General features: G+C 46.3%; 1 protein-coding gene across 1 annotated transcript; it reads left to right on the forward strand.

Annotated features, from left to right (window-relative positions):
* Window positions 1-20,323: 20,323 nt before the first annotated feature.
* Window positions 20,324-23,738, forward strand: EVX1 (even-skipped homeobox 1; the record flags this gene model as incomplete). Its single annotated transcript, XM_082846571.1, has 3 exons — window positions 20,324-20,750; window positions 22,312-22,559; window positions 23,196-23,738. 3 exons carry the CDS (start codon window positions 20,324-20,326, stop codon window positions 23,736-23,738), a joined length of 1,218 nt encoding a protein of 405 aa, XP_082702697.1.
* Window positions 23,739-72,089: the final 48,351 nt, after the last annotated feature.

The following is a 72,089-nucleotide window of genomic DNA, read 5'->3' on the forward strand; positions in this document are numbered from 1 at the left end:
GGGGACTGTTGTAGGAGTCATCAACCTGTCACCATGGCTAGGGTGAATATGGCCTCTGAGTTGGGGGGAGGGGGTGGAGACTTAGTCTTTAGCACCACCAGCTGCAGGGAAGGGGGCAGGGGGCTGTGGGGTGAGGTTTGGGAGGGGGAGGCTGGAGGTGGAGCAGGCCTTCTCTACCTACAGCCCCCAAACAGACATTTATTGAGTCAGCAAGGCTCTGTGCTGGGCACCACTTTGCATTTAACACTAGCAAGGTGGGACATCCTCAAGCAGCCTTAATAGTCCATAAGTGTTTGCACGTGTGGGTTTCTGAGAGAAAGATGGGGTGACCCAGCTACATAAATGATTGCACTGAAGGCTGAGATAAGGACCCAGGGACAGAGCAGTATGAATAGTGCGCTGAGAAGGGCGAGGGAGTGGGGGTCCGGTTGGGGCAGGCAGCCAGGTGGCCAGGGTGCTTGTTCTGGGCCTAGAGGGTGTCTCTGACCTGGGGCAGGCAGAGAGGGGGGTTGTTGGGAACAAGCACAGACGGCAGTTTGGCTAAGGGTCAGGGAGGGGAAAGGAAGTACTGTCCGGTGCTCACTGTGTTCTAAATGATGTGCTTTGCAGGATTATCTCATTTAACTCTCAACACACCCCTATGAGTTGGGCAGGGTTATTATTCCAGTTTTACAGATGAGGAAACTGAGGCAGAGGGTCAGGGACTCGTGCCTGGTCCCAGGGCTGGGTGGCCAAGGCCAGGATCTGTGTGACTGGGGAGCCCCCTCTCTCAGCCACTCTGAGCCAGGTCCATAGGTGGCCTTGTGTAGCTAAGTCCAGGTCAAGGGGAGCCCACGTGGGAGGTTTTCGTTTGCGGTTCGCATAGGAAAAAGCTGTGTTGTTCTTACAGTTCTGTATTTCCCTCCTGCCGCCGTCACATCCTACGTTTGATATCCAATAGTGCTGAGAAATTGGGTCTTTTTTTTTCTGGGGCGGGTCAGACGGCCCCGTCGCTCGGGTAAGGGGACCAGGGAACGGAGGCCGCGAAGGCTTGGACGGACGGACCGGAGCGGCCGGGAGGACGGCAGGCCCGGCGAGCGACCGCGAGAACGCGACGCCCGGGGGAGCGCGGGCCGCGGGCGGAGACCGCGCCGGCCTGACCGAGCGCGCTGATGCCTCCTCACGCCCGCCTCCGCCGCGTCCTCGGAGCTCGCTCGGGGCTTCGGGCTGGAGAGTCGCCTCCGGCCGCCCGGCTTCTTCCGGCCGCCTCGCCCGGGGCTGCAGCAGGACGGGCCGGCGCGGCGGCGAAATCGAAATGGGGCAGTGATCCACCCTCTTCCGGCTGGGGGACAGGAACCGAGGCTCCCGGTTCTGCGGCTTAACCAACTGCGTGGTGGGGCAAAGTCCTGGAACGTCTTCTAACCTGTGAAGAAAGGTTAGTAGTGACAACAGTATCAACAGCACTCTACGCGTCTGCTTATCCTACGTGATAGGATCAAATGCGGTCCTTTACTCCATGAACACATATGAGATGTCCACCTACTATATGACAGGCATTACGCTCGGCCCTTTTCATTCCAAACTATTTTTCATTTGTGCCTCTTCGGATAAATTTTATTGAAATACTATGTACCCAAAAGTGCGTAAGATCAACAAAATATCCCAAAGTACCTGTGTAACCAGCAAGAGATCAAGAAACAGAACATAGCACCTTACTACTCCCCAACGGGAGCCACTATCCTGACCTCTAACACCAACAAATAGTTATTTTCATTCGACGAATAAATGATGTGAAAGGGCACTGCACACAGGCAAGAAAATGTTATCATTATCAAAGTTAAGTGCTGTTGAGCCAGGGTGGCATTTATCTGAGCACCTGCTTCTCCTGGATCTTTCCAAGGGACTGGAAGATTTGGGTTCTCATCCCCAGAAGACCTAGGCACCTCCTGTGATCTCAGGGCTTCCGTGGAATGAGGGGCTCGGCTTCCATTCTGAGGACACTTCCTTCTGCAACGAATGAGGGTGGCTTCGGTGTATCTCAGAAATAATAGGACAGATTTGGAGCATGGCTTGTTGTTGTGTTTATTATTAATAAAACAAATATTATTAATGCATTCATAATACTGACACGTTTGAAGGTGAATGTTGCCAGCCTGAGGCTCATCATGAAACCTCAAAGAGGTTTTACTATTGTACTTTAAACAACAACTGGAGTTTTCTTTAGAAATCTTTAGACAAGAGTGTTTCTGCCTGTGCCAGCAGAATCTTCCTACTAAACAGTTTTCTCAAGTACCACTGGGTGGTAGATGGATCTGAATGTTCTCAGAACAGGGCAGCATCAGGTATGGAGAATAGGATGGAGTGAAAACTCCTTACATATGAGTGGGGATTTACAATTGACAAAGCCCTGGCCATTTCTCCATCTCTTTCGTGGGGTTAATGTGAATGTTTCCTTGGATTTTGTTTTTGTGATGCTGGAAGGGTATGAAATTTCAAGATTTGTTAATTTTGAGGGTGACTCTGGCTTTAGTTCCTGTGTGAGACAGATTTAGATTTAAGTCCCCACTCTGCCACCTACTTGACTTGTGACCTCGGGTAAGTCTGCTCACAATTCTAAACTTGTTTCCTCAACTCAAAAATGGATATGATATCACCTAGATAAACCCATAAGACGGTTGTGAAGTTTAAGCTTCATGATGCAAATAAAGCAGTTAGCCCAGTGCCTACAGTAATGTAGGTGTAATAATAGCTTTAACTATATAATATCAATATTGTTATATAATGTAATTCTCATAGACATGGTAGAAATCATTCTAATATTACAGGCAATAAAACAGGAAGTATTGAACCACTAACATATGCTACATTATGGATGAACCTTAAAAAATTATGCTAAGTGAAAGAAGACACAAAAGACTAGTTATTGTATGATACCATCCATCTAAAATTATTCAGAAAAGGTAAATTTTTAGAGACCGAAAGCAGATTAGTGGTTGCCTCAAGCTGGAGGTGGGAAGAAAGATTAACTGTAGGTCATGAGGGATCTTGGGAGGGAGGGAGGCGAATGAAAATGTTCTAAAACTGATTTATTGTGATGGTTGCACCACTTGGTAAAGTTACTAAAAATCATGGAATCATACATCTGGAATGGGTGGTTTAATAATATATAAAATATATGTCCGCAAAGTTGTTTTAAAAACTCAGAGGTTATCACAGAAGAAGAGGTAGAACAGAATCCAGGTTTCTAATGAGATGTTCTTTAGACTGTGGTATAGTCATTTGCCTCCCACTGGGTAGGAGAGAGAAGGCAGAGCACAGGAGAGAAGCTATTGTTAGAATCTCCGTTAAATCAGGGATGGAGCTAAAACAATTAGGAGAATGTGGCGTGGACAGTGTCTTAAGGAGGCGAGAATGGAGGAAAGCATAAGCTTTTTTAGGGGCTGTAAAAGTAAGTAATAGCTGTGGCTAACTTTTATTAAACTCAGTATTCAGCAAGCTTTATATTCTAAAGCTATGTTCTTAGTATTCTAAAGAGCTTAGTATTCTGAAAGCTTTATGCACATCACCTTGTTTAAACTGCATAGCACATTGTAAAACGTACAGGAAAAATGTCAAGAACTGAGATTGTGAGGACAAACGGAATAGTAACTAAATTCATAACTATCAAAATTGCCTCCAAAGAGGTTTTAAAGGTTTGTATGTTTGTTTTACCTTTAACCAACAGCGTGAGGGTGAGTGTCCTTGTACGCCGTCGTCCGTCTTCAAAGTTCTTTTGCACGAACTGAACCATGTAGAAAATCGGCTTCCGTATTTGAACTGGCCAGAGCTCCACCTCCGTGGAGGGCTGACCGGAATAGGTGGGGGGTCTGGAAAGGAACACCACGTCGGGGAGCACTGGGGTGTGTCCAGGAGAGGGGCGGGTCGGAGCAAGGGCCCCCGGGGGTCGGGGTGTCTGCAGGGCTCCTCACAACTCGGAGGGATGGGACCCTGCCGCCTGGAGCCCAAGGCTTTCTCGCAGGTGGAGAATCCATGTTGAAGCCGGCAGGCATGGTCTCGCCCAGCCCACTGTTCCTCCAGGGTCGAATTTCCTCCCGACAAATACGTGGCGTCGGTTTGGAGATTCCCCGGCTACGCGCCGCCCTTTCAACCCGCGCCCCCCAGCCCGCCCGCGGCCTCCAACGCCTGAGTCACCGAGTCGCCCCGCACCTGTCCGCGGCATTGTTGGCAACGAGCCCTCCCATCTCCGCTTTGGCTGGACCCTGGAGGTCCGGTACCCGCAGGCGAGGGGTCGGTTCCTGCCTGCTACATCCTCCTTTTTCCACCCCCGGGGTAGAGGTAAACAGGCCAGGCTGACCTACACCACTGCAGGTGGGCCGGGGAAACTGAGGCTGGGGTAGGCTGGGGTAGGAGCTCAGACGAGCCAGCCCAGCTTTGGCCAGCACAGCCGTGTCCTCCACGTGGGGGACCCTGCATCCACCACCCCTCCCCGCCAGGTCCCCACCTAGTCGGTCTCTTCCTTGGGTCAGTGGAATGCAGAAGTCCCCAAGTGCCCTAGTAGGGCACTTCTGACCTAGAGTCATTGGCCAATACAGAATTTTATAACAATTCAAATTAGTTGCCAACATGTAAAAACACTTGAAAATGAAACATCTGGCAACTCTATTGGCTGGTGCTGAGAATCTGCCATCCCAGTCTTCTCAATTTCCTAATATAACCAAGACATCTCTCTCATTGCTACTACAGGGCTACTCCTGTAGGCATCGGTGTGCATCCCCTGCTGGGGTCACAGAATGCCGTGGTGGGGACACCCTGAAAAACAAATCCCTTTAGCTTCCTCTGATACTTGATGCTATGAATTGGCCAAGGTCACCAGTGTGTGACAGAGTTGGGATTGGCACTCTGTTTATTGACAAGGGCCCAGAGGAGTAAAGTGACTTGTCCAAGGTCACCCAGCCAGGCAATGGCAGGGGCAGTACTAGAGTCCATTTCCCTGACCATTGGCCCATTCTCTTGGTTGCCCAGGGGCCTCAGTAAAATGCAGTCATTGGCCAAAGATGTTCAGTCTGGGCTTTTGGGCTTTTGACCTAGTCACTGGTTAGACCAACCACGTTTCCCTTGCTTCCATCTACACCTATAGAATGGAGAAATCCGTAATGGCTGGCGTGTGTCTAACTTTCAGCTTTCAGGGGATGGATTCTCATCTAAGAAACATCACAGGCCTGTGGCAGCTATTCCTCATCCTCATGCACAGTCTGAAAATAGACCTGGTTGGTACTATAGCAATTATACTTGAATGTGCTAATCTGATCCCATTGGAAATCCACCTAGCCATCAGGGGAATTTTCCAGAACCTTCAAACTTGCCACCTACAGGGTGGATGAAGACAGCAAAAGTAAGAGCCGTGTCACGTGAGCAGCCCTGTCACAGTTCTTCGTTCTGTCTCCGGTTTTTCACTGGGGAGCCAGGAAGAATTGGCTAGACTAGCAGAGGGCCCACAGTGGTGGAGACTCCCTATCATAAAACCAAAACAGGGAAACACGGTGGGTGAAAAGGGAGTTGTCAGAGATAATAACTGATGTAGAAAAGGAGGAAGACTTCTGAAACGGCTTCTTATTTTACTTTGGAGCTTTTCCCACCCAAGACTAAAGTGCATAAAGCAGGCCAGAGACCCTCATGTTTCTCCATCAGGGAAATAAAAATCGGAGGCATTTATGTTAGATTAGCACATGGAAGATCTATCTGTAACTGCACGAGCTCTTCAAACAGATCCCCTTACCTCCTTAGCAGAAAGTGAACAGCTTTTTCCAAAAGCTACATTTTTGTGTGTGAGAGAGGATCAATTTGGATTTGAAATCAAGAAGGTTTAACGATAGTCACTCTACATGACATTACCACCCATTTTAATAAGGTCCAAGATGTTTAATAGCTCACTTAAGGTCTTACAGCAAATTGAGAACAGAAATAGAAATACAAGAGTTGGCTGTTTTTCTCAGTTGGTCTCCTGAGAAAGGCTTGTTCATTTTCATTCTATCTCCAGAGGAGCTTCTCATATGCCCTCTTCACGATCTCTCTACAGTATCTCACTTAGGTGTTATCACTGTGCAGGTAAAATGATTTTTTAAAGTGGCATATTGTACATGTACACATAATTAGATGACTGCTTGTACTCTAGCAACTTTTTCTTCGGTTCAGCTGCCTGCCTGGAAAAAGGCTTAGTGTAGCCTGAAGTTCTATTAAGATGTTGTATAATTTGTCAGTGGAAAACATCACACACACACACACACACACACACACACACACACACATGAGCGTGCACACCCCTTTATCACCACCCAGAAACCTTGGGAAATTTACATTTTCTTATAGTTCTCTCTCTCTCTCTCTCCACCTCCCCCCTCCCCGTTCTTGTTCTCTCTTTTTATTTTTTATTATTATTTTAAATAAATTTATTTATTTATTTTTGGCTGCGTTGGGTCTTCGTTGCTGCGCGCGGGCTTTTCTCTAGTCGCGGCTAGGGGAGGATACTCTTCGTTGCGGTGCTTGGGCTTCTCATTGCGGTGGCTTCTCTTGTTGCAGAGCATGGGCTCTAGGCGCACGGGCTTCAGTAGTTGTGGCTTGCAGGCTCAGTGGTTGTGGCGCATGGGCTTAGTTGCTCCGCGGCACGTGGGATCTTCCCGGACCAGGGCTCAAACCCGTGTCCCCTGCATTGGCAGGAGGATTCTTAACCACTGTGCCACCAGAGAAGTCCTGTTCTCTCTTTTTAATTTGGAAAACAGAACTCCTTCACTTCTCGTTCTCTTGTGGGCCTGTGCTTTATGATGTCAGAGACCCAGGCTTCTTCCGCCTCGTTGCTCTGCCATATCTAGGTCCAGGATGTCAGTAGACAGGCTCCAGGCAGCAGGACAGAGGAACAGTAAAGATGACAGTGCAAGGGCTTATATACTTCTGTTTTCAGTGAAATGTTGGGAGGTGGAAGGAATACATTACCAAGATTTCTCCTTTCTCCAGAGAGCTGGCTTAAAAGTACAGCCAATTCAGAAAGGAAAACTACCTGATTCCCCTTCTCCAGCTTCCACTTCCAGCCTCTTGCCCCCATGCCCACTGAAAACAGTGCCCAACATGGCAGCCTCTTTGCATTTCTTATACTATCCACCTCCCACAGATACCAAAGAAAGTCCCACGCCACCAAAACTTAGTCTCTTCCCTCAAAATAGAAAAGAGACTGACAGGAATAGTTCTCATTTAGCAATTTACTATACTTGTGGCATTAAACCAGGGACATTACTGTAAGGCACTGGGCGGGATGCTCCTCAGTTGACAATGTGAAGGAAGTGAGAGGTCTTGGAGGTCCACTCATATCCTGCTCTCCTCACTTCCTCAATCCTGCCTCCGTGCCTCCCTCCTGCCCTGCCCTGGCCTTCCTCTCACCTGCTCCCATAACACTGGTAAAGTGTTGTTGGGTCGCTAAGGACTGAGCAGGTGATGGCGTAAAACGTCCTTCCTCCCAGAGGGCGTACTCCTTAATAAGCAGAAGAAAACTTCATGGTTCCAAAGATTAAAAGCTAAAATGCAGGCAATAGGGATCTATCTGGGCCAAAAACTGCATGAAGACGGCCATGCAGCTATTGTTCACCCCCATTTTACAGGGAAGCTCCTGAAGGTTAAGAGACTTGTCCAAGCCAACTAGTGGTGGAGTCAGAATTGAACCCCAGGTCTCTTTGGCTCTGAATAGAAGTGGCTCCCCACTGGTATATTTGCCCCAGGCATGGAGTGCTTACTTCACTCATCTTCCTTTCATTCCACAAACTCACAGAAATCCCTTGGGCTCACAGGGAAGTAACACACCACAGTAGTAATAACTAGCATTAACTGAGACTTACTACAAGCTAGATACCCTTCTACGTGCTATATATGTACTAACTCATTTTATCTTCATGTGGCCCCATTTTACAGATAAAGAAAAGAAGTTTAAAGAAGGTAAGTAATTTGCCTAACATTACACTGCTAGTACAGTGAGTGTCAGAACTGGAATTAGAACCCAAACAGTCTAACTTGAGTTTGGGCACTTAACCATTATGCTAAATTTCCACTACAGTTAAGAAAGCAACAATGGTTCCCTATTACTATTTATGTATCATCTGCCTATGCCTTTGATCTACCATAAAGGGGAAATTCCATTATCACACTAGACATATCTAGATTTTCTTCTCACTACCCAGTTCCCAGTGAATGGAGTTACAGGGAGGACCCAGGAACCTGGATGCCATCTATGATGGTACTGCAAAGATGCCAGCCAGATAATTTCTTTACTTCAGTTATACAGTTACCATCTCCATATTTGTTTGAACTCCAACAAGTGCATGAATGCGCGCCAGTTTTGCTATGTAGCTATTTCTGGGAAATGTTAGCCACCATGTAGGGAGAGGGGCGTAAACATATTACTGGTTCCCTGGGCACCATTCCACTTCACATTCACTGCTGGTTCTCACTCACCAAGAGTATAATGTTGAGAAAAGAGGATCGGAAACATAGGGTGAAGTAGGGGCACTGAAGTGAGTACCCACTGTAGGCCAGACACTGTGCTAGGCCCTTTCCACTTGGCATCTCATTCAATCTTCAGAACAGCTCTGAGAGGCAGGCCTCACATCATCCCTTAGATCTGACATCCTGCAGCTTCGATTTGCTCAAGGTCACTGAAGTAAGTTCCAGAATTGGAGTTCAAGCTCTGGCCTCCAACTGCATGCTCTTATCTTGTTACCAACTGTCTTTGAGGCACCAGAAGTCTTGGCTGGGTGAGTTTGAGAGCACTCCCCCACCATCGATTCTGTTCTCATAGAAGTTGCAGATCATCTTCTATCTTCCCAAAGGTCTCTGGGATCTGTCTTTCTTCTATCTTCCCAAAGGCCTCTGGGATCTGTCTATCTTCTATCTTCCCAAAGACCTCTGGGATCTGTCTTTCTTCCTCCTGGACTCAAAATTCAGGCCTCACTACACTTCAGAACAGCTCCTTTTTGTTCCTTTCCTGCTGGATCAGACCTCAAAATCTACATCCATAGGGAAAGTGGATTTACAGCTATTGGAAATAAAATTTTGTATTTACAAGCCTGGATTTTCCCTGACTCTCCCATTTACTATCTGTGTGACCTCAGACTAGTTGGTTAACTTCTTTATGCCTCAGTTTCCTCATCTGTAAAATGGGGAGACCCATACTTTCCTCTGAGGATTGTTGTGAGGCTTAGATGAGAACACATATCATGTCCTTAGCTTAGAGCCTGAGCATACGGGCTTTTGCTTTTTCCCATTAACTGTACTGAGAAAAGATAAGGGTTGTAGTGAAAGGCAGATTCTAATAAAAGGAAAATTCATCAATTTTTGGAGGTAGTCTGGCTCTTCACTTGCCAATGGACCATATTCAGGATTAAATGTATGGCCTGAGTGTTGCCACTTGTGAAAGCGCAGACCCCTTCCTCAGGGCCTAAGACCAGGGCAGAGTTACATCCTGGATCTGGGTTTCTTTGGTCCTTTCTATGCCTATTTTTAAAAGTGACCTTTCTCTCCTCTTCTAATTCTTTCCAAGAACAGTAAGGCTGACTCCAGAATAATTAGGAAAACATTCCAAAGTTGACATATTGCCAATAATGGAAGTTATGAAAGAACTTTAAGTCCATTATAATAAAAACTTGCATTAACATTACGTTTTATAAACTTGTAAATTGTCAGTAGTATTTCACAACTGTCTGCCTTTCTTTTGAGCGTCTGTCCGTATTGCCAGGCTTTAAGGATGGACAGGGACTAAGAATAATTCATTCTATAGAGTTCTCTGCAAAATTCATACTCTTGTTTGTGAAATGCCCAAGACTTCGATCCTTATTGCGGCTCTGTGACCTTGGTCAAGTCCTCTGAACTCTCTGAATCTTGGCTTCCTCAACTGGAAACTGGAAAGAACAACTCTGACCTCTTCGACCTCATTAGAGACTTGGGGAGGAGCGAACAGCAGCCTAAACTAGTAGAGAAGTGTCAAGGCTTAATATGACATACATGAATGTGTGTCTAAAGTGAGAATGAAAGAAAAAATTAAGAAACAAAGCCAAAGAAGTCAAAAGGAATAACAGTGTTCCTTGCTTTGCCATTCATTAGCTGAGTGATTTGGGGGGAGGCACTTACCTTCTCTGGGCCTCAGTTTCCTCATCTGTCAAATGGGGCTTATGTTAATAGCTGCTCTTCCTGTTACACAGAATTATTGTATCAAATGGGACAGTGGGTGTAAAAATGTTACCTAAGTAAGAAAAGACCACCCAATGGTTAATTGTTCTTAATATTAGTAGTAGTAATGCCTGGTGAAGTTGCATTATTCACAGGCATCAAACTAGTTTAGTCTTCTTTGGAAATGAAATCAATCCACTGAGATCCCAGGCATGACCTGTTGGCTTCCACAGGCACAGGTTGAATCCAGTGAGTAGGAGAGTGGCCTCTAGCATCATAGTGTTGGGATTCAAATCTCACCTCTAACAGGATATGTGACTTTGAGTCAGCATTTTACCCTTCTTTGACTTGATTTCTCCATCTTGCCTCATGGAGTTGTGAGTATTAAATGATATAATACATGTAAAGCATTTAAAGTAGTACCCAGTACACAAAGTTATTTAGGCCCTCTCTTTTTTTTTGCGGTACGCGGGCCTCTCACTATTGTGGCCTCTCCCGTGGCGGAGCACAGGCTCCGGACACGCAGGCTCAGCGGCCATGGCTCACGGGCCCAGCCGCTCCGCGGCATGTGGGATCTTCCCAGACCAGGGCACGAACCCGCGTCCCCTGCATCGGCAGGCGGACTCTGAACCACTGCGCCACCAGGGAAGCCCCTATGGCTCTCTTTATTCTTGGTGGCACCTTGGCCTCTTGCTGCCTAATTTATAACATTAGTTGTAAATTTAATTTATTAAATCACATTCCAGAGTATGTCTGATACTAGATAAATATGACTGAATGAAAAAGCATTTACATATATAATTAGATGGTTAGGCCTTTTTGATTCCTACTAAAGCTGCTTGCTTTTAACCAACCACAGCAGATGCCTGAATCACCATCTTGAGATATCTGAAAAGAAAAATACTTGTATATCTCAAGCCTAAGAGGCTGCAGGCGGGAGGTACTGACAGAACCCCTTGAGTCCCTGCCCATAGTCCTTGGGGGGCCCTTAGAAAACCCATTTCTATGCCTCACCTTTCCTTGTACCCAGTTACTCCCATGGCCTTTCTTTCCATTCCATCTGTCCTCTAGCAGGATAGGGGTACACAGACATGGAAGATCTACTCTTCCCCACTTTAGAGCCAACAAACCAATCACATCTCAAGGCCTCTGATTTCTTTTGTGAAGGAAATGTCTGGGTAGGGCAAGTTTTCAACTCTGCTCCAGCTGCTGCAGTTGCAGAGCAGTTTCTAATCTGCCACTGAGTAAGGTATGTCCTTAGGCAGTGGATGAAAGAGAAGATGAGTGAGGAGCTAAGTTAGATGATGACATCATTAGGTAGTAAGTTAGTGTGCAAAGAGATACCTAGAGTTGCTGAAGCGTAAAGAACATGGGTGAATAAACATGGGTGAAAGAGGCGTAAAGCTCTGCACCAGGAATTTGAAATAAATAAACAAAACAAAACAAAAACACTTATAAGAAGCCATTCCAGGCAGAGTGGAAAATCATGGGAACTTAGAAACCAGGATGATGGAATCCACAGGGCAGCAGTTCTTAAACTAGAGTGTGCACCAAAATCACTTGGAGGGCTTGTTAAAGTGCCAGTCGCTGGCCCCCCTCCAGAGTTTCTAATTCAATAAGTCTGGAGTGGGGCCAGAGAATTTACATTTCTAACAAGTTCCCAGGTGATGCAGGGACCACACTTCAAGAAACACTGTCGGAGGGAATCTGAGAATTGCTACGAGCAAAGTTGTTGCTCAGAACTAAGTGAGGCTCAAAGAATCGCTGGAGGACTGTGGAGACAGGGGTGTCCAAGGGGCTCCCCAATGCCTGGGGAGCACCACAACAAATAGGGTCGATCCGTGTGTTGGGGGCATGATTTGATCATACTGGCTGATCAGGGGAATCGATAAGGCACCCTCGCCTATGCGATCCTCCTTTAGGCAAGCCTCGACTGGTTGGGGGGGGGTGCGGTGTCAGAGGAGGGGGGAGGGTAGCGTCCCAGAGCTGTTTTGCTCCCTCCAGCCCCTCACGGGTAATTACCCTTTCCTAGAAGCCAAGGCTAAGGGACCGCGACCTGCCTTCCATCCCTCCTGGGGTCCAGCTCAGAAGTCGGGCGCGCAAGGGCGAGGTGAGACTCCCTACCGAGTGAAGGTGGGCTTCCCGGATAGGGGATTTGGGCTGCCGCCCCCTGCAGAGTCGCGGGATCAGAGCCAGCGAAGATGCTAAGACAAGCCGCGACTTCCTCCTCTGGCGGTCGGCAGTGGGGGGCGCACCAAGACAGCAGTTCGGGAACTGCGCTTTGTCACTGCGGCGGCAAGGGGCGGGAGCGGAGGAGGGCGCAGAAAAGGGCCGCGGGGACAGGACGGGGCGGTTGACCGGCTCTCAGGCCGGACAGGGACGTTCAGGGGGCTCCCGGCCGCAATTCGCACGGCCCTGTGGGGAACAGGAAGGGACTGAGGTTCCAGGTCCGGGCCCAGACTGTGCGCGCACTCCAGTGCTGGGCCGCTGACACCCGGTCCTCTGCGCCGACATTCCTCCTGCTCTCCCTCCACTACAACAACCCCCTGATAACTGGTACCCCACCTACGAAACTCACAACTGCAGGCTCGTGCGCACCCTCACTGGCTCGCCGAAAGGCTTCTGAACCAGGAACTCACAGTCCCTCCACGTCGCGGCGCCCTACGGCCCTCCCTGTTCTTAGCCGCCCTTCCCGCTGTGCCCCGCTCCTCTGAGACTTACGGTAACAGCTGAAGCTGACTCCCGCTCACCGCTCACCCTCTGCTGGGGCCGCAGCAGCATCCACCCAACCAACCCGAGAAAGGTGGCCTCTGTCCAGGTCTTTCAGTCATACCCAAGGCACCGCAGTGGCCTATCTGCGGTCTCAGGGAACGTAGTCCTCGGTCCTGGGGGCGCAGCATTAACCTCACAAAGAGAATCTGGCTTTTGGAGGCTGGACTACTTGGGTTAAAATCCCAGCTCGGCCACTTCCCAGCTGTGTGACCCTGGGCAAGTCCATCAACCTCTCTGAGAGTCAGTTTTCCCTCTGCATAACCGGAGGAGCTGTACCCCATCGGGACTCCGTGAAGCTCAATAGGAGGAAGGGACTAGCCCGGGTCAGGAGGGCTCTATAAAAATCAGTCCCCAGAACTCCTCACACAAAGGTTTTTCCATTTCGTAGAGAGAGGCTTAGCCGGCCCAACTGGTTGGACTTCCTCGCGTGGGGGCGGTTCCCCTACCCCTCACCCGGGAGACCAACTCCTCCGTTCGCAGTCCGGCGCCACCGCGTCTCCTGACCCGGCGAGGCCGAGTGGGGAGAGAGGAGGGGGCTGCGGCCTCCTCCTTGGCCCGGGAACTGGGAGAGACAGACACGCGGTCAGCGAGCACACAGAAACAGAGACTCACAGAGACCCGCACCGGGAGGGAGCGGTTAGGGCATTTAAGGCTAGTTAAATCTTAGAAGAGAGATCCTACTGGGTAACGACTCCACCAAGTAGGGGTCCCGGATCTCTCCCCCCCCCACACACCCCGCGCTGGACCACCCAGACGGGCGCCTCTGTAAGCGGGTTCCCTCTACCAGCACCGGGGTGAGAGTGGGGGGCGGCGCCCCACTGGAGGGGGGAGGGGAGCTGTCAGGCTCTTTTGGCCTTTGGGCAGTCCAGAAAGCTTGGAAAGGGTTTGTGACCCGGTCAAAATCTATTAAAAATGAAACCGAAGGACTACTACCGCCACCCCCCACCACACCCAGGAGGGAAAGCAACCCTGGCGTGTGGGCCTCCATAGTAGCCACCAGCTCCTTGCACTCTGGATTGCCCTTATCCCAAGGGAAGGTCAGCCCCAGCTAAGTCCTGCCTGTTACAGCAGAATCACCAGCGCCGCCATTCTCTCCACCCAGATGCACCTCCAGGGTCTGGTTTTAAATGGAGGCACGTGCAGAGCCTTGAGGATGTGTGGGGAGGCCTAGCCAGTCCCTCAGGTTTTGTCCCTTGGGCCAATCAATCCTGGAAGACAGGTGGAGAGAGGTAGCTGCCATCTAAGGGAAAACATCTGGTAAAACCATACACCCCATCAAAGGGATCAGGCAATTGTGTCTGAAGTTTGGTGGCTCTGTAGGGGCTGTAGAGGGTAGGGGAATCTTGGAAACTGAAGGCTAACTTCAATGTCTCTGTGCACTTTTCTGGAGAGAGATTTGCCAGATATGTGAATGGCCATGACTCCCAAGATGTTAAAACTGGTTAGGTAAGCCTGATGAGTTTGCCCCTTTCCAGATAGGTGCTCAGGGTCTCAGTGGATTGTAATGGTCAAAGACGGACCAGACTTTGTGTCTTAGGGTCTCCAGAACCAGCTGCTGCAGTGACATTCCTATTTTGGAATTCAGGCCCTGAGGACTCTTCCCACCTGCTTGAGTAGATCAGTTATTCTCTCTTACCCCACATCCCTAAGGGTGACTCCAGCCACTCTGCAGATCATGCATAATCCCCACCCAGCCTCTGATCCCTTTCTTAAAAGAGGGTAAGGCCTGGAGGACTTCTCTGGGACAAGTTTCCAAATGGCTTTGGGCCATTTTATTCTTTACTCTCCTTCATGCCCAAAGTGAGTGGCTAGAGGTTAGGTGCCTACACCTCTCCCCACACAGCCCCACCCTCCAATGCCCTCAACACACACTTCTCCTAGCCCCTGTGAATTTCTCTGGGAGTACGGAGGAGAAAAGGCCTTGGCAAAAAAAAACACAAGTGGAGTTTTAGCAAGGAAAGATTCAGAATGCGATGCCTGGCAGTTTCTAATGGCTCCAGTTTTGAGTGTGGACCTGAAGTTAGAGGGATGGGAGTTGAGTCGTTTATATATGAGCCTCCTCTCTGTGCTTCAGAAAATAGGGATGATTCATAATATCTTCCTTAGGGCCTGTTGTGACAATGAAAAGAGCTAATACAGATGAAATGCTTAGAACAGTGACTACTCTTCATCATGTGGGGCTTCCAGATTTCCACATGGGGTTCCTCTTTGCCCTCCTGGGAAATCATGGAGGAGCAGGGTGAGGACAGCCCAGGTATGTGGGTCTTGAGCCTTCTGATTCTGGGGGCGGGTGGACACCCTGTGAGGCCCCTGGACCCAGCTTGATCCCAGAAAAGCCTGGGGGTTTGTGGAGGATGCCTTATGGAGAGTTAAGGCACTGTTGGGTGTTTGGGCATACCTGCTCGCCAGGGAGGGACAGGGACTTGGAAGGAGCATTAGTCCAGGGCCCAACATTCAGCCAGGCCCTGGCCATGAGTCAAGACCACCGGTCACCCTATCTGTGTGGGAGAAAAGGCGCTGCTGCTTGAGGAGGTCTTTTAAAGGAAGTGCTATGTAGATTAAAGGAGAAATGGGCATCAATGCACTTTGTAACGAAAGCAAATTTCAGGACACTAATGGTGAAAAAAACCCATACCATCTCTGCTAAGATAGGGGAGGGGGATGTCTGGGTCTTTGGGTGCTTGCATGTTGGGGAATTACTTGACCAGAACTTGGGCCCTTCCAGCTGGTGGCTTGAGGAAGGAGCAAGCCTTGAGCCTGGGGAGGTCCTCAGGACACCAGTCCTGCCCTTGGTCCTCCAGCTCCCGGATGGGCAGGTGGTAGGTGTAAGGATGTGGGCTGTCCAGTCCATAATCCCAAGCTCAGGGTTCGGATGTCCCCGGGCTCAGGCCTACAGGAGCCTAGAGTTGACAGGTGTCGAAGCAAGAGTGGCTGCAGGACTGGCTGTCTGTGAGTACCTGAGGAGCAGGAGTGGTGGGGTGGTGAGAGCCACCAGTTTCCTGTCCCTGGTGCCTTCACTCCAGGAGGTACAGAGAGAAGGGGGCGCTTGTTTGGAGTTCCAGAAGCCGCAGGTTCTGCCTGCCCCAAGGAGAAGCTGTTCTGTGGAGCCCACTGCCACCAACTCCCGCTGCACGGTGGACGAGGGGCGGGGCGGGGGAAGTGGTCAGGGATGATCCGCACCGCCGCCCCCCCATCCCGGAAAAACCCTACCTCTGGGCATCTGAGATCCAGTGGACCTTGTTCCAAGTGGGGCACACCCTGCGGTACCTCTGGGCTCTGGGTTCCCAGATGGGCGTCGGCAGCTGCCAGGGATGAGACGGGGACCGACCGCCAGAAGTCCCCTCACCTCCCACTATTACAGCAGCGGCGACCCAGCCGCGCGGGAACTTCGACCGCCACAGCCCGCGCGCCACAGCTTGGAAGATGACCGAGGGCCCCAAATCAATGCCCCGGCAGCCCGGCGACGGTTCAAAGGGAAGCTCCCTTTGTTCTTACATTTTACTAAAGTGAGAAGCGAAAACAACTTTTCCCTGATCAATATTTTGCTGGCACTGAAGGAGCCAAATCAGCTCCCGAACCCTATTCCCCTGTCCCAGGTCTCCTCGCCCCTTCCTTTCGGCGGGGACTCGTGCTTGCTGCCGGGAGGCCCCGCAGCTGGCTGGAGAGGGTGCTCAGGGCCTCAGACTATGGCCCCGAGAGGGTCCGCAGGCCACCGAGGCGTTCCCTACCCCCTGCCGCCGCTCTCCGGAGCCGGGGTTTTCTCGGGAAGCGAAGAGGCTCCAGCGGATCAGCGCGTCTTGTGCCCAGGCCCGGCTTCCGATTCCATTTAACACAACCCGCGCATCTTATCTCCGCGTCGCCTCCCCGGGGTTCCCACCCACCCCCTGCCCAGCCCAGCCGGGCGGAAGCGGAGCCGCGAGCTTTTGAAGTCCGGAGAATTTCAATCCCTGAGGAGCCGGCTGGACCTAAAACCGCCGCCCCAGCGGGGGAGGGGACAGCGGGCCCGCGGAGGGGAGGGGGTTGTCCTCCCCGCCGAGGGAGGTGAGAAGCCGTGGGGGCCCGGACCGGACCCCAGTTAGGCTGCTGTCACCCCCTCTCTGGTTTTATGAGGTTGCCCAGACCTCGGCGACGCGGGCTGCATCCCCTCTGCGAATTTACCTTTTTTCTCCTGCCGCGTAGGGAATAACCTTCATGACACAGTGATAACCACGCTATCAAAACGCCTCCCCCTAAACCAAAAAACCAACCAAACAGAAACAAACACCCCCCCCAAAAGAAACACACACAAAACCCCAACCAGAAACAGTGCTCTTATCGAGTCCCTCCTGTTTTCTTCTTTCTCTTGTTAAAAATTCGACCTCTTCATCTGATGTTGATGAAAGATGCTTTTGGAAGAAGTGACATTTGGTTAAAAAAAATTTTTTTTCCTCTTGCGCTCGGGGGCACCTTAGGCCCCTAAAGACAGGGAAAATTGAGGCGTTTTGAAAGGGCGGAGGCAGGAACCGGGAGAGGGACGGGGCATCCCTGAAGCTTCAGCTCCGAAGCCACAAGGAGGCAGCCCCCCTACCGGAGAGGCTGAACCCGGACTCGAGCCTCCTTCCTCCTGGGACGCAAGGGGAAGCCCCGCTCGGATAGGCCGGACCCAGGAAGGAGACGCAAGTGCCACCTCTTGATCTTTCAATCCTACTCCGCTTTCATCTCGCAGGGAAAACCCCAGAGGAAAAGAGGATCAAACGCAGAGCACTCCCATTGAATGCAAAGTGGGGGCGGGGCGGGGCGGGGCGGGAACCGGGAGTCCCTCGGAGGAACTGGCCTCTTGGAGGTGAGCACAGCGGGGCCGGCTGTAAGTTGGTGGAGGGCTGCGGGGGATGAAGGGGGGGAGGCAAGGCGTGCCCCAGGCCCAGTGCTGGAAGGGCCCTGCCGAGGGTGGAGGACAGTGGCAGATCTAACACAAACGCTAGTGGCTCGACTTTGACAGGAAGGAAAGAGCAAGCCAACTGCTCCCTCAGCCTCTGGCTACCAGCTGGAAAGCACAGGGCACCACAGCATCCTAGGACAACTCTGCACCAGGGCAAAAGCCTCTGGGATCTGATCCCAACTGCTCCTCTCACCTGTAAAATATTCTCCAGGATTTGGGGGCTAGCAGTGCTCAGCACCTGGTGGCTTTGGGAGTTCCAGGGAGTGGAGACGTTTGTGCAAACATTACCGTCCAGATCCTTCTGCACACCCCACCCCAGGGGAGGTTAATGAGCATCTTCTCATGGAATGGGGGAGAAGTCAAAGGCAGTACTTGAGAAGGGACTCTGTGTTTCCTTGTTTCCTCCACCACCTCTGGAAGCCCACAGATAGGAAGACTGAGGCAGGGAGAAGAGAGAGGAGTAGAGAAAAAGAAAAAGGAGGAGGAGGAGGAGAGAAAAGTAAGAGATAGAAGACCAAAAAAAAGAAAGAAAGAAAGAAAGAAAAAACTTAGTGACAGAGGGACTTTTCTTTAGAATTTCACAAGTTGGGGCTTTGTCTTGGAACATATAGAAGGTGGTGGTGCAAGGCAGACTTCTGCGGCTGTCAGCTTAGCGCTAGAAGCTCTGAGGAGGGGACAGAGAAAGGAGAGTTGCAGGGCTGCAGAGCCAAGGAGGGGCCTGCCTCCCAGCCTCAGCAAAGTGGGGAGAGACCCAGCCCACCTACCTGGCCCGGACACGCTTGCTCAAAGCTGGCCAGGGGTCAGTTTCCCAATGGGTTCCACCTTCCCTGGAAGAAGACCTGAGAGGGAGCCTGTGGCTGTTCCCAAATATATTCAGCACTGCTCACGCCCCTCAGCCCTGCCATGGGGGTCCCCTTTCTGTTCGCGACGATTGATGAGAACCCCAGTCACTTGTGCTTTCATGGCATTTTCGATGACTTCTCTCTCTTCTCTCCCAACGCCACCCACTTTTGGAGCAGGGGACCAAAGCCCCGGGGCAGGGCGTGAGGGGGAACCCTGCGAGTCAACCCTCTGTGAACCCCAATGCTGCGTGCTGGTCGTTCTCGACCCCTGCACCAAATCTCTGGGTGAGAATAACACCTTCTCCCAGCTAGGAGCCTCTGCCGCTGCCGCTGTCGCTGCCACTGCGGGGGCCGCATTTGCCGGCGCTTCTGAACTCCCAAAACCTGTTTCGGGGGAATTCGTTGACTCTGAACAAATACCTTAAAATACAGGCAAGAGAAGAAAAAAGGCTACCCTTAGAACCTCTCCCCACCCTACATACCTGAAGTGCAGGCGAGGCCCGAGCAAATGGGAAAGCGATTTCTTCCATGAATAGCCTTCTGGAGGTCAAGCTGGGCTGTGGAAAGCTTAAGGCCACCTAGATGGGGAGGGGGGGATTAAAAAAAAAAAAAGCGAACATTTGGAGTCAGCAGCCAAGGCCGTCTTTAAAGAAAAATATTAAGACATTTATCTCTTGCCCCTTGGGGACGAAAAATGGCAAAGTTCTCTTTTAGTTCCCAGGAGGAAGGAGACAGCTGGGGGTAGGGGCTGGGAGGGAAGAGGAGGGAGGAAAGAGACCCCAGGCTCAAGCTCTCCAGACAACTTGCGGGGGAGGGAATATGCTTTTCAGTAGCTGGTAAAAAAGACGTTGGAGCCCGGGCGAGGTTAGCTCGCCAGGGACAGGCAGTTGTAATAATGACGAGAGAAGGGAGGCTTGTGAACCGGCCTTCACACTTCTAAAATTCAGTTAAGGATTCTCTCATCGGTGTTAGAAGAAGGCACCAAGTTAAGAAAACAAAAGCCCGAACAACAATAAGAAAAAAAAATATTTCAAAAGCGTATTCAATTACCGAGTCCCGCAGCCTCTGCGGAACTCACCGCGTTAAGCTCTCTTTTCTTTCTGCGGAATTCCATTTGCATCCCCTCTGCCTGGGTGTCTCCCTCTCTCAGTGTGTGTGTCTCTCTGTTTTCACACTCTCCTCCCCATTCGAGCGAGGCCCACACCTGGCGCATCACTGCCGAGCCATTAGCTGCGGGTCTCCTTTCATCTTCGCTGTAGCAGACGTTTCTATTTATCCACTTGCGCTCGCCGAGTGGCGTCACCAGCGGTACTGTAATGACGATTGCAGCAGGAGGATGACAGCTTAGAAAGAAGAGGGCAATGGGGCTTCCTCCCAGAGGCGGTGCGGCACAGAGGAGCGCTCGCATCACAAGGTGACCCCCAGCTCCCCACCGCCACCACCGCTGTCACCGTCGACACCGCGTTCCGGCCGCTCCGCGCTCGCCCAGTCGCCTGGCCTCTTTCTCCCCCCCGCAGCCAGATTTGTCGGACCGCTGGGGACCCAGGGAGCCGGGGGGCTAGGAGCTCACTTGGGTCTTTCCCCCTCCCCCCCCCTCTGAGAGCCCGGGATGGAGAGCCGAAAGGACATGGTTATGTTTCTGGATGGGGGTCAGCTTGGCACTCTGGTTGGCAAGAGGGTCTCCAATTTGTCCGAAGCCGTGGGCAGCCCGCTGCCCGAGCCGCCCGAGAAGATGGTGCCCCGTGGTTGCCTGAGTCCGCGGGCTGGTCCTCCGGCCGCCCGGGAGCGCGGCGGGGGAGGCCTGGAAGAGGAGCCGGTCGACGGACTAGCAGGCAGCGCTGCGCGGCCGGGCGCCGAGTCGCGGGCAGCCGGGGCCGCAGTGCTCGGCCCCGGACCTCCGGCTGCCTCCGCCGACAGCCTCTCAGGCCAGGGGCAACCCAGCAGCTCGGACACCGAGTCGGATTTCTATGAAGAAATCGAGGTGAGCTGCACCCCGGACTGCGCCACGGGGAACGCCGAGTACCAGCACAGCAAAGGTAGCCACCGCGCCCCTTCTCTCCCCCGGCCTCCCAACGCGCCCACCTTCCACTTCAGCTCTGGAGGAGAGGAAGACACTCCTTTCCTCCAGGGCGGGGTGGCTGGGGGAACCCACCTGAGCAACTCTCCCCCGCTATCTGCGCCCTGGCGGGGGGTCTCCTTCTGTGCTCTGGCATTGGCGGGACTGAGGGTGACAGCTGTGCTTTGGGGGAAGGAGGGAGACGCAAGCCCTGGGCTTGAGGGGGATTCAAAGCGCACCCCAACCCCCCAGAGCTTTGAGGTACTGCTTCAACGGCGCGGGGAAGACACCTTCTCCCGGCGTGGGCGAGATCAAACGCGGGTCCGGGCAGTTTGTGGCTGGCGGGGTGTAAGGAGTACCCAGGCGCGGAAGCCGGAGTCCATAAAGGACCGTAAAATCGCGGCCAACTCGGGCGCCCGGGTGCTGCGGCCCTTCGACCAGTTTGCACGTCGGTCAGAGGTCCAAATTACCTTGTCACTTCCCGGGCTCGGTGGCGCCAGGTCGGAAATGGTCCCAATGATCTAATTGCCTTTGGTCTCCGGTTGCATTTGAAAAGGCAGAGCTCTGGCCCTCCCCCCTTCCCCTTTCCTTCCTAGTCCCACTTCTCCACCCAAAGGAAAAGGAGCTGCAGGGGGCAGGAGCCCCCCCCTTCCTTGGGTTACACTCATATGGGGGGGCCGTCACACTGCTGTAACTGGAGAACCCCTCCCTGACCAGGGGCTAGCGGGGAGGGGGCGGGTGAATGAGCAGGAAGGGAGTCTCCCTGAGAGGGGTGGAAAGCTAGTTGGAAGAGCCCACCAGCAGACACTCCTCCACAAAGCCGTGCGGGTGGGTGAGAAGAGCCTGGTATGGACGAAAAACCACCCCCTGGCCTTGGCAGCCAACACCTTGTTGAGTACCCACATCCACCCATTACCATCTTGTCCACTCGGCCCAGACTAAGCATAGCATACCCTCAGACTAATCCATACTCCATTCATACATAGTGAGGTAATAGGATACTCACACACCCCTGTGCCGTTCCACAACATATGCAGCCTAGTGCACATTCCCACACCTGCACCGCAGCCTGGCACACAAAGCAAGGAAACTCAGTCCCTGCCCAACTTCCTGCAACGCTCCAGCACAAAGGTGCATCTCAACTCACTTGCCTGTCAGATATGCATATCCTTGCCCACACCTGTCAATGGTGGGCAGAAAGTTCAGAGCGGCTGCATCTCCCCTGTGCCCCAAGGCAGGTAGGCAGGGCGGCTGGGGCTTTTGTTCCCAGCAGGCCTTACGGAGAGGCCTCCCAAACAGCAGCCCAGCCAGGCCTAATGGTTGCTGTGTGCTCCTCTGAATGGTGAGCCTCTGTCCTCCATTCCTGGGTTCTCAAAGTCCCTGCCACCCCCGCAGAGGCAGAGTCTGAGGCTACTGAGAAGGGGAATGTCCCTTTCCATCACCCCCTCCATACACACCCTTGGCCTACAGCCCCACATGAGCAGTGTCTGTGTGTCTGTTGTGTGTGCTGTGTGTGCGTATACTCTGGGCTCCCTGCACAGGGCCTGGCTCCGAGGCACTGACCAGCAGTCCCAATGGCAGCGGCGAGGCTCCCAAAAGCAATGGCAGTGGTGGCTCCCAGGGCACCTTGGCCTGCAGTGCTAGTGACCAGATGCGACGGTACCGTACTGCCTTCACCCGGGAGCAGATTGCACGGCTGGAGAAGGAATTCTACAGGGAGAACTATGTATCCAGGCCTCGGAGATGTGAGCTGGCGGCTGCTCTAAACCTGCCGGAAACCACAATCAAGGTAAGAGCTCCAGGGACCAGGAAGACGGGGTGCACCCAGTCAGGAGGAAATAAATACCAACTTCCCACTTCCTAAATCGTTAGCTAGGAATTGGGGCCTGGAGTCTCCCTGCCCACATGGCAGCTAGGCCGGGGGTGGCTAGGCCTGGTGCAGGTGCCAGGCGCCAGCAATTTGCCCACCTGACGGTCCCTAGGCGAGCGCGGTTGCCATGCGCTTGACGGTCCCTTTCCTAGCCAAATAAACAGCGGGGATGAAGTGCCTGTGCAGGTGACAAGGAAGTGCCCCATGGGAGAGCAGCAGGAAAGGGACATGTTTCCGGGTAATCTCTGCCCGCCGCCTCAGACCGGTGGAGTCCTCGGTGCCCCCATTACTTTGCCATCCACACCGGGTGCCGGCGTCCTGGCGGCGTGGGCAGAGGGGAGGAGGGACAGAGACTGGAGTGGCTCCCTGAGCCTCTCCGGGAGGGATTCCAGCTCCGGGTGGGGGGGTGGGATCTGCATCTGCCCCCGCCCAGAGGGGCTCCGCCTCCGCTCTTTCCTGTGCTGCCGGCACCGTCGCCCGCAGTGGGGCGGGACTTCTGGGCTCTGCGCACCGGGCCCGCGCGGCCGCCGAACCCGCTCCTCTCCTCCCCGCCAGGTGTGGTTCCAGAACCGGCGCATGAAGGACAAGCGGCAGCGGCTGGCCATGACTTGGCCGCACCCGGCCGACCCAGCCTTCTACACGTACATGATGAGCCACGCGGCGGCCGCGGGCGGCCTGCCCTACCCCTTCCCGTCGCACCTGCCCCTGCCCTACTACTCGCCCGTGGGCTTGGGCGCTGCGTCCGCCGCGTCCGCCGCCGCCTCGCCCTTCAGCGGGCCGCTGCGCCCGCTCGACACCTTCCGCGTGCTTTCGCAGCCCTACCCGCGGCCCGAACTGCTGTGCGCCTTCCGCCACCCTCCGCTCTACCCGGGCCCGGCGCACGGACTGGGCACCGCGGCCGGCGGTCCCTGTTCCTGCCTCGCCTGCCACGGCGGCCCGGCCAACGGGCTGGCGCCCCGCGCCGCCGCCGCTGCCTCGGACTTCACCTGTGCCTCCACCTCCCGCTCGGACTCCTTCCTCACCTTCGCGCCCTCCGTGCTCAGCAAGGCCTCCTCTGTGGCGCTGGACCAGAGGGAGGAGGTGCCCCTCACGAGATAAGGGGCCGCCCGCCGGCAGCCGACTCCAGGACGCCCGTGGGCAACCCCCGGGGACTCAAGACAGCGCCCCTCCCCGCCCCCGGGGTACCGAGGGGAAAGAAGAGGGCCGCTGAGGACCAGCGGGATTTGGCCTCGAGCATCGGGACGCCCGGGAAGCGGCCGTGGCTGGCGCTTTTGGGGAGCAAGAGTGGGGGTGGGGAGGCCGTGGCTGAGAGACCTTCCTCTGGGGTGGCGCCTCTTTGTCGTTCTTCACCGGCCGCACTCCCCCTGACCCGGGCTGAGGCCGTGGTTCCAAAGCTAAACAAACTTAGCTGCAACAGCAACCGATATGCAGCCCCTAAGCTCCCCAGCCCCCCACTCCCAACCCCTTTCTCACCTGGAACCCCTCCCCCCCTGCCACAGGCCAAGCCCACGCAATGGAAAGGGAAATTGCTGTCTCTCGGAACAAAATGCTGTGTATGCAGAGCAGGTAGAGATTAATCTATGCCAGCTTTTCCAAGGCATGGCAAGGGGCTTGTGGATGGCAACGCACCAGCCATCTAGGAGAAAGAGGGAGAGGACTTACTACGGCGGAGAATCCTGGCCCTCCCAAGGAAGCTGGGGGCTCTCTGACCCTCCTGGAGCCTCAGTTTCACAATATTCTCTGCTTCTAGCATCTACCACCACCTGATCTCTTTCCTCTCTCCTAGCTTCTTGATATCTCTCTTGTAACTTCATCTCCACCCCTACTTTTTGTGTACCGAGGGCAGGGAGGCTGCAGATACCCCAGGCTCCCCTGGCAGCTTCTACCAAGCCTCTTCTCCCTGAGCCCAACACACACCCTGATTAGCAAGCGATGTGTGTGAGGAGGGTTTTTGAATGTTGAATGTATAATATGATCACCATGCGGCTGGCTGGCCGTGGAGCCCAGAGCTGAGCTGTTAACAAGGCGCCCAGGGAAGAGCTTAGGGAGCAGGGACCTCATCTCTCTCCCTCGGTATCTGGTGGCAAATTAGAAGCAATTTCCAGCCCTTGCCTTCCCTTCACCAGGAGGTTTCTGGCCCTTCCCTTTGCATTTGGCATTTTACATTCTTCTGTCTCCCAAGCTGCCAACGGGGCTTGACTTTCCAATTACTAGCGGGAGCCTTCTGCCCCTTCTGGGGACCTTGTCTCTCCCCTCCACCAGGGTTTGTTTGGGAACCACTCCCAAACTCTCACTTCCACAGTCATTCTTGCAGCCAATTTTTGAGAGAGGAGAACTTGTACCCCACCCCACCCCCTACCTCCAAGGCAAGTTTCACCCTGACTGGGAGGGAGTGGTTCTTCCTGTAGGGAATGAATTTGATTTGGTTTTCCTTTGACGCCCAAAGAATTTGCTGTTACAATTTGTTGACCATGTTGCAATAAAGCTGGATATGATTCTCACTTTAGCATTTTAAATTTTTTGGCAGCGGGCAGTATGTTAAGTCCTTTTAAATGACTAGTTCAGCCGTCATAGGCTTGGGTAGGCAAGGAGTCAAAAGATGGACACACAGTCTCCCAAGCCTCTATTGGGCATTGGGAGGCTCCAAATGGACGTTGCACAGAGGTGGAGAAGGAGGGTTCTGAGCTGAGCTGCCCTGGCGTGTGAGTTTCCTTAATTCTGTGCATGCTAGGAGACTTGGCTCAACTGGCCCAGCAGAGCGCTGATCCCATCAGGGGCTCGCGCTGATCCCATCAGGGGCTCACCCTGATGGTTCCTTCTCCAGTTGCCCCAACCCTTTGAGGAAAGGGGACTCTGGACTCTGGTCTCTGTGGATCCTACCTCCACCCCAACCCAAGGTGGAGACGAATGAGGTAGTGGGGGTGGAGCTTGAGCACTGCAGAGAGCTGGGTTTGCTGGTCAAGCTGGGTCTGCATCTTAGGGTGAGGGGAGAGGAGGGAGGAGGACTCCTGAGTTGGGATGGGAGGGTTTGAATCTTCTTCAGACTGGAAGTCATCTCCAAGGATGGAATTCTGGTCAGGGCAAAGGGACAGACAGTGCTGAGTGGCCACCTCATTGTCATCCTCTGTCCCCATAGGAGAGCCACTGTGGCTGTCTCTGAAGAGATGGGTGTCATCAGCAGGCTGGGCGCTCAGGATTGCATGGACTCAAGGGTCCTCTGCTGGTGTATCCATGGGCAGGCGGGGACTCTTTAATCTGCCTCCATCCCCCCTTGGGGTTTAGAGCAAACCCTCCCAAACATAGCACTCCCCGCCCTCCCAAGCAAAACCTTGTGCTGAGGTTTCCAGTATCCTCTCTGCCACTCACCCCACCCCCCAGCCCTGAGCAGCTCCCTCTGCAGTTGGGAAGCTCCAGGTGCCAAACCCCGGCAAATTTCTCGGTTACTTCACATCGGACCAAGATTGCTTGCGACAGGTAAATGGGCTGCGGGTTGCCGTAATGCCAGGCGTATTTTCAGTTAATAGGGAGGGAAAATGAGGTGTCTGCAGCAATATTGGAGAGTACAAGATCGATGATCTGGCCTCGTGTCCAATCAGCAGCCTTTAATTGACTGTATTTTCTGGGTAATTGAGCCTCTCTTCCTCCAAATTGCAGTGGAAGATATAACAATACATCTTGCCAGGAGGAATTACTCATTATTTCATAATGAAATTTCCCTTTTGCCAAGGTTTGCGGTTTGGTGCTAGGCACGCACTACTCACACTCCCTCGAAGACCCCCACACCTAAAGATAGGCTTTTCTGCCTGCGCCGGCAGCAGCGTCTGGCCGGATACTTCCATTTTGGTGATGGGGTGGGGGCGGCTGGATGGGACATGATCGTGAACAAGGCCCTGCTCGTCCACAGCCTCCATCTCTTCATCTGTAAAAGGGGAAGGCTAGACCAAGCAGTAGGACTGACACTGTTGTTTTCGTATTATTGTTTTTGTTTTTCAATTTTCTGAGCATCTCTACTTAGTTTTCCCCCATCTCGGTCCCATTTTGCAGGTGGAAAAACGGAGGCTCTGGTCTCACACAGCTATTAGTGACTCATGTAGCTATGAGCTCCCGGCTCCGTTGGCTTCCCCTCCCCTGTCCTAGGCCTCTTTGGGGCCCAGGAGTCCATGGTCACCCCTCGCGAAGTCTGACACCTCACATCCGACTCACACTTTCCCTGGGCTCCTCAACCTATTCGGGACCCAGCGGGGCCTGGGAGCGCAGACCAGCGCTCAGCCGCGGTCCATCGGTCCGGGAAGGGAAGACCAGCCACCCAGCAGCCCGAGTGCGCGCTCAGCGCGAGCCGTCGCCGTCTTGTTAGCGAGTGATTGATTGCCTTATTAAAGCGTGTTCTTGTAAGTGTGACCAAACTGATTGCATTGCATATGTTTGGGATAATGCTCATTTTAAACAACAGGATAAGGAGGATGAGCTCGGCAGAGCCTCCGAAGACGAAATGATTCCGGCCAGCAGCTCCTTAACTCTGGCATTAAATTGCCCAGTTACATAGCAAATCACTTGGTTCCTCCACCCTTGTCCCCATTTTTTTTCCTGGCCTGCAGTTTGATCGCATCCCCCAATGTTGTCTGTCCCACGAATGATTTCTCTAGTGACTATATCGGCCCTGCTTTCCCAACCGGGAAACCCGCGCCGGCACATTCCAGACATCGAGTCCCTCTGCCCCCATCCCAGGCAGAAGGAGAGGTGATTCAGAATGCACCCTCTCACCCCAGGCCTCCCAGGGGTATATGGCCCTAGACGGTCGTGGCAAACGGGAGCTTAGGTCCCCGCTGCAGTCGCGTGCCTCCCCACCCCCAGCCTAGGACTTTCGCAAAAGTTTAAAAGATTCTTTTGTTCTCCAGGCTTTTCCCGCTCGATTGCTTCCATTATTCCGCAATCGAGGAAACACCCTTCGCCATATGTCGGCTGAAGAGCGTGGGTGTCACGGGCGGACAGTTGTCGAGGGTGGCCAGACGAATGGCATTCTCGTAGTGGAAAGAGCTTTTCCTTCCTAGCATCCTCTCCAAGCACCGTCGTCCGGAGTGAGTGAGGGAGTAGTGTCAGAGAATGGGGGGAGGAAAAGGAGGTTGGGCCAAAGAATTGGGATTTTCTTCCAATTACTCTACCCCCAATCAATCCTTGTGGCCAGGTTCTCTTTCTGGGCCTGTTCCCTAACAAAGAAATCCTCAGCCAGCCTCCACCCACTCCAGTCGACTTGCACGGGAGCCAAACTGCTGGCAGATTGAACTTCCTAAGGGACACCTTTCAGATACTCTGGAATTCTGATTTGTTCAAGCTGATGGTGGTTATCAGGACAAGTCAGAAACGACGCCACTCTTTGGGGTGTCATTTGTAAGTGTAGTCGCACGGATTCGTTTGCAAGACCCAGCTAAAATGTGTCTGGATAAGTGACTTGATCTAAACGGCAAATTTCTCCCATCACCCAGCTTTTCCCTGGCTCTTGCGGGGGCAGACATATCAGACCGCATTAGGGCGAAACCGAGGCCCAGCTCACCATTGGTGCCAGGTTGTGGACCCCGAGATGTTGATTCTGAAGGGGGAAAAAAACCGACGGCAAAACGCATGCTACCATCTACAGAGCACAAAGAAACACAAAGTCGTTTCCAAAATCGCCTTCTCAGCAAATAAGTGTGTGATTCTGAGCAGGAGAGAGAGAAAGATTGCCACTTAAAAATAACATGAAAGCATTAAGTAATTATTTAAAACAAGGCTGTTTAGAAAAATATTTGTATTTATTGCAGCTGCTCAATTGGCCTCGTTAAAGTCGGCGAGCATTTAAATTGTGTTACAATCTCATTTAAATCCCACGCCGTTCCAGCAGGCTGAAGAGCTTGAATAGACCAATCACTTCATAATGATGATGAATGAGAAATTAATTCAGATACAACAAGACAATTTAGGCCTTCATCTGTTCAAATAGCCTCCAATATTATTCGCGATCGCGGGTCACAGATTGAATCAATTGTCCAATCTTGTGAAAGTCATATCCTCGCATCTTCATCGAGATTATTTATAGCGCAGTGAGGACTGCTGAAAGGTATACGCTGTTAACAGGGACAGTTACTCAAAGGGAAGCGTTTATAAAATGGAAAACAAATGCCGGGGTTAGTAACAAATGGGATCAAAAGCAGTCATTGCAGTCTGGCTCCTCGAGGGAAGCGAGCTGGCGTGGCCCCCGCAGTATGAGGGGCGCTGGGGGTTCGGCCTCTAGCCTCTCCTCCACCCAGGTGAGGCCGGGGCTTCCGGGCGCGCCAGCCAGCTCTCTGGCTGCCGTGGCGACCCGGGGCCGCCCTCGCCTAGGCCCGCTTCAAGTGTGGCGGGAAGCCGCGGCAAGGCCCCCGCGCCCCGGCCCGGGCGGCGGCCGGTGTGGCCCGGGCCCCGCATCTGGAGGCACCGCGCCCGCGGACATCGACCCCAGGCCGTGCCCTTTGCGCCGGGGCCTCGGCCACGCCCAGGATCCACCAGAGTCCGACATACTCTGGCCTCAGCCGCAAGGGTCGGGAGGCCTCGCCGCGCGCACGGGGCGGGGTAGCAGGACTTCTGGACTCTGGACGCTCGGTTTCTTCTTACCCTTGGCCTCGGGCTAAGCCGACAGCCGCCTATTTCCACGGGGTCGCTCACCCCGCCATTCCAGGGCCGGAAGCTCGCCTGGGGTCGCCTCACTTCCTGCGGGGCCTGGGCCCCTCCCCGGCCTGCTTCTCCGGGTGCCCTCGGGCCTGCGAGTGGCATCCAGCTCTGCAAAGAAGAGCCAGTTCCTTCCTTCCGCCATCGAAGTGCCGCTCCCCGCATGCTGAACTAAGCCCTCCCGGGGACGCCGGTTCCCACGAGCTGTCCGCCTCGCATCCCCAGTGCAGCCCAGGAGGCCGTCACGACTTCGAGGTGACATGTGCCTCCCCGAGGTGTCCGCTTCCCCTTCCTCGGCCGGGTTAGGCAGAGACCCTGAGCAGTGTGCGCGGGGAAGTGGGTTTGTTTTTTCCCCGAATCGGTCCAGGCGCGTTAGTGGTAACCTAGTGTGCCGCGTCTACACGGGCTCTGTTTGTTCGCGGGCCCAGAGGCGATCGAGTCTTTCCAGGCGGAGCTCTGTGGGGATAAATGTGAGATGGGCTCAAAACAGAGGAGCGGGAAAGATCGTTTGACGTGCCGGGCCTGGAGTAGGAGAGGAGAGCGTGGGGCTCCCAGCGAACACAGAGCGGGGTCCACGCGGTACAGCACCCGCGCCACCCCCGTCGCGTCGAGGTGCTTTTTATTTTATTTATTCCTCTGTATTTCTGTGTTTTGAAACAAAGGCCCAACTAATGGATTCCTGGCGCTCTGAGGACCCACTCCCGGGAGCGACTTTGATGTATTGCTGTCCAATTAGTGCCTTTAATTGGTGTCCTCGGGGACAGGCCGGCCCGGAGCTGGGACACAGCCTCCTCTCGCCTCTCCTACACACTGGAAAGGTAAAATTTATAACGCACTGTAGCAATCCCTTGGGAGAGCGAGCGAGGGAGGGAGGCCGGGAAGGAAGGGAGAGGTACAGCTCCGTTTTGTAGAGCCCGGACCCTCCAGGCGCGAGGTCGTGGATAAGGGTCCAGATCCCCCCGGTTTCTACAGTTTCCTGACTCCCTCGCGGTCCTGGCAGGAGGGCTCGGGCGTCTGAGTCGCTGAGGATTATGAATTTGCTCGCAGAAAGGCCAAGGGAGCGCGCATCGTCTGTAGAAGCCCACCCCATGTGGTCTCTCATCTCGTTAATAATGGCTGTTTGTTAACAAGGATGCGGAGGTTAAATAATCTGGGTGGAAGATTAAACACGCCTCATCAAGGCGCTGGGAGCCGAGTTGCACAGAGACCTGAGCCGGAGCCGCCTGGCTCCCTGGAACCTAGAGGAAGGCGGGAATAAAGCGCCTGCAAGGAGCCCTGGGGTAGAGGAGGAGTGAAGTCCTAGGCCCCCTTTTCAGGGTGTTTCCCCCATAAAGTTAGCACAGACCCAACCCAATGTAGTGTTGAATAGAAACTCCATCTAGGAGCCCACCCCATTGAAGTGTGGATGTCAAACCCTGCCAGGAGAGTCTGCTGGAGATCAGAAATGGAGACCTCGATCTGAATCCAAGGCCCCACTTTGAGGAGTGGTGGCTGGCTGCTGCCTCTCAAGCCTTACAAACTCATAACTCTGGGAAGTAAGGGGTATTTGTACACACGTCATTCACAGTGAATTGCAAAGCGGAAGATGAGGCTTCACGCTTGGGTTCTGTCCTTAAACAGCTGTGTAATCTCTATTACATTATTTTCCTAGCTTCATTTTCTTATTGTATAAGATAGACAGTAGATAGGGCTTGATATAGATGATATATAATATTTCTTTTTCTTTCCTCCAGCTCTCACCAGAGTTAGGGATGTGGGCATCTTCTCAGGTACTCTGTCTCCATCCAGCCTTGGAGGGTTCAGTCAAGGAGGATTTTATTCAGCAAACACTTGAGGGCCTACTATGTGCCAGTTACCGTGCAGTGTGTATTTTTTTTTAACTGTGACAGCAGAATATCAATTTGTATACCCCCGTGTGTATCATCCCAATTCCCAAATATAATCTTTCGTGAAGGAAAACAAGACAGAAAGAACTCAAGTGAGAGAGTAGAATAGAATGTGCGTACGTGTAGGGTACAGTAGAGAGACTGTAGAGTGCGGGACAAAGGGATCAGTAAAAGAAGTACAGAACTTGTTAAGATGGCAAGGAAGTCAGGGAGGATGAATACTGCAGAGGTAGTTCCGTGATGGAGAGTACTTTCAAGGGAGCAGAGAGAAAGTCCTCTTCTGGATGCCCCAGTGCTTTGACAGTGAACTAAAGGTAAAGGATCCCTGAACTTGACTAGGAGACCCGTGACTTATTCATCTGGTATTGCTAATTTTCTACTTATATGTTATTTCCATAGTTAGAGTTCCACTCTTACTAATTCCCCAAACATACCACTTTCTGAAGCCACCAAACAGGAAACCCAGCTGCTAGGCAGGGTTTCTTCAAGCTTCTGGCTGATGGCATCTGGGCTCAAGAAAGGCAGTGGGCAAGTGCTCCATTGAGGTTTTTCTTCAGCTCAGCAGTAATTGTGGCTCCTACAGTTCTCTGCCTTCACTTGGAAAGTCCAGTGACCAGATTTGTGGCGCTGGGCAGTGAGGTTGAAGAGCTAACCTTTATCGAGTACTTGGTCTCATGCATTTACTGGTCTATGCTTTCCATGCGTTATTTCATTTAATTCCCACAACAACCCCTTGAGGTGCATACTATTATAATTCTCATTTTACAGATGAGGAAATGGAAGCATAGAGAGCTAGTAACTTGCCTGTTTCACACAGCTAGTAGATTAGTCTGATTCCGGAGTTTACATTGCTGATCGTGTCACTAAAGCTGCTTTTGTGGTGTAGTATGGTGGCTAAGGGCAGACTGAGAGTATATTTCACCACGAGTTACTAACATCAGAAATGGGCTCTAGATAAGGGCAGCTAGTGAAGGAGGCAGGGTGGACTCGTGTCTGCTTGTAAAGACCACAACCCTACTCTGCGTTCCAAAAATACCATCTCCAATTTCTTTGGTGGACGTGCAGTGAGCAGTGCAGTCCAATGACTATATCAATAAGTATTTATTGAGCACCTACCCTATGGCCATACCAGACTTACGTTTACACAGTATTTCTCTCTCCTCCAGTTTAGTGCTGATGTGGCTTTGACTGTGTTTGTAATCTATTACAGCTGCCCAACTTCTCCTTATCATAAAGTTATAGCTTCAGCTGGAGCCATGAAAGATGATATGGCATGAATGTGGTCCGGGGTGTGGGGAGGCAGTATGGCAGATACTTGGTTAGGACTCCCAGTCCTACCTGACCTAGCTAGTACTATCGACTTAGCTAAAAGCTGACTCAAAAATGGGCAACCAGGAGGTCTGGTAGCAGCACCCAAAGGGGCAAAAGCTTCTTCTTTTTTTTTTAATTAATTAATTTTTGGCTCCGTTGGGTCTTCGTTGCTGCACATGGGCTTTCTCTAGTTGCGGTGAGCAGGGGCTACTCTTCGTGGTGGTGCGTGGGCTTCTCATTGCAGTGGCTTCTCTTGTTGTGGAGCACGGGCTCTAGGTGTGCAGCCTTCAGTAGTTGTGGCTCATGGGCTCTAGCACGCAGGCTCAGTAGTTGTGGTGCACGGGCTCTAGGAATGTGAGCTTCAGTAGTTGTGGCATGCGGGCTCAGTTGCTCTGCAGCATGTGGGATCTTCTCGGACCAGGGCTTGAACCCATGTCCCCTGCATTGGCAAGCGGATTCTTAACCACTGCACCACCAGGGAAGTCCCCAGGGGGCAAGCTTTTGCTACTGGGCTACATAATTACAGAAGTGGAGCAAAAGTAGCAAAAAGATGGAAGATGCATTATTACTCAGCAGCCTGAGGTAAAAGATAAAAGCTATGGGACTGGCAAGAGAAATTGATGCAAAGAGAGCAGGACAAATAAGGCTCTCAGACTTGTTAGGCTGCTGATGACGTTCAGGTGAGGGCTGCAGCCCTCGAGGGGAAGGCTGGAGTAACAGGAGGAAAACATGGCTGAGACCTAATTGCCCCTGTCCTTTTATAGTAAAAGAACCCCTGTTTTTAGCTGGATAAATGGCCACCCTGTAATAAAGGCTACCAGCAAGATGTGGCCATGTGACCAAGTTCTGGCCAATGGGAGGTAAGCAGACCTGATGTGTGCGGCTTAATAGAAGTGTCTCTTTATTGTCTTTAAATATACTTGATATACTCAGATTATCTACCGAGTAACCCAGGTTTTAGTAGTTTGGATATCCTGCGTAACTGGAGGCCCCCTGATAGTTCAAAGCCAGGAATAACCTCAAGGTCATTTAGCCAAACTACTTTACTTTACAAGTCTTTCAGTTTTCTCTAGGTAAAATGAACCTCGTATGGCTACTGTGGTTTTAGAGCAGACACAGGATGTTACATAGGATATATGCCACCTCTATTCTCGCTTTATTTTTGAAGCCAAGTCTGGGGTGACTGCACATTCCTTTCGTATTTGCCTTGGGCAATTCTAAGTCCCAACACCAAGTCCAGATCCAAAGGCCAAAGCTGCATTACTTAACGGCACTCTAGGAACTTCACTGGAAGCTGGCGTTGCAACTGTACATCTCCAGGGTTAGCAATTGAAGTTAGTGAAAGGCAGGGTGCTGAGAAAAACAGGGTAATTGGGCATACTCTTGCCTGGATGTTACCCTCCTAAACCCCCAGGAAGGAAGTGCAAAGGAGGATTTACAAGCGGCTCCAGAAGGTAAGCCTCCTGTTGACTTTAGTGTGCCTAGGGGGGCAGAACCTTTGGAGAGCCCCACCAGTTTCTGTTATCTAGATGACCAGAACCGGCCAGGTGACTTTGGGAAGCACGATTGTTCAAGATCAGAGATAGGGTTTGGGGGTGGCGGTGACTCTGGAAGAAATATGTATAAAAAACAGTCTTGCATCTCCAAAGACAATTTCTAGAATTCCAGAAAAGTGATCTTAGCACTGCCTGAAACAGGGTCTTTTTCTGAACTCTTATGATATTGTTGCAGAAGAGCCAATAATTCTACTTTCTGCTGGGAAAAAAAGGGTTATTTTATTTTTTTCAGAAATTGATTTAATTCAACACATACACAGTAATTCTTGAAATACCAGAGACATCTTGGTAAGGATGTCTTCTCTCGGCTGCCCTAGCCAGAGGCTTGCATTTGCTGGGATGTCTGGATCCGATCAAAGGAGATAAAAAAGAAAAGAAAGGGGAGAGCGGAGTATAACCACAAGTCTTAGCAAACCACTCAAGTAATAAAGTGGATGGATGGAAACAGGAAACACCACTTGGGTTGGAGACCCACACTTGGATTTGAACTCATGGAATAAAGTGCACAAGCTCTTGATCGCTTGGAGGAAAGTCACTAATCTCACCCCTAGAATATACTAATGACTCTACCCCAGATCTGATAATCTCTTAATAAATTAAAATGACCATTTTGGCCTGGTGAACATGTTACTCTTATTTTATCTATAACAAGGTTTTTGTAAAATGTGACCAAGTGTTCTTAACTGGTCTCATTGTATTTCTCCATCTTTGGAGGAGTCAGGATTATGGGTACACGAGTGGGAGCACTGCCGAAACTTAGATGACTTCAAATGACTGTCTGTTTGAGGGCGGACACTGTTTGTATGTTATACGATTGCCTGTCTCTGGTTTGAGAAGAGGAAGCGAGAGGTTTATATAGGCTCTGAGAAGCAGCAGGGGAGTTCTTGGCTTTGTTGATGGCATGTGCTGGTTTCCTGGACTATTTGTGGGAAGGTCTGTGTCAGACTTAATTTCTTAAACTTGGCGTTATCCTACAGTGAACTGAAGTTCAGATCTACTTCCCTTGACCCCTGTATCCACAGTACTACCCAGGAATGCTCTTCAAATCAGAATCTCTACCTTATTAGGATGAGTTTCACAAAACTTTTAAAAGATTATTAGAAGCCTTTCAAGCGGCAGTTTCTGCTTAAGGTTAGATGTGAATTTAACTGAGTGCTGTTTTAACACGGTATATCTACTTCCGGTTGTGTGGTATGGGTTTGCCTAGTGATGGGATAGTACTTCACATCAGTGATGATTTTGAGATGGAATCCTACCTTCAGTGATCAACTGTGGAACCCTTAATTTGTCTCCTCACCTGTGAAGTTAAGTCCCAGTGTCATATAGTGTTAGTTTGGCCCTTTTACTACAACGTAATTTTTAGATGCTGTCCCTAAGAAATTGCCTCGACTTACATAGTGAGTGTTTGAATGCTCTGTTGATGGACAATTTCGTTGGTTAAAGGAAGTAGCCTTGGTTATTGGCTAATAAACATGGTTTAGAACAAGTTCTGTGCCTTATTCCTTCCTTCCTTCAAAGTCAATTATTCCAGTTTCAGGACAAAGCAACACATTCTTGGGAGAAGGGGTATGTGAAATAGCCTCATTTTTGGCTTGCACTCTGCCTTTAATCCCATTCTTCAGGCCATGTCTCATTTCCCATCAAGTAGAGTCATGAAATACAAATGAATGGCACAGGGACCTAACAGTGCTGTATGGACGGGTGAGGATAATTGATTCCCAAAATTTTGTTTATCAGTTACTTGGTAGAGTACAGAAAGTAGGTCAGTGTATATGGTGATTTTATAAAAGGTGAAAAATTAAGCTTCTTTAGTGTGGCTTATCTCAGAGGAAACTGTATGATTTGAGAAGCAAACAATGAGCCAGATTAAAATGAATATTCATGTAAGAGTGTTAAATGGCTTTCAGAGAGTGAAATCTTAAAAAAGCACCTTTTCATTTCGAGGATTTTTAAGTACTAGTTATAAATATATGAAGGGTTGATATAAGTAGACTTAATTTTATATACTTGGTGGGGGCATGAAAAAACTTTACTAAAAGAAATTGTGTATTTTGAACCATACTTTGCTAGTGATTTCTGTTATAATTTTGGAGATATGTCCTTATATAAACATTTTCATCTAATACATATCAGAAATCCAGCACTTGACTTCTGGTATTCATGTCAAGCTGTATTATCTATGCTTAGTCTCTGTGCATTTAATTCTCCTACTGTCTCTTTAAAGAAGCAAGTCAAATGAACAATCAACCTGTATGATTTTCAATTCCCATTGAAAACAACACTGATCCCTGTTCATTGTAAATTCATTTCTACAACACTGGTCTTTGCTATTGCTTGAGAGTCATTTGAACACTTTAGCTGGGAGAGCAGTATGAACAGTTTCTAAAACAGCTCAAATGGAAGTAGATCCAGATTCCTATGAAATGTCAGTGAGAAACAAAAGAGGCAGCTTGAAGTAGTGGAAAGGGTAGGCTTTGAAACCAGGAAAGCCTGAGCTCAAGTTCCCTTTCACCACGCTAGTATCTGGGTGTGAAAATTAACCTCCTAAACCTCAGGGTCTTCTTTGAGGAAGGTACCTACCTAGTTCTTGTGTAATATGGAATGTAAAACTGATAGCAAGGCCATAAACTTCCTGCCTGCCCCCAAAGCCTGAGCGATTAGTAACACACTTCCTCCTGACAATTCCGGCACCTGAAGATAAGGTAGGAAGCTTTGAAGTGCAGACTGTGTCAGCAGGGGTAATCTTCCCTGGAGGCAATGTATACCTAAAATCTTCCAGGAGCGAGAATTGCAAATTGTATCACTAAAAGATAAGTTTAAAATCCTGTTTGGACCATTTTGAAGTTTAGGAATATCAAGGTGATGTGAGACACAGCAGCTGGAGCAAAGACTTTAGAAACCCTGGTTGGTTCGGCATGGTGAGTTGTTTGGTGAAAAATAAGAAAAGCCAAGCCACTGGCGTATGTCAGAGCCTGGGAAGCCTTTCTCTCTTCCCTTTTCTCAAGGATTCTGAGATAAATTTCAGAGGGTCAGGTTGGGGATTTGGGCCATGGGAGCAATTTCAATCCCGCTCTGTTCCATACCTTCTCTCAGCCCTATTTCTGGTCTGGAAAGATACCTCTCCTTATCCCCCTCTTTCTACAGACAACTAGATCACTATTTTTCAAACTCTGGAATGTTTTTCACGTTAAAAAAAAAAACAAAAAAACCCCGGCATCTTATATCATGACGCAGTACACACAGATTCCCGCCCCCCCACAAAAAACCACAAAGGTTTGCTTAAACAATATTTATACTTACTCAGGCACTCTGATGGTTTCTTTTCCATTCCATTTACTTACATTCCATTCCAAAACATGCTGGTGGTAATCCACTAAATTTCTTGACTCATTCAAGGGTCTCGATCCACAGTTTGAAAAGCAGTAGACTTAGATGACTTCTCAGTGACACTGACACATTAGGGAAGATTCGAACACTAGAGAGTAGCCCTGGATTCGTCCTCCCCACCCACACTGCCTCTCAAATCTTTGTGGTCCAGGCTGTAACTGGACCACAAAGATTGGCCTGAACTAGATTAGGCATTTGAGGGCCATTCATATTCTTTCTACAGTTTTGGGACCCCCAGAAGTTTCCAAACTGGACTTCTAGCTCTATTCCTAGGGCACAGCTGATTTGGATCATAAAGTTGTGGACATGAAGGCCAGAAAGGGTAAGTTAATGACCTGAAGTCAGAAAAAGGAAAGAAAGCATTGACCATGTTCACATCAAAGTGAAATGCTGGTTCTCACATCCTTGTCTTCATCCTTTATAGCAAGTCCTAAAACTTACTTGAGTGGACTAGCTCAGATCCTTTAGGCTGTTGAATAATTGGCCTGGCTACATCCAAAAGTCTGGCCTGAAGGGACATGAGGAAGGGTGGAAGAGGGCAGAAATGACAAAGAATTTAGTAGTTAGCTGAGGTACTTGGAAATATGTTCCAGAGAGTGCTTCTCAAATTTGAATGTGCTTCCAAACCACTTAAGGAGCTTGTTAAAATCAAGATTCCCAGCCTAACCTCCATAGTTTCTCATTTAGATCTGGGGTGGGGTCTAGAAATCGTCTTTAAAAAAAAAAGTTTTTAATTGTGGTTAGAAAAAACATCTAATATAAAATTTACCCTGTTAATCATTTTTAAGTGTACAGTTCGATAGTATAAATTATCTTCACATTGTTGTGTAATAGATCTGTAGAAGCTTTTAATCTTGCAAAACTGAAACTCTGTACCCATGGAAAAACAACTTTCCATTTCCCCCTCCCCGTAGCCCCTGGCAACCATCATTCTACTTTGTTTCCATGATTTTGACTACTCTCGATATCTCATCCAAGTGGAATCATACAGTATTTCCTTTTTCTGACTGGCTTCTTCCACTAGGGATAATGTCCTCCAGGTTCATCCATGTTGCAACATGTGACAGGATTGCCTTCTTTTTAAAGGCTGAATAATAGTCCATTGTGTATATGTCATAGTTTCTTTATCCATGGAAAATTTGGGGTGCTTCCACTTCTTGGCTACTTTCAAGAGCATCTCTCTCCTGTGTCCAGTGACTTCCTTTATCTCTTGAGAAAAACTAAACCAGATATAGTAGATATTGTGTCCTGACATCAGAGTCACGATGTTTCATTCATAGACACAGTGTCAGTTAGACAGATAAATCCTCAATCTGTAGTTTTTTGGGTTTTTTAAAATCAATTTATTTATTTATTTTTGGCTGCATTGGGTCTTCGTTGCAGTGCGCGGGCTTCTCGCTGTGGTGGCTTCTCTTGTTGTGGAGCACGGGCTCTAGGCTCGCCGGCTTCAGTAGTTGCAGCACGCAGGGTCAGTAGTTGTGGCACACGGGCTTAGTTGCTCCGCAGCACGTGGGATCTTCCCTAGCCAGGGCTCGAACCCGTGTCTGGTGCATTGGCAGGCGGATTCTTAACCACTGCGCCACCAGGGAAGTCCCTTGGAAAGGGTTTTGAATGGTCAGTTGATTTCTGTAGGCACTTGGTGGTGTCAAACGATAGCAAATAGAACTAGGTGCTAGATTTGGTTTGGTCATTATCTCCTCACTCATGAGAGCAAGAAGCAAGTACATAAGTGAAAAGAAAGAAGTAAACTTATTTACTTGCTCTGTATTTGTGCTATTGTAAAAAGACCCCTAAAACGAACTGGATGAAAGGACCTAATTTTCTAGATTTATCTCTGTTCTGAGCATTGTGCTTATTATGCCATTCCAGGACTCTTCCATTTCTGTGTTTAAAACATTCTCCTCTAGTATTAACAACATGTATCTCTCCTCACTGAAGCAAAATGTCCCACTAGAGAGAAGCATGTGCAAGATTTGTGGAACCTTGTGAAAGAGAAACATGACAAATATTTTATAATAGAAAGCTACCAAGAAATGAAATTCTTGAACATGCAAGGGAGGTTGCTATATTAAGAGACATTCACCTTTTTTAAAAATGTGCTTACAACAGACCCAGTGAGATTTTGTAATTATCCTTATTATTAAAAGATTTGATTTACATCCATACAACTGATGCTGAAACTGCTCAGCAATAGATTTTCAAAACGCTGTACTTTATACATAGCACATTCAATTGATTTTCTCATTTCTAGGTATTACGGTTTAAACATTTCTTAAATGCTATGCAGAATATTGAAGATTTCAGCAGACAGGGATTTTATTCAGGATGGTATATGTGCCCTGCAATTGGGCTTCCCAATGGGGCCATACATTTCTGAGAGAAACAATTAGTGTTGAGTAATTAGTTACAGAAGGTGCAAAAAGGTATCCCGAAATGTCAAGGTAAAAATGCTTGATGATTAAGTGCAAATTATTTAACAAAGATGCCATGTGGTAATATGGTATTTTTGTAATTCAGCATTTTGATGTTTCATGCCATTTGATATTTTTAATGTACTAGGCACAGTTTCATATGTGTGTATGAGTATACACACATATCATTTATTGCACTTTTAAAAAGTTAACTGATATTTTAAATTATAAGAGTAATATATGTTCATGGAAAAAAATTAAAACTATGCAAAAGACAGAAATATACAAAGGGAAAAAACAAAAGTCTGCCTCCCTACTTCTTTCACTCCTCAGTCCTACTACCCAGAGGTAAACAACGTTAAAATTTCCTGCCACCAAAGTTCACTGTCATATATACATATGTCCTTTTAAAACTCTATAAATATGTTTATAATACTCTTCTGCAGTTTGCTTTCTTTAGTAAACAATGTCTTAAACTTCGTCTTTGTACATCTGTACATACAGATCACTTTCATTCTTTTTGATGCTGCATTACATACCATTTTAAGAATGTGCTTGTATTTATTAACCAGATTGATGGAAATTTTGGTAGTTTCTAGATTTTTTTTCTTTTCTATTGCAAACCTATGCATAAAAATGCTCTTTACATCATTATCTATCCATACATGTGCAGGTATAGTGCTGGATGGTTGAGTAATTTCCTAGAAATGGAATCTCTGGGTAAAAGGACATGTATGTTTTTAATGAACTAGTTTTATACATTTAGGAAAATATGCGCTTAAGGTAAAAAATCAATCAGTACAGAAAGTGAAAAGCATAAAGTCCCTTCTAAAGCTCTAACCTCCCCACCAGCCATGGTTAAAAGATTCTCAGTACCCTCATAACTTTAAGGTAATGTATATTTTATGTATGTGCATTTAAAAAATACAAGTGAGATGATTCAATATGGGGTATGTTCACTTTACATTTGCTAGATGCTGTGAAATTGCTCTTCAAAAAGATTACATCTGTTACATTCCCATCAAAAGTATGTGAGGGTACCTCCCCACCTCCACTATCCTTGACAATAACCCTGGATAGTATCACACTTTTCATGTTTTGCCAATCTGACAGATAAAAATGGCATTAAAAAACATTTAAATTTGTATTTCTTCATTTATGAGTGAGGTGGAGCCACATTTGATTGACTTCCTTACTGGTTTCTGTCCTTTCGTGGCACTCATAATTACACACAAGGGTCTCTACCGTTACTTGAAGCAGATGTCTACTCTGTCCCTTGGTAAGATGCTGTATTTCTTCCTGATTTCCTCCAACCCCCAAAACAAGACCTTTAGATGAGACCTCTGTACATCCCCCTTTCTCTGTTTCCTTCCTCTTCCAGATGAGATCTTTGAAATATTTTCATTCCTCTTCTCTTCTTATCTCCTAGGTTAGGCTGAGATATTTAGTAATTTTAGTTCTAGACTGTCATTTCTTCAGATGGAATACAGGGGTGACACATTCTTTGAATCCTCCCAGATGTGTAAATATCATCCTTTCACCTCAATAGGTGAATGATATCTTGAAAGACTATAGCATTCTTAGGTTGTAGCTTCCTTTTTCTCAAATACATGTGAGGTTAGTTCAGCTTCCCGTCTTGGGGATAAGAAGTCCAGGGTCAGTCTGTCTCTTTTGTGAGTTACTTATTCTGTCTAGAAGCTGTTAAGCTTTTCTTTTTATACTTGGAGTTCAGGAATTTTACAATGATTTTCCTAGGGGTGTATCTTCTATCACTGAACTGCTGGTAACTTGGCATGCCCTTTTAAGCTGAGACTAAGGAACAGTTCTTCCATTTGTTTAATTATTATGTCTCCCCCATCTCTTCTTTTTTCTCTCTTTAGAACTCCTATTATTCACATATTAGATACCCTCTAAGGCTCTTAGTCCTTTTCCTCATAATTTCTATCTCTTTGTATTTTGGTTCTATCTACTCAAAAGATATTTCTAACTTTTGGCCTCTAAATCATACCTCTGCAGTGACCAACCATCCTCTTCTTTATTACTATATTTTTTTAAGTCTTTATTGAATTTGTTACAATATTGCTTCTGGTTTGTGTTTTGGTTTTTTGGCCCTGAAGCATGTGGGATCTTAGCTCCCTGACCAGGGATCGAACCCACACCTGCATTGGAGGGCGAAGTCTTAACCACTGGACTGCCAGGGAAGTCCCCCATCCCCTTCTTCTTTTTTTTTTAAATATAAATTTATTTATTTATTTATTTTTGCTGAGTTGGGTCTTTGTTGCTGCATGTGGGCTTTCTCTAGTTGCAGTGAGCGGGGGCTGCTCTTCGCTGCGGTGCGCGGGCTTCTCATTGTGGTGGCTTCTCTTGTTGGGGAGCACAGGCTCTAGGCGAGCAGGTTTCAGTAATTGTGGCACAAGGGCTCAGTAGTTGTGGCACACGGGCTTAGTTGCTCTGCGGCATGTGGGATCTTCCCGGACCAGGGCTCGAACCCGTGTCCCCTGCATTAGCAGGCGGATTCTTAACCACTGTGCCACCAGGGAAGCCCCTCATCCTCTTCTTTAATTTGTCTATTAGTTTTTTAAGTGAAAAAATCAGTTTCATCTCCAGAAAATCATTTTGTGCTGTAACTGAATCTCCTTAAGTGCTCTTATTAATTTTTAGATAGAGTTAAATAAGCGACTATCTAGATAAACCCTTACTTTTACTGAGACTCAGTGGGAGTTCCTAGGTCTTCTCACAGGTACAATGCAGATAAAATCTTGGCCACTTGGGGCTTCCCTGGTGGCGCAGTGGTTGAAAGTCTGCCTGACAATGCAGGGGACACGGGTTCGTACCCCGGTCTGGGAAGATCCCACATGCCGCTGCCATGGCTGCTGGGCCTGCATGTCCGGAGCCTGTGCTCCGCAGCGGGAGAGGCCACAACAGTGAGAGGCCCGTGTACTGCAAAAAAAAAAAAAAAAAAAAAATCTTGGCCACTTAATCTCTGATCCACTTTCTTCTCCTCTTTACTGGGCTATTCACAGGAAACAATTTTGATGATATGCAAATAAATCCTATTCTGAAGATCAGAAGGTAAGGCATTTCTGTGCTCACTTTAGCAGCACATACACAGAAGGTAAGGCATTTATTTCTCCTGATATTTTTAAAAGCAGGTAGGATAATATTTTTAAGTTCATGGACATATAATGGAAATAGTCACATGGATTTGTGCTATGAGAATAGCTCTGGGAGGACTACCACCAGGAAGTTTCTGATTTCCTTAAGGTACTCTTTCCTAAATGTCACCAAGTTTCATTCCACTGTGATTCATAGCTATGACTCAGGATTGTCTCTCTTCTCTCTAGTAATGACTTGAACCATATCACATGACAGTTAAATGAAAAAGGTAAAAGTTTATGGGGCAATTATTCTTAAAATCTCCTCACTCTAAACTAGTCTGTGTGGCTTTCCTGCCAGCCTACTAATAATAATTGTGCATGAAAGTTATATAAGGCAGAGTAGATTTAGGGTGTGGCAAAGATTATTGAATGACGTGGAGGGGACTGCGTATTCCCGTGGAGAAGAATGAACATGCTTGTTTTGGGTCCTCTTCCAGATACATGTCTCTCTCCTGGATTATTATTAAACTATTTTGATTTTTTAGCATCCTGAGTGCTTAAATTATTTTATTTTTGTTATTTGATACCAAGGTAGGGAGGAAAGATTTAAGATCTTTCTCATGCTGTTTAATAAGTAGAAAACTGAAGCATTAAAAAGGTACCATATAGTGTCTCTTAGAGCCAAGAAGGAAAGCAGACCACTGACTTTCAGGCCATTATGTCCTCTCTTTGATTCTGAAGCTCTTTATGCAAGAGTTAGAATGTGTACTCCTTAGATAACCTCTGAACTCAAGTTACCATGGTCCCCTCCTAATCAAATTGACTGATATTTTCAACTCTTCTTTCTCTTTGCTATTTTTACGACATCTGATGAGGAAGAATCCTTTCCCCCCCTTCTGAAGCCCCTTTGGCCCACGTATTACATGCTCCTTTGCTTTTTCTCTTAACTCTCTTATCACTCTTTGTCTCCCTTTCACTGGTTCCTCTTCCTACTCTCATTGTCTAAGACCTAGTTCTTGATGATGTGTTCATTCATTCATCCATTCATTCAGCAAATACTTATTGAACACTTACTATGTGCCAGGCACGATGCTAAGAAGTGCTCATAAAAGGGTGAACAAGAAGGTGGTATCATGTTCATGTAGCTCACATTCTAGAAGGGGAGACAGACAATGAGAAAACAGGCAAAATACGGACCAACTGTGCTAAGTGGAATTAAGGATTGTGATAAGTATAACTAGGAAAATAAACAAGGTTTGGTGAAAGAGAGCAATGGGGTGTGAGCCTGTGAGACCTGCTTTAAATGGTGTACCCTGAGAAGACTTCTCTGAGGAGGACGGATCTGCATGAGAAGGAGCTGCTGGGTGAGACGTGGGAGGGGAAATCGTCCCCAAGCCAGGAACAGGTGCAGAGTTCCTAAGGAGGAACTAACAGGTCGTCATGGCCATGAAATAATGGAGAAGAGGTGAGGAGCCATAAGAAGTACAGTTAGAGGCGTAGGCAGGACCCAGATAGTGCGGAGCATTGTAGCCTAAGTAGGGAGGTCAGACTTAATCTAGGCAAACTGGAAATCTTTGAATTGTTAAGTAGGAGAATAATAAAATCAGAGTTAAAATTTTAAAACTGTGATGTGTAGAGAATGGACCATAGGGGAACAAGTCTGGAAACAAGAAACTAGTTAGGGAGCCATGGCAGATACTGTTGATTGACCGCATAAAACTTATTCCTATCTCTGCTCCATACTGTCTGGAAGCCTAGTTTTTACTTTCCCAGTCTCCCTTGCAGCTATAGGTGGCCATGTCACTTAGACCTGACCTTTGTGCCATAGAAGCAAGTTTTCTGGAAAGCTTCTGGCACAGAAACTGTGTTTCTTGATAAAAGGAACAGATGTGAGGCTTGGCTGGTACTGTCTTGCCCCCATAGTGATGTGTCCTTGCTTTCTGCCTTTGATCTAATGATACCTGGAGTTGTGGCAGCCACTCTGTGACCGTGAGGGAAAGGCCAAGAAAGTTACAGAGACACAGACATGGAACCACTGAAAGAACCCCGGAGCCACTTTGTCCAGACTTTTTGATCTAGAAACAACTAAGTGCCTTTATTATTTAAGCCACTAACAGTGAGCTAAATTGCTACCTGCAGCTGAAAGCATTTTTATTAACCCAGAACCTCTTGTAGGATATAGGTGAGAGCTGGTGGCTTGGACTAGGGTGATAGTGCCGAGTACCAGCTTCATGCAGGTTACTTCATATTCAATTCTGATCTCTTCTCTCCTTTTCTCTCTCTCTCTGTCTTACTCTCTCTCTCACTCTTTCAATTGGTAGCTCCATTTTCTCGAAGTTTCCTCATGTCTAAACACTCCAAGAGGGACTTCCTTGGTAGGCCAGTGGTTAGGACTCCATGCTCCCAATACGGAGGGCCTGGATTCGATCCCTGGTCAGGGAACTAGATCCCGCATGCCTCAACTAAGACCTGGCCCAGCCAAGTAAATAAATAAATAAAAATAAACACTTCAAGAGCCTCTAGTTTCCAACCACTAATTGATACTTTCTCCATCCAATCTTCCCGGAATTGTTGCAACAATATCAAGGTCACCTTCCCCAACCTCCATTCAAGAGCTGACAGGAGATCCCGATAGTGATTTTGAACAAACCTAAAGTGATTCAGCCTTGTATTCAAGGCACTTTGCTGGGTGAACCCACTCTCTTTGTACAACCTCATGGAGTTGTTACTCTTTAAACATATTCTTTGTGTCAACTTCTGGTTACAACTTTGTTCCCCCCATTCATTTAAAGAGCATCTCCATTCCTTTTATGTCAAACACTTAAACACCATACTTTCACATATGCTCACTAATTTAATCTTTGCAACCAACCCATGAGATAGGTTTCATTATCCTCATTTCACTGATGTGAAAACTAAGGGTTATGGGGCTTGCCTTGTTCAAGGGCAGAATGCTGGTAAGAGGCAGAGCCAAGATTTCAACCCATGTTTTCTGATTCCAAGCCCAGTGTCCTTTCTTGGGCCTTTATGCCGCAGTCTTAATCATCTCAATCTGTAGTAACTCTCTTTTGCTTTCTGCCAGTACACATCTACCTCTACTCCCTACCCCTTTCAAGACATTTTTTTGAGATTTGCCTCATCCAGGAGTCTTTGTCATCCTTCCTCAGAGCTTTGTATGTAGTTGAAATTAGATCATTGTAGATTGGGGTTTTTTAGTGGTAATATTAATTGCAATTGGTTACTTGATCTCTGGTGATTCCATTTCTCTATGGCCTGTCTCTCCAACCAGATTTCAGACTTCCCAAGGGCATGAGCAAGCAACATATACCTCTTAATTTTTTGGTATCCACTTTTAATACTTAGGAAAATGCAGTAGGTGATTAATTGATACTTGTCTAATAAAAGGCCAAATAAAACAATGAGAATCTTGCATTAAATCTATGTTTCTGGCTCCAGATAATTCCCTATATCCTTTGATTTCATTCTTACATACATTCACAAAATCTAAGTACTAATAAACACCATTTTCTTGTTTTTACCACAAAAATTCCCACATGTTCCCTATTATGGTAAGTATTGTATTTGATAACCTTTCTAATTAGCATTACATTTTAAATGCCTTTAAAATGCTCCATTACATATTTGTCCGATAGTCCATGACAATCCAGATATGTAATTGCTGTTATGGATTACCTGGTGACCATCATTAAATAAGTAGAGAGACTTAAACATGTGTAGTGCTAATTAGGAAAGTTATCAACTATGGGAAGTTAAGATAATAGGGAACATGATGGTTTTGTTTTGCAAGTGCAGTAAAAACATGGCTACAGGGATACAGACGCATCTTTTGTGAATTTAGTGCCCTCAGGAGCAAGGAGCCATTTTACAATGGAGAATACAGCACAGCAGAAAGTGACTTTGTGAACTGTGCCCCCTTTTTGTCACTCCGTTAATAACTGACTGTGACTGCCGAAACATTTCTCCCGGACTGTACCAGGGAAGCACAAGAGGTCGAGCCCTGAGCAAAATATAGCCAGAGAGGGCCACTTTTCTGTCCCCTTGAAATACTCCCCCCAAATCAATACCACTCTGTTTCTAGCCTTGCTTTCATAGCCCTACAATCTATTAGGCCTTATTCAACATGTTCTATTAAGTGATGTGGGTTTTTCCCTTTACTGAAGAAATTGATGAGTGCCTTATTAAAAAATCATCCAAGATTGCCCCCAGTTCTCACAAAGGCTACTTGAGCCTGACTGCTGTTCCAAGCAGTTCCTGGAATCTTGGAGAATTGTTATAGCATAAAAGCTAGGTAGCTTCTCTGAAGGAACACGACGTGGTTTGGGGACATTTCATTTTTTTAAAGAAATAATATTTCACTATTCCTAAGCTGTAAGAAGTAGGTTTGGTGGGAGTGGTGAGGGAGCAAACTAGTTTTTTTTTTTTTTTTTTTTTTTACATCTTTATTGGAGTATAATTGCTTTACAATGGTGTGTTAGTTTCTGCTGTATAACAAAGTGAATCAGTTATACATATGGTCCCATATCTCTTCCCTCTTGCGTCTCCCTCCCTCCCACCCTCCCTCCCTCCCTCCCTATCCCACCCCTCCAGGCGGTCACAAAGCACCGAGCCGATATCTCTGTGCCATGCGGCTGCTTCCCACTAGCTATCTACCTTACGTTTGGTAGTGTATATATGTCCATGCCTCTCTCTCCCTTTGTCACAGCTTACCCTTCCCCCTCCCCATAGCAAACTAGTTTTTTAAATGTCATTTCGGAAACATATATGAAACAATATGCAACATTTGCACATATATGTGCATTTTTCTTAGGAGAAGGTCTAGAGCTTTCATCAGATCCTGCACATGAGCCTTTTGGTAAACTGTGAAATAGATGCACGTTACATGCCAGGCACCAAGGAATAGTACCATGTAAGAGACTTAGAATGTTCTATGCTTAATATTAGCAAGAAACCAAAAAGCAAAAAACAACAAGCTAAAATCCAGGGGTGAAGCAAACATTCCCTCACGGCGCTTTCTTTCATAATTATATGGCAAAGAGCTGTGGAGCCTTCGGTCTCAGCTCAGCGTTGCCTGTCGGGGACCTGCTGGCTCCCTGGAGCTTTCTGGAGTCTTGGGAAAATAGAGAAGAGGGTGGGATTTTTACCTCTGTTTACCACAGAGCATTCCAGAATCACATTGCCACCTTATGAGTCAGGCAGTCATGATTCGTTTCATAAAGCCAACTTTTAGGTAGGTTTGAGGTACATCTCTCTGGAACAGGGGTGGCTGACCTCTGAAAAGATTGGGGGCCAGGGTCATACCAATAGCTCATATAGACCCATATCTGTGCTCTAATTGCCCTTTTCCCTCCCCACCCAATCATAATTGGGAACCCAGATTGTGTGTTCAGACACTCGAGTTTATCATTTGATTTTATTCAGTCTTGATATCAGGGCCTGGAAAATTTCTGCCTTCTTCACACACGGAATTCAGAAGGAGACAAACAGAGTAAGGATGACAGATTTAGCAGATATTTACTCTTGCAGATGAAATAAAAGCATCCTCACATATTCTGTCTTTTCCTCCAGTCGAGTGCCTGTTTAGGTGTGGCTGGGCAGGTTTGCCCTACTCTATGTAAATTGGAAGCTATTTTCTTTTGCCCGACCCAGTTACGTGGGAGCGTTTCTTGCCTTTTGGGAGGTCTGAGGTCTTCTGCCAGCGTTCAGTAGGTGTTCTGTAGGAGTTGTTCCACGTGTAGATGTATTTCTGGTGTATCTGTGGGGAGGAAGGTGATCTCCGCGTCTTACTCTTCCGCCATCTCGAAGCTCTCTCGGAAGCTATTTTCACTCTTTTATTCTCTTAATTTGGCAAATGTTTGTGGCATGCTGCTGTGCTGTGTGTGTGGTGCTGGACTGTGTGCTGTGAAAGAAGCAAGACAGGCCTGCGTACTGCCCACGTCCTGGGGCCATTGAAGAAGGAAGGCTTATCATGGGAAGTTTAGTAGTGTAAGCATTGAATAGAATTCAAGGCCGTGTTAAGGGAGGCCTCACAGGCTCTGATCACGGTATCCCCCTGCGTGAGGTAAGGCTTGAACTGAGTCTTGAAGGATGGCAGAGAGGAGGCGAGGAGGACATCTCAAGTGGAGAAATTAGTGTAAACAAAGGTTTGGGGTTAAGGAAACCTTTAACCCCAAGGGCATGCGTGTGTGTGCATGTGTGTACTGAGTGCATGTGTTTAAAGCAGAGGAAGGAGATAAAATTAGAAAGGTAGACTTGGAATAAGTCATGGGAGACCTGGAATTTTAAAACTTGATCCAGTAGATAACGGAAATTATTAGAAAGGTTATTGATGTGTTGAAAGAGGAAATCTGACCTTTGTAAAGCACCTATGAGGTGCCAGGCTCTGTGCTGGCCCTTTACTTACATAAACAATTTGATCTCAAAATGACCTCTCCAGGAAGCATCCCCATTTTTCAGTTGGGAAAAACAATTAAAAATATTTTATTATGGACGCTATGTGCCTCCTGATAAAAGTACAAAAATCATCTATGAAATATTCTTGCCCAAAATAGAATTTCTATGTGATCAAGTCTCTAAACGCCACTAAGAGTTTATAGGACATACAAGAACAGAAGAGCGTGTTAAATGATACATGAGATGCAAACAACAGAATCTAGAATCTGAGAAATTGCAGGTTTGAAAGCGAGTTTATCTTGAGAAAATTTCAAAAGAAGAAGAAATACTATAATGAACCCCCTATGTACTTATCACTCAGCTTTAGCAATTACCAATTATGGCCAATCTTGTTTCATCTTCACTCCTCACTTTCCACCCACCGCTAATTATCTTGAAGGAAATCCCAGTTGTCATACCACTTCAGAAACATTTCAGTGTGTCTTAAAAAGGTAAGGGCTCAAAACCAAAAGCCAAAAACCAAAACCACAATACTATCATCGTACCTAAATTAATAATAATTCCTTAATACCACCAAATAGTCATCATTCACATTTTCTGAATTGTCTCATAAATTAGAAACAATATCTTTTGTTTCAATCAGAAACCAAATAAGATCTATATATTGAAATTGCTTGCTGTCTCTCAAGTCTCTTTTAATTGAAAAGCTCCTCTTCCCTCTCCTTTTTTTTTCCCTCAAAATTTGTTTGTTGAAGAAATCAGGTTTTGTTCTTAGAGTTTTCCACATCCTTTGAACTTAGCTGATGCGTCCCCTTGTTCCATGTAACATGTTCCTCTGTCCCTTGACTTCCTGCAAACTGGTAGCTGGCTCAGATTCTGAGTTGTTTTTTGGCAAGGATACTTAGAGGGAGTGGTATGTATCTTCTAATTTAAGCAACTCTACAGCCAGGAAATGGAGAAGCCCTGGAGTTTCACTGAAGCCTCTCTGGTTCCAAAACTGTGTTCTGGCCAACTCTTCCCTCTAAGATTAATCTGACAGAGAAGAATGGGAAGAACTGACGGGATGGAGGCTGGGCACTGTGAGACTGATTCATCTCAACGTTCATGTGCTAGACACTCCACTGGGCAGGAAGAGAGCAGGCAGCTGTTGTAATGACCCAGGCATGCGGTGATGAAGCGTGTGACCGCAGAGACTCTTGTCTTTTTGCAGAGGAAGGTGCAAGCCACAGGATCTTGTAATATTTTGGTTCCTGCAGTTATGTTCTAAGGGGTTCCAGGCACCTGGTTATGCAGAAATGTTTAGGTTTCTGTGATTTTTGAATGCTCTGCTGAACTCTGGGGGTTAATGGAGGAATCAGAATTACCCAGACTGTTAATAGATAACTTTGATGACTTTTAAAATATTTTTATTTCTTTGTTCTGCCCCTTTTTCCAAAAAGGATTTGAGATGGAAATTTTTTCCTTTTAAAATTACAAACTCTTTTTTTCAGGTAACAGCATTATGTGTTCATTAACACACACACACACACACACACACACACACACACACACACACCCTCTATCTCAGAAATATTTAACATAGAAACCCCACATGACAGGGCTCTGCTAGTGGTGGAAGGAGAGGATTACCTGGAGCTGACATTTAGAGCTAACTCATTCTATGTTTGAATTTGTTTGTCATGTATTCTATTTGTAATTAAAAAACCCCAAATAATACAGATGTGATTAAAAATTATTATAAAATGGCATCATGTTGGACATCCTTTTACAACTTCCTTCTTCATTTAACAATCTATCTTTAGAAGTGGAATAGTTATTATATAGGCAGAGTTATTAGTTATAATAATTATATAATAATTATTATACAAATTATAATAAAGTAATATATTATAATATATAATATACATTTATATCATATATTTATAATACAACTTAATTATTAACTATTCTTATGTTAACTATTATTATACTATTATACAATTATCATATAATTTCTAAGCAATGCCTATATATAGTTACTAAATATTTTCTGACTTAAGCATAAATTAGAAAAAATCAGATAGAAAGATAAAAATCTAATATAGTTACTATATATAGATATTGCTTAGAAATTGTAATCATGGAGGTGAACAATTGAAATCATACTTATTAATTGATCAGTGGTAACTCTATATATTCCTTAGGAGAAATAATTGGTTTGCTACTGTCTTAATCCTGCTCTTTATTTGTCCTGCCTCTAGCCACTGCCTAGATTTGGCCCCAGAGTCAGTGGTCCAGGAAGCTCTGTAGCATGTGAACCTTTTCAGGACACTTATTTCTATTATGGGCAGAGGTTCTCTTTCTTTCTTTCTTTCTTTCTCTTTCTTTCTTTCTTTTTCTCTCTTTCTTTCTTTTTTCCTTCCTTCCTTCCTTTCCTCCTTTCTCCCTCCCTCCCTCCCTCTCTCTTTCTTTCTTTCTTCTTTCGTTTTTATCTTTTGCTTCCATAGACTAGGAAATAGGATCCTCTTTCCCAAAACCTAAGAAAAAGATTTCCACTACAGTATATCAAAGAGAGACATTGTGATAAATGTACTTGTCTATTAATCAAGTACCTGAGGGTGCAGGAATTGAAGTGAGCACTGAGGTTCAAGCAAAAGTAAGAAGCAGAGTCCCTGCCCTGAAGTTCTGAAATATATATTTTCCTTAATAACCCAGGGCTGAAATAAAACTGTCTTAACTTTGACGGTAGTCCCGGTGCCTTCGAATCCATGTCCCCTCTGAATCGCCAGGTTGTAGGATGGGCTCGGAGGTAATGCTGCAGCCAGAGACTGATCATTGGGTTTCTGCATTCATCTGCAGTTTCCTCAAATGCAGTGCACAGGTCACAATGCAATTAAATGCCCGAACTGCCAAGTTCTGTTTCTGAATCCAGTATATCTCCCTAGGCCTGACCTGCATATTAAAGACATCCGCTAAATATACAATTTGGATGTATAATCTGTTTATCTGTCATATGCACTGATACCAAGTTTATCTTATTTTAAAATAATTATTTTAAAGACTAGGCATCGTACATACGGAACTTACAATATAATTATTAAAAAAATGCACTAATAATTAGCAAAACAAAACCACCCTGGAAATTGCACTCATGCGAGCATATTTCTGCCAGCTTGGATTTTACATTAACACATTATCTGCAATAGTCTTCTCAAATGGAGTGCCATTTATAGATATCTGCCAAGCCTCATCAAAACAAACAAGCCCCTATAATAAGAGTTAGCATGTAAAGTGAGGGTGGACAGAGCAAAAATCTTTTCCCCAGGGCTCTCTTTTATCAAACGACCCTGCCTGAAGAATAGAGGCCAGTGTTTTATGTTTCAAGTGGACCATATGGCATGATATGAGTGCACTTTAATGACTTATTAGCATATTCTTCCAACTAGGCTTTCCTAGTTAAACCAGCTTGACAAAATGTGAATTTTAAAATATTTGCATGAAACCTCCTGGAATAAACAAGGCTTGGTGATTTGTTTGCTCTTCCTTGTAGATGAAAGAAAAGACGGCTGATCCTTCATGACAGTGCTCATGAAAAAATCAGGTCAGCCGCCTCGTCTCTAGCCCTTATGAGTGGAAGATTTTTGGAATGTCTGCAGCGTTATTCAGACGTTTTGGCTCTCCATGACAAGAAGATTCCCTGCTCTACCTAGATTCTGTGCTTTAAAAATGCTAACTCCGGGGCTTCCCTGGTGGCGTAGTGGTTGAGAGTCTGCCTGCCGATGCAGGGGACGGGGGTTCGTGCCCCGGTCCGGGAAGATCCCACATGCCGCGGAGCGGCTGGGCCCGTGAGCCATGGCCGCTGAGCCTGCGCGTCCGGAGCCTGTGCTCCGCAGCGGGAGAGGCACAACAGTCAGAAGCCCGCGTACCGCAAAAAAAAAAAAAGCTAACTCTGTCTTCTGTGACCTTGATCCTTCCTGGGGAATGAGATGTTCTGGCTGAGATCTAGTTGCCTGCCTGCCTCATTAAAAAGCCTTTTAGCATTTGAGGAAGACCAGGAACCAGGTCAGGGCTAGGGGCTTAGGACTTCTTATCGTGGCTTGGTTATGGAGGTATGTGAACCTAAAGGCTACTTGTGTCTGCTGTGACTGCTCAAATAGTCTCTGAAAATGGAATATGTAAGGAGGAACAGAATGGAGCTGCCCATACTACCTAGACCGAGAAAGCTGGCCTCTCTATATGCTATTGCACATGCTGGAGCGCTTATTGTTCTTTTCAGATTTGTCAGAATGTACATGTCTCCTTTTCTCTCTTTCCTAAGTTAGTTCTTGGTACTTTCTGTGGATCAGGATGCTCTTTGTGGAGGTTGCCACTGATCACATACGATGAGGGTGACAATCCTTGGTGACTCCACAATTAAGATTGTCATCTCTAGTACAACCACAGTGATGTGGGCATGTGAATATGGATTTCACTCCAGGAAGCTTTTCTACTTTATGGCAGATACTGCCACAACCCCGTTTTCCCTAGTTATTTTCCAATTAGAGGTCTCCCTGTGACAATATTATGGCCAATGAGATGTAAGTGGAAGTCTGTTGGATGCACTTTCTGGCAAAGCTTTTGCTTTCCTGGGAAAAAGAGACAAACCTAGCTGACCTGTGCCTTGTCTTTACTCCCACCTTCTCCTTGGGTGGAATGTGGATGAAATGGCTGGAGGTGCTGTAGCTCTCTTGCAATTATGAGTTGGCAAGCAGTAGGAAAGAAGCCAACACACTAAATATATGAAACAAATAAACTGATTAGGAAACTGAAGCCAGAGTGGCTGAGTGATTTGTTCAAAATTTACTAAACAAGTCCTCTGACTTCAAGTACTGTGTTCATTCTTTATATTTTGTAACAAGTCAAAAGGCAATACTTCTTATGGTTATTGCACTCTTACTAAATGCCAGACCCTAAGCTAATTTTTAACATGTATTACTTTTTTTTAAATTTATTTAACCTTTATAAAAACCTGGTAAAGTTGTGCTGTGGACTGAATTGTGTCCCCCCAAATTCATATGTTGGAGACCTAACCCCCAATGTGACTGTATTTGGAGATAGGCCTTTAGGGAGTAATGGAGTCATAAGGGTGGGGCCCTAACCAGATAGGATTAGTGTCTTTTGAAGAAGAGGCACCAGAGAGTTTATGCTCCCCTCCCCCCACCCCCCTGAGTCTCACTCTCTCTCATTCTCTGCTCTGTGAGTACACAGAGAGAGCACAGACTTCTACAAGCCAGGAAGAGTGTTTCACAAGAAAATGAACTGCCTGGTCCTTTGATCTTGGACTTCCCAGCCTCCAAAATTTTGGGAAATAAATTTCTGTTTAAGCCCCCAAGTTGGTGCTATTTTTTTAACAGCAACTTGAGCAGACTGAGGCAAGTAGGTACTATTATTTTGCCCCTTTTGCAGGTAAGGAAACTGAAGCTCAGAAAGATTAAGTATCTTCAAGGCCACATAGCTAGTAAATTGCACTTTTCCTTTCTTCAACAGATGGTGTCCCCTTGGCCAGTAAGTGGCCAGTCCTGTTAATGAGTTTATACTAGTGATTCCAATTTCTAGAGGTAAAACAATAATACTTGAGAACAGGGGTTGACAACTTTTTCTGTAAAGAGCTAGATAGTAAATAGTTTAGGCTTTGTGCGCCATATGGTCTCTGTTGGAACTGTTCAACTCTCCCTCTGTCGTATAAAAGCAGCCACAGATAATACGTGAATGAATGGGCATGGCTGTGCTTTATCTGAAAGTTTTATTTACAAAATCAGGTGGTAGGCTAGATTTGGCCCATGGTCCAGTCCGTTGTTTACCAGCCATTCTTTAGAACAAAACTAAAAGGACAATGCTTTCTGAATTAGTTGTACTGGATTTGAATTCTGCCATATATCTTTAGGTGAATCCTATCATCTGGGCCCCATTTTCCGAGTTAGAATGGTCATATCTGCCCTGCCAGACGACCAGGGTCATTGTCAGGATCATGAAAGATACTAGCTGTAGAAGGGTTCTGAAGAAGAGCAAGTGCTTATGCAGATACAATTTGATACCAGTAAAGTTTGATACCCATATAGTTCAGAGTACTCCTGGAAACTCCACCCCGGGCAAAACATCTTTGGTTTAAAGAGTGGAGTCAGCTGAGGCTGATCTGGCTGCCCTCCAGGGAAGGTCCCTCTTCCTCTCACCAGCGGTCTTTGGGTGCCCGTCAGGCTTCAACTTCCAGTTAGATCTGGGGTAGAGTTGTCCTTGGGCAGATTCCAGGCTCCCTGGCATGCAGAGCTCTCTTTGGCTTTAAGCCTGCATCTTCAGTGACTGAGTTGTTTATTTGAACTAGGGATGGGTAGGGAGGGGTGCCACGGTGTGTGTGATACTCCTGGTAGGGCAGAAATGGGCCAGCCTGGATCTCTGCAGGGCACAAGTCTAAAAGTGAAAATGGATTCTGTCTCCTTCTCCATGCCTTGAGAAACCAGGTTGGGGGCCCAAGCCAGAAACCAGAAAAAATTCTGCCCCTTTCTTCCATTCTTGCTGCTATCACTTTCTGAAATATTAGTTATTTCTTCAAGTGAGATCATATATGCAATTTCTGGCCTATGAAAATTATTCTGGTCTCTGAGAATTTAGGATGCCAACCTCTTTTAAAAATAGAGAAGAAAGGGCAGAAGAAAACTCTTAAAAACATCTTGGGGGTCCAGGGAGAGCGTCTTTTAAATGTTGTTGAAGTGTTTTAGAATGCCATTCAAAGGCCTTTGGATTTGGGCCTCAAATACTCTTTTAAGCTTCCTCTCCAACTGCATTCCTGATCTGCCCATGAGCACTCAGCCTGGATTTCTCATCCTGGCTGGATCACGTGGGTTAAAGTGCGTGCCTTAGCCAGCAATTCCTCTCCCTGGAATGCGCTCCCATTTTTACCTTCCCTCCTTGTACACATTTTCTTCCCTCCAACCAACTCTCTGGGCAACTGTTACTTTGCCTTTGAGGAAGTCTCAAAACTAAAGCAAGCCTTGCCCACCCTGCCCTACGCAGCAGAGCTATCCCCTCCCTCTACCCTATCCCCTCAACGCTTCATGTAGATCTTCAGTTTAACCCTGCATTTTATTCATCTATTCCTCAGAGTTGCTTGTACATAGTAGGTACTTAATAAGTACCAACAGAATACTACTGAATGAAAGCAGCCAGGAGTAGAGGAAAGCAATGGCCTGGGAATAAAGAGACTCTGGTTCCCATCTCTCCATCAAGAGCTAAGCAGGGTATGTTATGCACGAGAAAGTGCTTTGTAAACTGAATATGCCACGCACATTGAAAGTCATCCTTTTTTCTCGGGATCAGTTGTATTCATTGCCTTCCTGCTGCTTGCCTTTAATTCCTACTTGTGTGTCTCCATAAGAAAGATCTCAATCAATGAAATAGTGATTTGAGAACAAATTAGTGCCAGTCATGCTCTTTTATCTCCAAATAGAACTGAATCTTCTCTGAGATTCAGAGGATTTTATTTCTGGCCATGTCCTCATGTATTTCTATTTCCATGTTCTAACGTAATACCGGATTCGGTTAGCATGTCAGCGTGAAGAGAGCCTGCTCTCTGAAATCCGATCCTGACCAGCTACATCTCTAGACTACATTTTCTGGAACCCTCCTCCTGACGACTACCCTATTAGAACCTCAGCCTGCTGCATGTCCTCATCTCCTTAGCTGTATTTTCTATGTTCGTAAACTCAAGGGACAGCAGTGTTGGCAAATCTCTGAGGCTTAATGTGCCTAATTAACTCGCATATGCCACAGACAGGAGCCTGTGCTATTTATGGCACCGAGAAGTGAGAAAATGTCCCCTACCATGGGTATCAGGTAACCAAGGCAGTTCTGCCAAAGTTTGGTTGTGAAACGCCAAGCCTCTGAAACCCATTGGTGTTAAGTGCACACCAAATATTCAATCCAGACTTGTCGTGCTTGAGCTATTCTGGGACTCATAAACCTTTCATCAGCATCAGAGGTGAGATATTTGGCCTTACTTGTAAGTCCCATATTTCTAAAGACCTCGGGGGCTCATTTAGTATTCCCAGCAGAAAGGTCACAAGGTTGGTTTTCAGGGGTCCTGGTTGAGTGGAACTGATGACTTGAAGCAGGAGATACTTTCATGATTTTCCAGGAACCAGCACCTTACTCCTCCTGTGTGTTGTCTACTCTGTCCCTTCCCCTAACCGCCCCCCAGCCGACCCCCCTAAACACAAGCACTGTTGTATAGAGCTGTTCAGGGCCCTTACATTTTCTGACCAAAACACTGAAACATTTATTTACTAGTAATATTAAGGAAGAAGGCTACTCGTTTTTAGGCAAACTGTATTACAAAAGGCTTTGAAAATTGTCGTTTTATTGGCAGAGGAGAGGTTACTTAATTTCATAGAAACCTGAAATCTAAGTGTTAGAGAGTCCTTTGAGATCATCTAGTCCCCCCTTAGTTTTCCAGGTGAATGGCCTGAGGTCCACAGAGGTGAGGTGACCAGCCCAAGAGCTCACAGCTGGGTCGTGGCAGATCTGTGCTCTATTACATACCAGCTCTCGGACCTCAGGCAAGTCACCTAACCACTCACGGCCTCAGTTTCCTCATAGAGGTTCTGAGGACTGAGTGAGATAATCCACTCCAAATATAATAATTGGCACGGTGCCTGGCACAGAGTCAATATTAGCTGTTGATGTTACTGTTACTGCTATTATTTCCCAGATCACTTATTTCTAAGTTGCACTTTTCCTAGCACCGAGTTCTGTCCTTATACGACCGCAGTACACCTAAATCTGGGCCTCAGAGGCTACCTTATAATGGGATGCTGTGATGTTGTTTTAGAGAATGCAATGATCTTCCTCTCTGAAATATTCAAAGCCTCCAGAGGTTCAGAAACCTCATGAACAAAATAGCACAATAGGCCACTCACTCCTAGATTCCTATTATCACATAAGCTAAGAACTGAATTTTTGAAAGAAAGGTGAAACTGTTTCCCTCATAAACAAGCTGCATACTTAAAGTCATGGAAAAGCCAATTTGCTGCTGTTTCCCTAGGAGTGGTTTATTTCTCACTTGGTGATTGTTAGAGATGTTTGGTCAGCCTGGGCCCATTACCTGTAAGCATTCTCATTTGCTGACTTCGCTGCCTAGAATGTCCTCAGACAGCCTTGCTTGAAGGTGGTGGCACTAAAACAGGTCTCTGGGGGAGTCTGAGCTCTCCCTTACCTCCCAACACACCTGCCCTCTGGGTCCTGTCTTAGAAACTGTGCTGTAGCCCTCTCCTCCGGAAGGCGGTGGGCAGGAAGGTGGTGGTTTGGCCCATGGCTGACTAACAACAGCTAATGTTTCTCGAGCACACATTACGTGCCAGGCTTTGCTTCAAGCATTTTGCATTTATTTTCTCCTTGAATCTACATAGCAATCCTATGAATTAGGTATATTACCGGTTCCATTTTGCAGATGGAGAAATTGAGGCACCCAGGAGTTAAATAACTTTCCCAGAGTGACACAGTATCCTCCCAACTGTCCAGGCCGGGATCTGACTCCCAGAGCATACGCCCTGCAGTGCACTGTCCCATCCATAGTCTCATCTGCTACTGGGCAAATCAACTAGGTGTTCATGCAAAACAGGGTTCAAATGTACTAATGTTCCTTCCTGAGCAACCGTTTTTTTCTAGTTACTAGTATACTATATATGTATACTATATAGTATACTATATATGGGTACTAGTATACCCATAAAAGAAACATAAAGAGTATACCCATAAAGAAACATAAAGAGTTTCTTTATGCAAACTCAAGCAAGTAGGAATGTAGACTTCCTATCCAAACTTTTATTCTATTTTATTTTTTTACCAAAACTTGGCATACATATGTACCTGCTCAGCACCTTCTCTTTTTCATTTAACCTTATATGCACTTTTTTTTTTTTTTTTTTTTTTTTTTTGCGGTACGTGGGCCTCTCACTGTTGTGGCCTCTCCCGTTGCGGAGCAACAGGCTCCGGACGCGCAGGCTCAGCGGCCATGGCTCACGGGCCCAGCCTCTCCGTGGCACGTGGGATCTTCCCGGACTGGGGCACGAACCCGTGTCCCCTGCATCAGCAGGCGGACTCTCAACCACTGCGCCACCAGGGAAGCCCCTTATATGCATTTTGAAAATAGTATTTTTGTCTGGGAAGATTTTTCTTTCCTGTTTGAACTTTTCCTCTCTGTGCTTGAAACTTGGAGATCCACAGTCCTGGAAACACTGATCTGACTTCCTGTCCTTTAACAAAGAAAAAAACTCGATTTTCCCTTTAAACTTGAATTCAGATTTCAGTCAGATCCCAGCCAGGTCTCAGCCAGTCAGCGGTCTCCCTCCTCGTTCCTTGCATGAGAGCTACTCATTGACTCAAGTCCCTATGTCATTTGATTATTTTGGATTATGTGACAAGCTTTTTTTTTTTTTTTTTAATTTATTTATTTTATTTATTTTTGGCTGCACTGGGTCTTTGTTGCTGTGCACGGGTTTTCTCTAGTTGCGGCGGGCGGGGGCTACTCATCGTTGCGGTGCACAGGCTTCTCATTGCGGTGGCTTCTCTTGTTGCGGAGCACAGGCTCTAGGCACGCGGGCTTCAGTAGTTGTGGCACTTGGGCTCAGTAGTTGTGGCTCGCGGGCTCTAGAGCGCAGGCTCAGTAGTTGTGGTGCACGGGCTTAGTTGCTCCGCGGCATGTGGGATCTTCCCGGACCAGGGCTTGAACCCGTGTCCCCTGCATTGGCAGGCGGATTCTTAACCACTGCGCCACCAGGGAAGACCTTTTTTTTTTTAATTAAATTGTATAAATTAAATTCGTTCCCTCTAGGACAGGGCCAAGCATTGGTACTTCTTGGAAATCAGCCAGCCTGTGAGGGGATGCAGACAGTGTTGATCTGGACCTTTGCGCAAGAATCCCCTGGGGTGTTCTTAGGCAGCATTTCCAACGGTGGCTGGAGGGGACCCTAGGAGGGGACCCTGGCGGGACAAGTACCTCTCGCAGGACAAATAACTCTGGAAGCTCCGACTGCACTGGAGGTGACCTAGACATTCGTTTAGAACTAGCTCCTCTGGATTTCAGTGCAGAGGGAGAGTGGCTCCCTTTGCCCCGTTTATATATATGATGGGCCTCCAGCAGCCCTGAAAGGCAGAAACTGGGAGGCCCAGAGAGACTCCTAAGTTGCCTTAGGAGTCTAAATGTTCAAAAGGCCTAGGAAGAAAAATCTGGCTTGGTGCCAGTGGTGTGACTCTGTGATGGGCACTTCATCCCGTGGAAGCAAATGAATGGTGTGTTTTGAAATTAAGCACTTAGTGATTATTATGTTAGAGGTCTTAAAACATTTAGCTCTCAACTTATCAGGCCTCCATGTATGACATTTCACGTTAGCCAAAACGGCTGTATTTTTTAAAGACCTAAAAGATAAAATACATACCAACTTTCAAAATTATAAACAAAGAATTAGAATGACAGATTACTACAGGTTAAAAGAAACTGTTATCTTGGGTGTACATACAAAAGGTTCTCTTCTGATTTGGGAGGGACATGCTCAGGTCACGATAATTAAACATTGTTTTTCTCTCCTTAGTTCCAGAAAGTTTAGCACGAAGTTGCAGCAGGCAAAAAGAACAGCTGGATCATGCATCTTTCAAATGGGAAAAACTTGTGCCCTTAATCATGGATGAACCTGTGAGGAAATACTTTAGAAAAGACTGAACTCATCCATCCTTTCCTAGAATATGCAATCTGATCAGCACTCCTAGAAAAGCAGAGGGGAAGGATTAAAAATAATAGTCTGTGTTTATTTTTGTCTGGGATCTATGGAAATGTAGGTTTATGACTTGACTTGGGCCCTTATAGTTAAAATAGATGGTGTATATAATAGCCCTTGCTGCCAGGCCTGGGCTGGGCCTCACTGGATTTCACGAGCTAAGTGGTGGACCGTGGGCCCTCTAGAGTTGCAGACAATTTCCATTCCTGTCTCAGGTTTGGAACTCCTTGCACCAAGCCCTCAGCGGAGTTCCTGACTGCATAGTGGCCAGCTGTGACCATTGCCCTGCCGTCTCCTACCCTCCACCTTCACAGTCACTGACCCCCATAACAAAGTCACAGTCAGGTCTCTGATAACCGTAGTTATAGGTTATATAAACTATATACGGTTATATAAACTATAACCGTAGTTATAGTTTGCTGGAAAGAGAGACACCCAATACCAATAGTTTAGGTCTTCTTTCACTATTTTATTTTTAGTATACAAACTAATATAGTTTATTTCAAGCTTGAAAATGATATTCTATTTCTTTTTTGCAATTTGATCTCAGATTTTTGATTTGTAGTGTGTTTTGGGGGATGAGTCTAGGTACTCTTTTTTTTATTAAACAGCTTTATTGAGATATAATTCATATAGTGTATAGACCATCCACTGAAAGTATACAATTCAGTGGTTTTTAGTATATTCACAAAGTTGTGCAACCGTCACCAGATGTCATTTTAGAACAGGTTCATCACTCCAAAAAGAAATTCTATGCTTCTTACCAGTTACTCCCTATTTCCCCCACTCCCCTGTGATTGGCAACCATAGTCTACTTTCTGTCTCTGTAGATTTGCCTATTCTGGCCAATTTCATATAATTTGAAATCATTCAATATATGGTCATTTGTGACTGGCTTCTTTCACTTGGTCCATTCATGCTGTAGCATATGTCAGTACTTCATTCCTTTTTATTACTAAGTAGTATTTCACGGTATAGATATACCACATTTTATTCATTCATTCATCAGTTCATGGGTATTTGCATTGTTTCCACTTCTTGACTATTGTGAATAACATTGCAATGATCATTCATGTACACGTTTTTGTGTGGATGTGTGTTTTCATTTCTTTTGGGTACATATCTGTGAGTGGAATTGCCGGTTATGTGGCAACTTTACTATTCTCTGATTTTTTACAGAGCCAGGGGTCTCTGTCAAGATTTGGGTGAAGAGCACATATTTGAAAGGACAAAGAAAAGTCTTATTTCCAGACTTCTAAAAAAGTGCTAAATGAATACTATACTCAATTAAATGTAACTTTTAATGATTATTGAATTGAAAAATATGAGGTGAAAATGAAGTTAATCAAACACTCTCATTATTTGAGCCTTAAAGCTTTTATTTAATTGGGCTTTATCTCATTGACCTTCAAGTGACTTCATTGTTCGGGAATCTAAAGTTAGCTTTATTTTTTTCCCTTTTCACTTTTCTCCTGTGTTCCTACTGCCATTTCAATACAACTTCCCCTAAGACTTTGTGCCGTATTTGTCAATATAGAGGAAGGTTTAGCCAATCTGCAAACAAAAAAAGAAGAAAAGAAAAAAGAAAACGCTCCTCCCCCAACAGTGGTTTTACATAAGCATTAACATATATTTCACTTGCTAATAAGGTACAACATTATACTAATCTAGTTGAATCTTTTCTTAGTCATCTGCCATCTGGTCTGTACCCTGAGTTACCCTTGAATTCCAGTTTAACACAGCAGACCCATCTAACCTCCCCAAAAGTTTAAAATTCAAATATGAGATCTTCACTGCTACTCAACTTATCAAAGAAGGCTGAGTTCAACCAGGGTCCAATCTTTCTGGGGTGGAATCTAGGAAAAACCCAAGTACTTTCTTGTAATACTGTGAGCAAAAGACTTCTGAGCCATTGACTCACTTTGTTCCAATACTCCACACCACCCTATGGCAAGAAGAAAACCAAAGTCTGACAAATTAAACCCCAACTTTCAAGGCTTTGAAAGCGCTGTGGAAATAATTTTCTTTCCCATTTTAGTGCTTCATAACCCTGATTATAATAATAAATAATGCTTCCTTCATGTCTAATGGGGCTGACATCACGTATCATGGCACTTTATCTGAGGAGGCATAAAAATAGAGCAAGAAATCATTACTAAGAATGCAAAGCAAATTTGAAAAATCAGCAAAGTTTAAAATGAAATCTTCCTGGTTGATTTCATGTGCTACTTGCCTAATGATATTGTAACAGATAATTATAACTCAATCTAGAACATTTTTCAACTTCTGTGGTACCGCACGGCTTGGGTGACTCCTCTGTGTATACCTGGGCACATCTGTTGCTGAGGAAACTCTTGCTTCTGGGCACATAATGGGTACCTACTCTTTTTGTCTGCCCAGCATTCATTCCCCTCTTTTCTAGTAACCAGATTATTTTTAGGGAATTCCCTCTCCTGTATTGCATGCAGTTTTGGAGGGACCACCCTGCCATTCCCCTGATTAGGCGAGGGTCACGTGACCTGAGCCTGGCCAATCAGATGTTCTCTCTTGGTAATCTGACTCTTGAAGAGTGGAGCTTGTAAGACAAAGGTGGCAGGTAATGATTCCTCCAGAGGCACACTGAGGAGACTCTCCTTAAAGCATGGAGCTGCTCTGGTCCTGGCCTTTCAGCCTTTCTAGATTTTTCCACTAAATTCTCTTATCCCCTTGTTAACTTTGTCAATTCACTTCTGTTTCTTGCAACAAAAACCCAGCTGCCATGAGGTTCTTAGTGTGGCAGTACATGCACTCACCCACCAAACCTTACTTCAGAAGGAAAGGTCATGTCTATACCTTCTTAGAACAGAACATCTCTCACTGAGCACCCACCTATGGTTTAGATTTCAATTGTGGTACATTTTCTTCCTTAGAAGGCAGCACAGTGTATTGGGAAGACAGTCCATGCCCTGGAGTCAAACTGCCTGTGTTAAAATCCTGGCTTTGTGTCTTAACTAAATCTCAGTTTCCTTATCTGTTAAAAAAGAATAGTAGCATCTACTTTACAAGGTAGTTGAGAAAATTAAATAAGATCATTCACATAAAGTGCTTAACCTGGTGCCTGGTACATAATAGATCCTCAACAACATTAACTATGGGGACAATAAGCTTAAATATACTTCCTTGGATTTCCTTTTATTTGGTCTGTGTGGCATCTCTCTTGGGATAATAGGATCAAGCAAATGTGATGTCCCTCAGATACAAAGATACATTATCAGGTGAAAATGTGTTTAGATTTATTTAGCAAGTAGTGATTGTAAGAGCCTTGAGTCAGGGACTTTGTTGGAATAGAGCTCTCTGTATTTAATTATTATCTGTTACATTCTCTCTCTCTCTCTCTCTCTCTCCCATTACATCATCTCTTTGGATTCCTCCTTTTTCCTTGACTCTTTATGGTCAAATCTTGAAGCTGAACAGTACCTCCAATTCAAGAAATAGTTATTGAGGACCAGGCCCTGAACATAAGGATTAATTAGAATGCTTTCTGTCCTTAAGACTTAATACTCTCCCGCGTCTTCATGTCCATTTCTTTCCCTGACATGCATGCTCTTGGGAATTCTTACACAAATGGTCAAAAGGACTTCCTAACTGATCTTCCCTACTCTTCCTTCCAGCCCTCAAATCTCCCTGCTAGATTAATCTTCCTAAAATTCAGCTCTGACTACATATATCAGCAAAACCCCCTATAGCTCCTCATTACCCACCAAATAAGGCCACCCATCTTATCTCTAGTGTGTGGGGCTCTTACTATATGGTGTTACCTTTTCTTCTCTGTTGCCTCCCTTCTGTTCTCCATTGCCCTGACCATTGTCTCTTCCTTCCCAGCAGGATTTGCAATCCCCTCCCCACATGGGTCAAAACCGTGACTATTCTTTAAGGTCAGGAATAAATGCCACTTGTCTAAGTTTTTCCTGGTTTCCTAAAACACTCAAAGGCTCTCCCTCCCCTGAGCCTCTAGAGCACATTGTAACGCTGTCTCAGCTTTTTAGGACTCTGCCTTGTCTCATAGACACTGAGGTAAGACAGAGAGGACTCCTGGACTGTAAGAAAAGAGACTCTGAAATGTACTTCCAAGGAAAGAGTGGGGAATTTAGCTTTCTCTGGAAAATTTAAAGAAAGAAGTATATATTTCAGGGAAATTTTTTTATAAGGTTCTGTCCTGCCTGGAAGTCAGTCAATGAACTAATGTCTGCCAAAAGTTTGGGCTAATTAAAATTCTAGTAAATTTCTTGAGATAGTTTAAATTTCTTGAGACAGCACACACATTTAGTTTAGAATGGAGAACACTAGCACAGACTCTCACGAAGAGATTAAGGACTAACATGGAGGTATTTTCACTTTGCCAAAGGAAATAGTAGTCATGATAAAATCCTAGAGGATGGGTTGTTTTGAGATTCTCTGTACCTTCTTGGGACTAGATAAGTTATTTTTCTTTCTTCCATGGTGAGTTGGGTCCTGGGATCCTTATCCAGTTCATTTCATGGTTCTTTGCAGAAACTTTGAGTACATGAGTCCCTATCAGGAAACAGTGTGAAAGAGGAGAGATATTGTATTGTCAGCACTTATCACATGTATGTTTAACTTCCATATCAAACCATAAGACACATACTACTTTCTCCATTTTTACAGGTGTCAGAATATTAATATTAGAGAGGTTTATGGACTTGTCCAGGATTACACAATAAGTGTTGAAGTGGGTATTCAAACTGAGGTCCCACTCTTTCTGAGTCCATTCAAACTTCCCACCACCCCTTTCTTATCTGTTCTCTTTTATTGACTTTCTCTCCCATATGGCCCTAGAGCCATCCTACTCCCCAACTCCTTGCCCCAACTCCCCACTGACCTTTCCCACTAACATATCAATCTAAGGCCTGTCCTTCACCTTCCAAAAGAATCAAAGGGAACTTTTCCTGTGTTTCTTTCCTTCAGGACTAGGTTACAAGCCATCTCAGAGATGATTTTGAGCTAAATTATCAGTCATGTATCATGACTCAGAGACTACAATTTATTCACCTATGATTGCAGATTTATTTATTCCTCCTTTTAGTTCTATCAATTTTGCCTTGTGTATTTTGAAGTTTATGTTAAAAGGCACACGTGAATTTAGGATTGTTACATCTTTCTGATGAATTGACTCTTATCATTATGAAATGTTTCTATCTCTGGTAATATTCCTTGAAGTCTACTTTGATAATATGGCCACATCACTTTTTATGGTTGGCATTTGCATAATAATATTTTTTTCCATACTTTTACTTTCAACCTCTTTGAGTCCTTATATTTAATCTGTCTTCTGTAAACAGCATATAGTTGTCATTGAGTCATTTTTTAAAAAAAATCAAGTCTGATAGTCTCTGTCTTTTAATTGGACTGTTTAATTCATTAACATTTAATGTAATTATTGACATAGCTAGATTTATGTATCCCATCTTCCTATTTGTTTTCTGTTTGTTTGTTTTCATGAAGTACTGCATTTGAATAGGAAACTCATGGATACAATGCTTCTACCCTTATTTGGTAATATATTTTAGAATACCTTAGCCCATGAAGTAAGGGGTCTTTCAGATATTACTCAGGTGTTGCCGGGTAAACATCTGAATTTTTTGCCTATCAGTAAGGAAATGCCCAAATTATTTGACACTTAAGCTATTTTCAGTTTTTACTGCTATAAAGGGCAGCTCAGAGACCATCTTAGCCCATGCCTTTTACCCCATTTGGGGCTGATATAATACAATAGAGTTCCAGAAGAAGGATCATTGAGTCAGAGTATTAAACATGTGTATAGTTAATGGTACACGTTACTGTGTTGCTTTCCAAGTGGGTGGTAGCAATTTACTATGCAACCAGCAGTGCATGAGAGTGCCAATTTTGCCACACCTTTACCAGCATTGGATGTTTTCATGTAATTTAAAAATTATTTTATTTACAAATTTAATTATACCTTAACTTTTGGGATTGTATTTAGTATATCTTAATTTTTTTTATGTTCTGTAAGAACCTCAGAGCAGTAGGGGAAAATACAAAATCACTATTATGCTGAGAATTCTAAAGAATGTTTTTATATAGGCAGAGTGAAAAATTGTAGAGAAGATCCAGGGAGACTAAAGAATTCCCTGGTTGATTCCTGAGGCGCACAATTGCTACTTAATAGATCTCTCCATCCCCTCCTTTTCAAAAATCTCATGCCAAGTCTATATTCTGTTTCATTCTAAGGCATTGTCTCAAAAGGAATTTGCAAGATGCAAATTTTGATGCACCTAAGGGACAACTATGTGCTTAGAATAGTGATGCCCGCCCCACCCCCCCACATCAGGGAAAAATGAAAATCTTTGCTAATTAGGTACCTTTGTAGTAAGGAAACACGATTTCTATTATGCAATCGAGTATGAACATTTCTTTCATTATAAACTGCAATTCTTCTTTGTTACGTGAAAGCAAGAACTAATTTTATTTTCAGATCAATAGTTGGTGTGATGAATTAATAGATGTGAAATGTTAATATAGTGTAAAATAGCAAATTAGGCTGGTTGCGTTTGGGAGCATCTTTCTCATCAGACCACATGGCTATGGACAGGTTGCATGAATCACAGTAGGTTGTTGCTCTGGAGTTTTCTGGGTTGTAGAGACCTTCCTGATTGAGACAGGCCTCCTGAAAAATCACAATGGGACTTTGAATAAATGCTTTCATCTTTCAGGCTTGTCTCATAAAATTGGTGTGGTTCTGAAATGTGTTTTCTAAAGGGGTGTAATGTGCATCTGCTTTCTGCTGGGCAGGCTGAGCCAATAATGATTGCAATCAATAAGAAACTCTTTCATCACTAGAGTTTTATGATAGCGGCTTTAAGGGTCTCCTGACATGAGATGAACTCAGTTAAGTTTCATTGGTAATTTGCCAGATATACTTCATGAAATATACTCAGAGGAGTTCAGAATTCATTTTCACCTGCACCTATTGAAAGCCTCCAAAGATTATAGGAGACCCAAACCCATTTCCAACCTGGCCAGCACCTGAGGGTACTAGCCTACGTAATCGGCTCCCAGCTGTCTCAACCAGTTTTCACAGGGACATTGGCTGGCACAGATTTTCTTTCTTTTTTAAAAAGATATTTATTTATTTTCTTTATTTTATTTTTGGCTGTGTCAAGTCTTAGTTGCAGCATGAGGGATCTTTTGTTGCGGCACACGGGCTTCTCTCTAGTTGTAGCATGTGGGCTCTCCCTAGTTGTGGCGTGTGGGGTTTTGTTCTCTCTAGTTGTGGCGCACGGGCTCCAAGGTGCATGGGCTCTGTAGTTTGCAGCATGCGGGATCTCTCATTGAGGAACACGAAGGTCAGTAGTTGCGGCACACGGGCTTAGTTGCCCCCCACCCCGCATGTGAGATCTTAGTTCCCTGACCAGGGATCGAACTGCGTCCCCTACATTGGAAGGTGGATTTTTTATCACTGGACCACCAGGGAGGTCCCTGGCATGGATTTTCTATCCCAGCTTTATTCCTCTCCTTTACCTGTCTTTCCTCTAACTGCCCCTCCCCACCCCTACACACATACACACTCACATACCCTATCTGGTTGCCCCTTCCCCACCCCAGGAGATATTCCAGTTTTGATGGTGTCCTAAGCTCTAGCAGCCTTCATGAAAGTTAAAAAAAAAAACATAAAACACTCCTAAATTATTTTTGAGTTGTAGTGATGCTTTACAGCTATAATTTCACCTAAGCCTTACAATGGTATTTTGAGAAAGTAATAATTATTTTATAGAGGAGGAAATTGAGGCTCAGAAAAGTTAAGCAACTTTCCAAAGGTCATGCAACTATGACTTGGTGGATGAGGGATACTGAACCCAGATCTAATTTGACTTCAAAGCCCATAACCTTGCCAGATACTACTTTGGCTTCTAGGGAGAACTAGGTAACTGAACACTTGCTTTAACCTTGTCTAGACCGGTGAGTAGGTGAATAATCCATACTTTACTTGCTCAAATGAAAGGTTGTGTGTAGATATGCTTTATAAGTGCAAAAAGCACTATAGAAGTATAAGTGGATATCATAACATGTGATGTGATTGTTACTTGTTTGAAGGTCAACAAAGACATCTAGGTCCAAGGATCTCCTGACATCCTGGCAAGGCTTCTAGAAGTGTCTTTGTACTTAATTCTTTGGGTTGATGGGTCTGGCCCACCTTACTTCTTCTACCTCCGCCATCCTTGGCCAGCACCAATTTATCTATTAGGCATACTAGGCACAGTGCCTAGGGCCCATGGTACTTTTAGAGGTCCACAAAAATGTTTTAGTTTCTTTAAAATCAGAAGAAAAAAAGTGAATCAGCCTGGATTATATTCATCTTTATGCCAACTCCGTCACAAAATAAAATTTTTAGTATATATAATATAATTTTAAATATATGTATATTTTAAATGGAAGAAACAGCCCATGAAGGCAAAAGTGCCTGGGGTCTGTGAAAGTAATAATGTGGTGCTGACCTCAGCTCCTTCTGGCTGGGGGCATCGATGGGTCCAATCTGAAGTCTGCACTCCAGGCCACAGCCCCACTCTCCAGTGGGGTTTGGAGTTAAGTCTGGGTGCTGTGAGCTAGGGTTGGTTAGCCAGTTATAACCAATCTTAGTTGGTTTGTGGGCTCTCATGTATGTCCCTGCTTACCATGCGTGTCCTGAGACTTCTAGCCCACACTGCTTTCTCTGTCTGAATGCTTTCCCTTCCAATCTTTACCTGCCTAACTCCTGTTCAGCCTTTGAGATAGCTTAACTATCACTTCCTTAGAAAGTCTTCCTTGACAACCTCTTCCCAATCTAAATTTTGTATCCTTGGTGTAATCTAGAGCAGGGGTCCCCAACCCCCGGGTCGAGGACCAGTACTGGTCGGCGGCCTGTTAGGAACGGGGCCGCACAGCAGATGAGCGGCAGGCGAGTGAGCGAAGCTTCATCTGCCGCTAAACCATCCCCCCATTTACATTACCACCTGAACCATCCCTCCCATCGCTCGCAGTGCCGCCTGAAAAAACCCCTCACCCCAGGGTCTATGGAAAAATTGCCCTCCACAAAACTGGTCCCTGGTGCCCAAAATGTTGGGGACCACTGATCTAGAGCATCTTGATTCACCTATGAAGTACTTGCTACACTCCATTGCTGTGTTTATTTGTCTGAATCCCATAATGGCTTAAGATCTATCTTCCTCTCCCTCAAAATGGGAGAAAATATTTGCAAACAAATCAACGGACAAAGGATTAATCTCCAAAATATATAAACAGCTCATGCAGCTCAATATTAAAAAAACAAACAACCCAATCCAAAAATGGGCAGAAGACCTAAATAGACATTTCTCCAAAGAAGACATACAGATGGCCAAGAAGCACATGAAAAGCTGCTCAACATCACTAATTATTAGAGAAATGCAAATCAAAACTACAGTGAGGTATCACCTCACACCAGTTAGAATGGGCATCATCAGAAAATCTACACACAACAAATGCTGGAGAGGGTGTGGAGAAAAGGGAACCCTCTTGCACTGTTGGTGGGAACGTAAATTGATACAGCCACTATGGAGAACAGTATGGAGGTTCCTTAAAAAACTAAAAATAGAATTACCATATGACCCAGCAATCCCACTACTGGGCATATACCCAGGGAAAACCATAATTCAAAAAGACACATGCACCCCAATGTTCATTGCAGCACTATTTACAATAGCCAGGTCATGGAAGCTACCTAAATGCCCATCGGCAGACAAATGGATAAAGAAGATGTGGTACATATATACAATGGAATATTACTCAGCCATAAGAAGGAACGAAATTGGGTCATTTGTAGAGATGTGGATGGATCTAGAGACTGTCATACAGAGTGAAGCAAGTCAGAAAGAGAAAAACAAATATCGTATATTAACGCATATATGTGGAACGTAGAAAAATGGTACAGATGAACCAGTTTGCAGGGCAGAAATTGAGACACAGATGTAGAGAACAAACGTATGGGAGGAAAGCAGTGGGGGGTGGAGGTGGTGGTGGGATGAATTGGGAGATTGGGATTGACATGTATACACTGATGTGTATAAAATGGATGACTAATAAGAACCTGCTGTATAAAAAAATAAAATAAAATTCAAAACAAAAACAAAACTTAACAACAAAAAACCAAACAACCTGATTGAAAATGAGCAAAAGACTTGAATAGATATTTCTCCAGAGACACAAATGGCCAATAAGCACATGAAAAGATGCTCATTAGGGAAATGCAAATCAAAACTGCAACGAGATACCACCTTACACCCATTAGGATGGCTACTATCAAAAATATAGAATATGAGTGTTTGCAAGGACATGGAGAAATTGGGACCCTGGTGTACTACTGGTGGAAATTGGTACCGTCACTATGGAAAACAATATGGTGTTTCCTCAAGTAATTAAAGATAGAATTACTATATGATCCAGCAATTCCACTTCTGCACATGTATCCCAAAGAATTGAAAGTAGGATCTCAAAGAGATATTTGTACACCCATGTTCATAGCAGCATTATTCGTAATAACTAAACCATGCAAGCAACTCAAGTGTCCATCAGTGGATGAATGGATAAGCAAAATGTGGATATACATGCAATGGAATATTTTTCAGTCTTAAAAAGGAAGGAGATTCTGCAGTATGTTTACAACATGGATGAATCTTGGGGACATTATGCTAAATGAAATTAGCCAGCCAGAAAAAGATACATACTGTATGATCCCACTTATATGAGGTACTTAGAATAGTCAAAATCATACAAACAGAAAGTAGACTGGTGGTTACCAGGGGCTGGGGGCAAGGAATAATGGGGAGTTATTGTTTAATGGGTATAGAGCTTCAGTTTCACAAGATGAAAACAGTTATGGGGATGGACAGAGGTGATTT

This window comes from Leucopleurus acutus, assembly GCF_964270905.1.
Source record: "Leucopleurus acutus genome assembly, chromosome: 9".
Taxonomy (NCBI): Eukaryota; Metazoa; Chordata; class Mammalia; order Artiodactyla; family Delphinidae; genus Leucopleurus; species Leucopleurus acutus.